At 40.2% G+C, this 72,089-nt stretch overlaps 1 protein-coding gene and 2 pseudogenes across 1 annotated transcript; 2 read left to right on the top strand and 1 right to left on the bottom strand.

Moving 5' to 3' along the window:
• The first annotated feature begins 4,194 nt into the window (after window positions 1-4,194).
• LOC120107891 lies at window positions 4,195-4,292 on the top strand (annotated as a pseudogene).
• A 27,343-nt stretch (window positions 4,293-31,635) lies between these two features.
• Window positions 31,636-32,808, bottom strand: LOC120107889. Its single transcript, XM_039121403.1, has one exon. The coding sequence runs from the start codon at window positions 32,806-32,808 to the stop codon at window positions 31,636-31,638; it is 1,173 nt and encodes a 390-aa protein (XP_038977331.1).
• A 9,277-nt stretch (window positions 32,809-42,085) lies between these two features.
• On the top strand, window positions 42,086-47,990 carry LOC103718444 (annotated as a pseudogene).
• The last annotated feature ends 24,099 nt before the right edge of the window (window positions 47,991-72,089 follow it).

Genomic DNA, 72,089 nt, shown 5'->3' with positions numbered 1-72,089 from the left:
CGATTAAGTCAATCTTAGCTCTATCAACTTTCATGCCTTTCGATGAAACAATATGTCCTAGGACAATTCCCTTTGGCACCATGAAGTGGCATTTCTCCCAATTCAGTATCAGATTCTTTTCTATACACCGAGCTAAGACAGCTTGTAAATGTAATAAACAATCATCAAAGGAATCGCCAAAAACAGAGAAATCATCCATAAACATGTTGCCCAAGGTGACAAGCCAAGAGGGGGGGGGGGATGAATTGGTTTCTCTTAATTTTAACTATCTTACTTATGTCAATTGATGAGTTAGTGGAATTAAACAAAGCACAATACAAACAACAAGAAGTATAGTGGTTCGGTGCTCTCCTAAGCACCTACGTCCACTCCCCAAGCGACCCCTTGGGAATTCACTATAATCCCGCGGATTACAGTTGGATTGTTTTCCGGGCTCACAATCCACAAACCTTTATACTTTGGTTTTTCGGGTTCACCAAAAACCTATGTTGGTTTTACGGGCTCACCAACGAACCTATGTTGGTTTTCCGGGCTCACCAACGAACCTTTACAATTGGTTTTACGGGTTCACCAATCAACCTACACCGTTGGTTTTGCGGGCTTACCAACTAACCTTTACAAGGAGTTTAATAAACGAAGTAAGAAGATTTAAGCTCCTAGATGAGCAAATATAACAATATAATCTACAAAGAAGAGTTTAGAGAATAGTTATCGCTTGATGTGACTTCTCTCTTCTTTGTCAAGGATGCTTCACTCTTCAAGGGTGGATGGAGCTCTTAATGACTCTTGGAATCTGCTCAACCACTTTCTTTTGACTCTTGAATGAAGCACTTAGATGAAAAAGATTAGAGCACTTTGTCTTTCTTGTGTACTCTTTGATATTTTGCAAAAGGATGTTCTCTCTAATGAATAGTGCCACTTTAAATAGTTTCCTTCATCCATTGGACAAGCCCCAATGGTTAGAATTCAAAAACTAGCCGTTACTCACTGTTGAAAGGACAAAAAGTACTTCTGCAGAACTAGCCGTTATGCTTCTGCCCGTGCTTGGGTCGACTCAACATTTCTTTGGGTCGACTCAAGGTTCAGTTGGGTCGACTCAACTTCCACTTGGGTCGACCCTCTCAGGGTTTCCAGAGAACCTTTTCTGTCATGTATTCTGTCACTGCCTTTGGGTCGACCCTCTCAGTGTTTGGGTCGACTCAAGCTTGGGTCGACTCAACTTCCTCTTGGGTTGACCCTCTCAGTGTTTCCAAAGAACTGTTTTCTTGAGGCTTGAGAAGCTTGAGGTTTGGGTTGACTCATGCTTTCCTTGGGTCGACCCAACTACTGTTCATCCGTGCCATTTTTGCAGAAGTGTGCCAGATGCTTTCTTGATGTGTCGGGGTCGACCCAATCAACCTTGGGGTCGACTCAAACCACACTTTGCTGCAACTCAAGGTTAGATTCATCCATATAAACAATAAAATGCATCTTTATATAATTATACGAATATACTGAGAGTAACAGACTTATAAATGAAGTATCGAATTAACTTGTAACATACTCTTGATTATTGCTTGTTAATCATCAAAATACCACTATCATCCTCAAAACACTTCTAAAAATTTCTCGTTCATATCTTCAAAAATACTGAGCATGCATCTTTGGAATGTTGCAGGTGCATTACACAACCCGAATGGCATCCGAGGAAAAGCAAATGTGCCAAAAGGACAAGTGAAGGTAGTCTTCTCTTGATCTTCTGGTGAAATCTCGATTTGGTAGTACCCGAAATAGCCATCGAGAAAACAATAGAATTTGTGTCCTGCAACTTTTTCCAAAACTTGGTCTAGGAAGGGTAGGGGAAAGTGATCCTTCCTAGTGACTAAATTCAATTTTCGGTAGTCAACACACATGCACCAACTCGTCGGAACACGAGTTGGGACTAGTTCACCCTGCTCATTTTTGACTACCGTCAGACCTGCTTTCTTGGGCACGACTTGAGTAGGACTCACCCACTTGCAGTCGGAAATTGGGTAAATAATACCCACGTCAAGCAACTTGAGGACTTCTGTTTTAACCACGTCTCTCATCGTAGGATTCAACTTGCGTTGCATTTACCTTGTAGTTTTGGCATTGTCCTCCAAATATATCCGGTGCGTGCAAATTAAAGGGCTAATCCCCTTCAAGTCAGCAAGAGACCATCCTAAAGCTCCCTTATGATTCTTTAGAACACCAAGTAATTTTCTTTCTTGGGCATGATCCAGATCAGATGAGATGATTATAGGAAATGTGTCCTCGGGTCCAAGAAAGGCATACTTGAGTTCCTTCGATAAAGGTTTCAACTCGAGCTTAGGTGTTTGTTCATGGGATGGTACTATCTTTGCTTCTCGAGATGGCAACTGTTCAAATTTCTCTATTCTCGGTCTCCACCCATTGACCATCATGACGTCCGAGTTATCTAAAATAGGTGGGACCATATCATCTGCAGTACCTTCAGAACACCAATCTATCAAACCATTGTCGGCCGATTTAGTAAATGTTTCTTTTAACAAATATTCTTCCGCAATGGTTTCAACCCATTCAACTTCTTTACTTTCTTTATGATCACTGGGTTGTTTACCTATACTAAAGATGTTCAGTTCCAAGGTCATATTGCCAAAAGAAAGCTTCATGACACCATTCCTACAATTGATCAATGCATTAGAAGTTGCAAGAAATGGACATCCTAAGATGATCGGAATCTGAGTTGGTGAATTGGAAGCCGGATGTGTGTCCAGTACGATAAAGTCAACAGGAAAATAGAACTTGTCCACTTGGACCAACACATCTTCGATAATCCCTCTAGGAACCTTCACTGACCTGTTAGCTAATTGTAAGGTGACAATTGTTGGCTTCAACTCACCCAAACCGAGTTGCTCATAAACCGTATATGGCAACAAATTCACACTCGCTCCTAAATCTAGCAATGCTCGCTCAATCCTACAATTGCCAATGATGCACGAGATAGTTGGGCAACCTGGATCCTTATATTTAGGAAGAATGTTATGCTGTAAAATTGCACTCACATTTTCAGCCAAAAATGCCTTCTTCTTGATATTTAAACGACGCTTGACAGTGCACAAATCTTTTAAAAATTTTGCATATGAAGGCACTTGTTTGATTGCATCAAGAAGAGGTACATTGATTTTTACTTGCTTAAAAAGCTCAAGAATTTTAGAGTTTGGTTCAAGCTTTTGCAAGGGCTTTAATCTTTGTGGAAATGGTGCAGGAAAAGGACATTTGATTTTTTCAGTAGATGTTGGTGCTTCAGTTTCTTCGTTATCCTTTTCTTTTGTCTTGGAAGGGTCGGAATCAGGTATGACTTGTGTCTGTTCTGGGACTGGTCGGTCAATAACCTTTCCACTTCGCAAAGTTATTATACTCTTCGCTTGTTCTTTATGCAAAGTTGAAGATGATGCATTGCTACCGCCATAGACTTGAGGATTAGGTTGTGGTTGAGCTGGTAGCTTACCTTTCCCTTGAGCACTTAAAGCAGTGGTCAGCGTTGTCAGTTGATTTCTTAATTCATCGTTGATTTTAGCTTGACCTTGCATGAAAGATTGCAAAGTTTCTTCGAGACTGGATTTTTGAGGGGGTGCATGTGCATAATGAGGTTGCGGAGGTGGAGGAGTAGGGTTATATACTTGTTGAGGTTGGTCATTCCTCCACCTGAAATTTGGATGGTTCTTCCATCCAGGGTTGTAAGTACCCGAAAAAGGATTATTGAAAGATTTTTGATAGGTATTCATAACATTGGCTTGATCGTGCAAGACTTCCTTGAATGCAGGTATTGTGGGGCAATCAGTGGTGAGATGGCCAGGCATCTCGCAAATCCTACAACACTCGCTGTTATGTTCTACGGTCTTAACAGGTTCAATCCTTCTAAGTTCAATTTCCTCAACCTTCCTAGTAAGGGCTGCCATTTTAGCCTGAATATCATCATGAGTACTAAGATTGTAAAGGCCCCCATGTCCAACGCTAGTAGGCTTAGGTAAAGGTTTATTCACTCTATTCCCTGTATCCCATAATTGTGCAGTCTCTGCGAGAGAATCTAAATAGTCCCATGCCTCATCGGGTTGCTTTTCCAAAAATAGACCATTGCACATAGTCTCTATAAATTGTTTTAACTGTGGAGACAACCCTTCGTAAAAGAAACTAATGGTTCTTCATGTTTCAAACCCATGATGAGGACAAGAGAGAAGCAAATCTTTAAATCTCTCCCAGCATTCATAAAATGTTTCATGGTCTTTTTGTTGGAAATTACTAATGTGCCTTTTCAAAAAGTTAGTCCTTTGTGCGGGAAAGAATTTTTTCAAGAATTCTCTTTGCATATCATGCCATGTTCCTAGCGATCTAGGTCTCAAGGAGTTCAGCCATGTTTTGGCTTTATCCTTTAAGGAAAAAGGAAACAAGGTCAATTTAAGGACATCTTCTGATACATTTGGCACTCTAAATGTGATGCTAATTTCCTCAAAATCCTTAAGGTGAAGATAAGGGTTCTCGGATTCCATCCCATGATACTTGGGCAGCAATTGAATTACTCCTGGTTTGATTTCAAAGTGTCCTACATTTTCAGAAATAATCATGCATGAAGGTTGACTAGTCCTAGTGGGATGTAAGTATTGTTGAAGTGTCATAACTGGGGGTCTACCTTCATCACCATGGTGACTTCCTACATCATCAGGAAAATTTGCCATCTCACAAGGTGTGAGATACTGCGAAGGAATTTCAAGGATGTGTCCTAAGGGATGATCTAAAGTTGTACGACTTAATCGACCGGTGTCGTCCCTATTCCAACCTAGCATACAAAATTTAATTAATTTTTTTTTAAATTTTTTTTAAATTTTTTTTAAAAAAATAAATATAAATGTAAGTACCAACTAAAGATACCCTAAAACTACACCCTAAAACAAAAATCTATTCACAATCAAACATGCAACTAAACATTACACCTCAATTTCAAATGTTTTTCTTAAATTTCTAGACAGCTCCTAACTGGTTTGAAGAGGGCACCTAAGCCTCCAGTCCAGTCTAATGAGCCGAGTTGACCAAGTAAGCTCCCAGGTAAGTGGAGGGGTCACGATGCGTTCGCAAAGGTCCCACTTAAAACCCACTTGCCTCGAACAGATGAACTGTCTCCCTTATAGGGACAAAGCTTGCCTAGACATCAACTAAGCCACAGAGCGAAATTGGTGCAACTTTCGGTGGCCTTCATCCTATTGAGCTCGAATGTCCTTAGGGGCCAACGTCTAGTTGATTTTAGTTAAGCTTAGGATATTTATGCAATGGGGTGATTTTTGGGCTAAGGACGAGTAATGAAATTCCGACCTTATCTTTTTAAATGGGTTCAGCCCTTAGAATATTTTATGCTGATGCCTTATACTATATGCAACAATCAAGAGATTTTTTTTTTAATGTTTTATGATATGACATTAAATTTCATTGAATAGGTGATCAAGCAAATTATTTTTTTTTTAAATTTTATGAGTTGAAGTTTGAAATTTGAATTCTGAAATTTGGAATTTGAAATTTTAGGTTTTTCCTCTTTATTTTTTTTTAAATTTTTGAATAATCACCCTTGATCTTTTCTTAAAGTTTTTTTTCTTAAATTTTCAATTAGCAACAAGGGTTAATGAGATATGATAATAAAAAAATTCTGATTCTAAAAAATAAATGCAGAAAATTAAAAACAGGAAGCAGCAAGATTTCGTATTAATCTAATGGTCTTAAAAATTTCAGAATGTCAATCAGACCGTGCAGATGAAAGAAACATAGGTCCTGCACCAGACTACCAAATTTGAGTTCAATCAAACGGTTAATTTCTTTGATATCAGAGTTTGATGCAGACTATGCAGGGAATAAAAAAAACAGCAGTAAATATTTTTTTTTTCGAAAGAAAAAGACTAACTACTAAAGTACTAATTAAATCTAAAATTATACTAATAAATCAGCCGTTCTCCGACAACGGCGCCAAAAACTTGATGAGCTCGAAAAAATGTTTTCGCGAAACTAATCTCCCAAGTATAGGAGAATCGCACAAGTAGTAAATTCTCGGAAGTCCGAGGTCGAATCCTCAGGGAACGAAATATATATGAGATTATTTAATATAATTGTAGATTAATTAATTCAATGAATTTACGGCTTAAGATAATGTTTTGCAAATAGAAAATAAATCAGTAAACAGAGAATCGAAGTTGGATAGATTAAGATGGTGTAGGGATCTGGAATCTCCCTTGATGATATTATTTTCAACAATTAAATTTCGTGATTCTTGATTAAGGATCAATCAGATAGAATAGTTCTAATCATGGAGTATATAATTTGAAATCATGAATTCAAGATCTAAGTATTTGTCGTGCCGATTACGTCTACGACAAATCAAACATCGAAACAATCCATGAATCAAGAAATATAAACCATAAAAGATCTATCTCATAAATAAGCATGCAAGAATCAAAAACATTTTAATAGATGTAAAGCAAAGAGATCAATGTTCAGAATTTACTTGAAAGAAAATAAGACATCAAAGGTTCCTCCATCACCCTTTACCTAAGGGATTAGCCGGCCATCAACATAAAAGAAACTCTCCTGTTCCTCTTCTTTTTTTTTTTCTTTTTACTTTCGGAAACAAGGCATCCCCTGTTTCCCTTTCTCTGTTTTTTTTCTTTTCTTTGAATACGGCTGAGGCTCTCTGTTTTTCCCTCGATGAACTCCCCTTCTTTCAGTCGAGGGAGCCCTCCTATAAGCTGCGATGAGTCCCTGATCCCCCGGAATACGTGGAGATGCCGAGTATCCCGGAAGGATCGGACGCGTGGAGAGCGGATGCTTGCAGGATCTGGGGAAGGCTGAAGATCGTGGGATGCTAGAATCTTGAATGTGATCACTAGATGAAGTCGGGACGCAGGAGGAGATTTGATCGTGGATTCCGAGAGCTGGGAGGTTGATCACGGACGGCTGGATCGCAGCTGATACGTGCTGTAAACGCTTGGATGAAGCTGGATCTTTGCTGGGGACTGAGACGCGGAAGGGGCATGCGTTCGGCTGGATGAAGCTGAGGGTGCGGAAGAATCGGACGCAGGAGAATTGAACTGCTGGCACTTGGGAAGAGATGCGGAAGAGGCTCGCGGGATGTGCTGTGAACGCGGACGAGATCTGATCGCGAACGGAAGGAGGATTGGAGCTGGGATGCGGACGCTGGGATCACAGGAGAGCTGAAATCGCTGGGGAATCCAACGCTTGAGATCTGGACTTGGAGGAGTGCTTCGCGGACAGCTGGAATGCGGAGATGCTCGGGAGATTGTGGACGCTTGGCATGCATCGTGGGCTCCGCAAGCATCATGGGTAGGATCTGAAGAGGCTGGGACTCGGATGGATGAAATCTGGAGCGTGGGAGAGCTGGCTCACGGACGCAGTAAGGATGCTGAGGTGCTTGCGAACGGCTGAATCTGGGCTCTGTTCTGCAGCTAGGAAGAGATGAATTTATATAATGATAAAAATTATAATAAGTGTTAAGGAGAAAATATTTAATCATGTAAATGTTAACACCTATTATTTATCATTATTTTGCTAGCATTAGGCTAAGTTAATTGGTACTTAGATCGCACTTTTGTGCTCTCATCACGGAATAGGAAAGGGTTTTCATAGTGATTTCTGATCGATTTCTTGGCGGAATCTGACCGGCAACAAATCAATAGAGAAAGGAGAGGCCAGAGAAGAAAGACTTGAAGTTCCTACTGGCTCCGGTGAGTGCTGCAGCCCCAATTTCTGGCAGGCACGATGACGGGATGCCATGATTTCGAAGGGAGAAAAGAGAGAGAAAGGAGCTCGATGATTGCTGGTGGAGGACCATCGAGGAGGAGGGCCTCTAAATAGGCGTGGAGGCTAGGCTTATCCTGGTCCCCGACGGAGTTCGTGATGGACTCTTCCACCTCTGCCGCAATCAACCAGGGCTTTGCCCTACTTTTGACTGAAACGGCCCTTCAGGCCATGATTGGATGCTGGGCCGGACCAACAGGCCAGCCCAATGAGGTCGGGTCTCACATTCTCTCTTTTAAAAAATTTCGTCATTGAAACTTAACGTACCTTCATTTTCAAACAAATGGGGATCTAAGTCTTTATCTAATACTCTTCTGTGCTTTCGCTGCACAACTCTGATGAAAATTAACTCTTCTATACCCGTCACTTGCCTAAATATATGAATCATAAACCTAAGCTTAAGTTCTACCCATCACTAGACTTTTAAGCTTAACCCATGATGAGGCATATTGCTCTGATACCATATTTGTCACGTCTCAGATCCGAAGCATAACATGATAGTGCTACCGAGTGGTACAACCCACAATAACACGAAGCCAACATTATGTTTAGCATTCAATATATCTCAAATATATTAGAATAAATAGGAATTCAATTTTATTATCCATTAAATGCAATCAATATTGGTTCAGAGCATCCACATATAAATACCAAATCCATAATCCTTAATATTCAAAAAATCATTGATTACAAATTTATAGTCAATTTAAAATACTAAAATTTTTCTACAAAATTGCCAAGCTTGCTAGTGCGAACTCCAAGTCTGGACCATCCTTCGTTTCTATGGACCCTATTTATTTGGAGAGAAAAATAAAAAAAGAGGTATATGAGCGACAACTCAGTAAGTAAACCTTTCACTATCTTACTGGATTAAGCATTATTTAAGAAAAATAACAGATATTTTAAAACAAGCATTTCATAGTAAAGTATATTAAAACAAGTCAAAGCAAATCATGCATAAATAAATCATCCATCTTTCATAAATATAGTTCCAAGTTTATATTACAAATAAATTCGTAAATCATCCTTCACGTCATTTAATCCTATCATGGATCAAAACATTGCTCATAGATATTCGTGCCATGTTCACTATAACTTGTGACATGGCCATCTTTGTAATCGACAAGATTTATAATTTGTATTCGTTATCAACTTCAACCTGCTGGCAGATGGTCGTTTATGTTGGATGCTAGCTTCAGGGTGTCGATAGCCCCCATTTTTAGATGTGGTCATAGTAATCTGAGAGCCTTTAGAAAACATATATTTTTTCTTAAAATATATACATAAAAAGATGTAAAACACTAAATGGCATGATTTCATAATAAAGCTATTTTTATTAAACATCCATGGAACTATTTGTCATAATAAAGCATAATTTTCATAATACATATACTGATCCATAATTTTAAGAAATACATGTTTTTTCCACAAGCAAATGTTATGCTCGAAAAACATGATCATTTGAAAAATAATGAGTGTAAGATATACTTACCTCTTTCGGCTTAGACTGTCAGACTTCGCTAGGTGACTTTGCTAGACCTATTTAAAAATATTAACAACAAAATTAATTTTTAGTTGATGACTTTAATAAAATAATATGAGAAGACTTGACCAAGTGTGCGATAGTTTTGGGCAGGTCAGGTCTAGATGATTCACTCAATTTATCAGACTTATCAGACTAAGATCAATCAACAAGGTTCATCAATGGAGGTTTCAAGGACATTCAATAGGACCAGAGTAATCAGTTTAGTAGGCGGCCCGAGCGCCAAGGCAGTTTAGGGTCTCTTTTTAGAGATCAACTCGGATTCATAGATCAAGTCGATGGGACTCGGTTCATGGATCCATGAGTCTTCTAGAGAGAGAAATAGAGAGATGAGAGAGAAGAGAGAAAATAAGAGTGAAACAAGGGAGAGATGTCTCTTTCTCTCTCCTCTTCTTCTCTTCTTTTTTTCTTCTTCTTTTTTGGCAAAACAAAGGAAGGAGGTGGTTGGTGGCTGTGGCCATGGTGGTTCGGCGAGGTGGCGGTCGAAGGTGGAGACATGAGGCAGAGGGTGGACGACGACGACGGCCGACCGTCCAAAAATCAAGCTAAAAAACAAGGCTGAGAAGGAGAACTTTTTGGCTTGGTGTACTCGGATCCTAACTCGCTCATTGGCAGTTGGGGAAACATGATTTCGAAGGAAAAAAGAGTGAGAAAGGAGCTCGATGATTGCCGGGAGATCCATCCTCGGGGGGGGGGGGGGCTCTAAATAGGAGTGAAGGCTTGGATAAGTGACGGAGTTTGTGGGGGAGGAGGACTCTTCCTCCTCTGCCGCGATCAGCCAGGGCTCTACCTGTTTTTGACTCAAATGACCCTTCGTGCTGCGATTGGGTGTTGGTCGGGCCAACAGGCCGGCCTAATGAGGCTGGGCTTCAAAGTTCTCTTATAAAGCTTAGATTTTATAAGTATTGAGAAGTTTCGAAAGTACTGGAACATTATCACATTGACATTTTGACATTAGTTTGCCTGTGATAGTAAACTCTTATAGGTATTCAATTTGTCTTATGTTAGAATGCCACCAAAAAGTAATGTGATACATAAATCTGAAGTATGAATGTGATATTTTAGCATTGTACATTATTTTTTTTTTTCTAATTTTGTTTGTTTAGTAAGAAAACCAACCAAATGCTACATCCAAAAGTCCCCAAACAATAATATAAATTTCATAAGATGTCTCATTCTTTTTCCTTGTACTACTAATTATTACTTCGGATTTATTTTTAGTAATTTTCAGCTAAAATTGTCAAAACTAGCACCAAAACCACCAAAATTGACAAAGCTACTGAATGTGAAACTCATTTAGTCCAAGCAAGACCAAAACCAAGTATACAAATTTAAAACCTTGATTCAAACTTAATTATGGTGCCATGAGGATTGTTGGTTTTCCAGTATGAAACTTATTATGTAGTGCATGAGTATTATCTGGGTATTCTAATAACAAGCACATGCATTCAGACATTCTTTTGGACATCTTTTTCCATATTCCTATTTAGATGGAAGCAGATAGCTAAACAATGACATGGAACCTCATATTTAGGTTACGTTGGGCATTCTTCTGGGGGTTATTGCCGCATCATGTTTACTAACCACCATTGACATTGGTGGGAAGTGAGTTACTGAATTATCCGAATCCTTTTGTAGATGAGGTCATGATTGCTGCATAACTTATGCTCAACTCTTTATAGTTCTTGAATTTCAAACATGAAATCATTCATAGAAGAAACATGATGCAATTGTTTGAAGCAGCACCGGCATCTCCAATTCTATGATAGCTAGAGTAGGTACTGGTGCTTAAAGCAAGATTAGTCTGAAATGGTAAGAGAAGGTAATGATTTGTGAACCAAAGTGAAAGAGAATTTGGCATTGGAAATTTTTATAGAAGCATCGTCAGAGAATGATGATAATAGGCATAAAGAAAGGATGATGGACGATGGGAGTGTAAAGAATTAGTACAAATCTTGATTATTGCTCAATGGAATGCAAGCATAAGGCAGTGAAAATATGTGAGAAAATATTCAAGCGTTACCATCATGCAATGCTAACTTCAGAACATATATTGCAATTTGCAGCGACATTAGTGTTCGGAACCCGCCCATGCCGCAGGAAATTAAAAAAATTTCAGATGCAGCGGAAGTGGCATGCGCGGGATCGACGTTCATCTCATAAAAGTTATTCATAAACCGTTCGTAGATAGATTATGATTAAAAACTTTTAAAACAATTAGGAAGATCAGATCTTCACCTTGTGCGGATAGATGATCACCGCAAACTGAAGTTCGTGGTTTAGGAAGAAGGCTCGCTTGAAGCCGCATACGTGTTCGGCCTCTACGGGTATCCACACGAAGCAGAGGACCAATCCAAATGCTCCAATCTCCCCGGGGTGCTAGCTCCCTTGCAGAGATATGTTTTGATGGCTGATCTCCTCCCTTTCTTTCAACTCTTGAATGTTCTTGGGAGGAGGAAGAAGAAGGATGAATCTTGAAGAAGAATCAAAGCCTGACTGCAGCCCTTTTCTTTCCCTTGCGTTGGAACCCAAACGGGAGAGGAAGGAGGGGCCGCCAAGAGCCTTTTCTCCCTTCTTTGCTTGCGGCTGAAACAAGAGGAGAAAGAGAGAGGGTGTACGGCCACAAGGAGGAGGGCTTCAATGCCCTAGCTGCTGCCCCCTTCTTCTCCTTAAAAAGGATGTGGAGCTCCTAACATTTAGGAGCTCCATATTAGATTCCTTAAGAGGGGCGCCGGCCCCTCTTGTGTTGCCGCACCAAGAAGCAAAAGGAGGAGGGGCGTGAGCCCCTCCCTCTTGTGTTGCCCTAGTCCTCTTCTAAGGAGGATTAGGAGGCCCCTATTTGGTTTAGTCATAATCTCATTAGGCTTTAACCAAATCATGAACCATTTGGGTTTAATCTAGGTAAGTCCTAATCCAATTAGAACTCAAATCAATTATGACACAATTGAACTCTTCAATCCTAATCCAATTAGGAGTCTTGTTAATTCATTAGATTAATAATTAATTAGGACTTAAGAAATCCTAATTCAATTAGGATTTATTCAATTTTAGTCCTAATCCAATTAGGACTCTAATTTGAATCCGAAGTCCTAATCCAATTAGGACTTCTAGGAATCCTATTCTAAGTAGGAATCTAAATTGAATTCAAAATCCTAATTCAATTAGGATTGTAGGTATCCTACTCCAAGTAGGACTCCCAGTCCTACTCGAAGTAGGACTCCGAGTCCTACTCCAAGTAGGACTCCCTGTCCTATTCCAAGTAGGACTCCCAGTCCTAATCCAATTAGGACTCTAGGAATCCTACTCCAAGTAGGATTTGTGTTTAAGTCCAATTAATTAATTCCCATTTTTCTTCTTCTACTGATTATCAATCGAAAGTGATTCATAATCACTTTTCAACCATCGGATCGGTCAATACCTCTAGTGTGTGTGACCCCATAGGTTCTATTATGTCTGGTAGTGAGATATATTGCGATCTCTATCGCAATATTATTGAAAACTTCTTTCAATGGGTTGGAACAGTTCCAACTCAACTCATTAGGGTTTATCGATCATCAAGATATTTCCTGTGAGTCTCACCATCCACCAGTGACACCTAGCAGCATGTAGTGGCTATCCAGCAGAATGGAATGATGAACCTCTAGATGCAGTTATCGTATGATACAGTCCTTCTATCGTGGATCCCTACATGACGGAGGTCATGGACAACTCGTCAAACCCCATCGTCTGTCATATGTCAAGATTTATTCGACTTAAGTTCGAAAGTGGAAAACTTTTTCTCCACTGACATACTGCCCCGGCCGAGGTCTTACGAACTCATTCTTATAAATCACATAGGATCTCTCCTTATCTACCAAAGTCGATAGATTTCATATAGGTGCATACCCTACTCCTACAGTGAACCTATTGCAGCCAATCTACACTGCATGAACCCATATGTCTAGAGAACATGTATATGTGCGGTCAAACTACAATAACCTCACCGTGATTAGCTGAAGCACGGTAGGTCAAAGGACCAGTCACACTACTGCAACATCAAGCAAGTCACTGACGAGTGGATAGACATCCAAGTGACTTCTTGTCTTGGTCACGCTCAGTACCCTTGTTCTTTAACAAGCACCTGCACACTATTACTTCAGTGTCCTCACACTGTGGACTCGAGTCTCGTCCATCCACAAGGAAAGCAATGTGTGCACTGATCTTATCAGATCGATCACCGTCCTCGTGATGATCCATCGATCAGGAGCATTTAGAAATTAATCACTAATGATACATGGCTCAAATTCTTAACTCTTAAGAATATGAATCATTATCTTATTAATTCTTGGACGATTCATAAACACATAAACAATATGAATGAAAAAGATGCCTTTTATTTATTCAATAATAAATAGTCAAGTATAAAATTATGTCCTAGAATTAACAATGTGTCAGTCAGATTGGCTTCTAGGGCATACATCTAACAATCTCCCACTTGCACTAAAGCCAATTAGTCATATATCTTAGTCCCATCTTCTCAAGGTGGGCTTCAGTCTTTTGCTGACTCAGCTGCTTAGTAAACGGGTCCGCCATGTTGTCCGCGGAGTCTACTCTCTGCACCTCAACATATTTCTTCTCAACATAGTCGTGTATGAGGTGAAAGCGTCGATCTATATGCTTGGACTTCTGATGAGACCTTGGCTCTTTAGCAAGAGCTATGGTGCCATTATTATCGCAGTAGAGTGTTATGGCATCTGATGACATTACATCCAATTCTGCAATAAATTTCTTGAACCAGAAGCATTTCTTAGCAGCTTCAGAGGCAGCGATATATTCAGCTTCCATAGTAGAATCAGCAATGATCGGTTGTTTAGAACTTTTTCAATTGACCGTACCACCATTGCACAAGAACACATATCCAGATGTTGACTTTCTATCATCGATATCAGTCATGAAGTCTGAATCTGTGTACCCTTCTAACTTTAACTCTGATGCTCCTCTAAAGACCAAGAATAAATCTTTAGTTCTTTTTAAGTACTTAAGAATATTCTTTATAGCTGTCCAGTGCTCTTCACCTTGATTCAACTGATATTTGCTAGTGACACTCAAACAAGGGCTATATCAGGTCGTGTACATAGCATGGCATACATGAGGCTCCCTATTGCCGATGCATAAGGGATCTTCCTCATGTGTTGAATGTCTTCAGATGTGTTGGGGCACATCTTCTTGGAGAGATGAATTCCATGCCTAAGGGGTAAGAGACCCCTTTTTTGAGTTTTCCATGCTGAACCTTTTCAGCACTTTCTCTATGTACATCTTCTGTGACAGGCCAAGCATCCTTTTAGGTCTATCTCTATAGACCTTTATCCCCAAAATATAGGATACTTACCCAAGGTCTTTCATGAAGAATTTCTTAGACAACCAAACCTTGACCTAAGTCAGTATGGGAATATCAATCCCAATTTGAAGGATATCATCCACGTACAATACGAGGAATGCACTAGCCCTCCCACTAACCTTCTTATAAACACATGGTTCCTCCTCATTCTTGATGAAATCAAATGCTTTGATTACATCGTTGAAACGAGTGTTCCAACTCCGAGATACTTGCTTTTGTCCATGGATGGACCTTTGCAGCTTACATACTTTGTGATCACCATCACAATATCATGATATGTTGCAACAACAAGCAATATTCGAATGTACTTCAATAATGCTACAGGTGAAAAGTATCCTTATAATCAGTGCCTTCACACTGACTATAACCTTTCGCCACTAGCCTAGCCTTATAGTCTCTACCTAGCCATCCGAACTTAATTTCCTCTTGTAGATCCATTTATACCCATTAGGTACTATACCTTCTGGTGGATCTACCAAGGTCCAGACTTGGTTGGAATGCACTGACTTCATCGCTTCCAGCCATCTCTTGGAATTGATGTCTAACATCACCTCGTTGTAGGTATTGGGATCCTTACCTTGATCCCTATCTCCCATGAGGAACACTTCCTCTACAAGGTGGAGGAGGTACTACGTGTACTGGCTTAATATAAATAAGTTCTATAGGCACAATGGCTCGTTGCTCTTTAGAGACTTTCTCTTCAAGCTCAATTTTTCTCCCACTGTCTCTGTCAAGGATAAACTATTTTCCATGAAGATAGCATGTAGGCTCGCAAATACTTTATGATCCTTTGGGATGAAAAGTCGTATCCTAATGACTCTTTAGGATATCCTATAAAACGAGCATTAATTATCCTATCCTCTAACTTGTCCGCCTGTTGTCACTTGAGTTGAGCTGGACATCCCCAAATCTTGAGATAACCAAGACTCGGCTTCTTACCATGTCATATCTCATATGGTGTGGTAGGAATGAACTTTAGAGGGAACTCTATTCAATAAGTAAATAGCTGAAAATAAGGCATCTATCTAAGAAACAAGGGTAAATCAGTGAAGCTCATCATGGATCAGACCATATCCAATAGAGTCTGATTCCTCCTCTCTGACACTCCGTTGAGCTGAGGTGTACCAGGAGGAGTCCATTATGAAACTATACTATTCTCCTTAAGATAATCACGGAACTCTCCACTAAGGTATTCACCTCCTCGATCTGATCGAAGAACCTTAATGAATTTTTCTGTTTGTTTTTCTACTTCATATCTCAACTCTCTGAACCTTTCAAAAGTTTCAGATTTGTGTATCATACACATATCCACACCGTGAGTAATCATCGGTAAATAAAGTAAAAAATTACAACCCCTAGCCTGCATATCGAATGGGCTACACACATCAGTGTGTACTAGGGTAAGTATTTCAGTGGACCTTTCTGTATCCTACAAAGGATAATTTGGCCATCTTTTCTTGAAGGCAGAATTCACAAATCGAATATGACTCGAAAGTCAATGAGCCCAAAAGCTCATGTTTCTCCAATTTGTTTATTCTGTCTTCTCCTATATGGCCAAGCCTGTGGTGCCACAAATACTTTAGATTTATCTCATTTCTGGATCTATTAGATCCTATGGTACTCACTGTTTGCTCAGATACATTCACAGATACATCCATATGTATGTGATAGAGACTGTCAATCATAAAACCACGTTGAACCAATTTATTTCTCAAATAAATAGAACAGTAGTCTTATAAAAATCTTTCTGTGCTAAACAAGATACAGAAATCAAATTTCTGCTAGCAATAGGTAACAGTCCCTAAGTATCCTGAGCATATCTGACATACCTTCTGAAGGTCTGTCACCCTTCATATTCTTTATGCTTCCCATGTATGTAGGATAGTTCCTTTTCCAATGGCCATCCATGATGCAATGGAAACACTTTTCCTTGCAATTGGCCTTTTTCTTGGAACTTCCTTACTTGGCGTTTTCTCGATCTTTTGCTTCTTCGCAGGCTTCTTCTTCTTCCAGATAGACTCTCTTTTGGAAGTAGAAACCAACTCGACAGCGAGAACGATGCCCCTTGAACTCTTCAAGATCCCTAAGGTAGTTACCAATTTTTTTAACAATTCTATTTTTGGTGCATACAATCTTGTTCATATGGTAGTCTACTATAAACTGTTCATATGAATCTAGAAGTGATTGCAGGATCAAATCTATTTGCAATTCCTTATGCATGGTCATTCCGAGCTTCTCAAGCTCCTCTAGGTCCTTGATCATAGTCAAACAGTGATCGTGGACAGACTGCCCCTCGCGCATCTTTGCCTTGAAGAGCCTCTTGGACACTTCAAAACATGCTGTGTGACTCTGATCACCATACAACTCTTGCAGGTGATTTAGTATGTCCCTGGCAGTCTTCATGTTCTCATGCTGGCATTGTAATTCATTGGACATGGATGCCATTGTGCAGCACCTAATTTTATTGTCATTGTTCGTCCACTTAGCATGCGTCTTACGCTGATCAGTGATCAGACAGATTGGTAATACGGGAATTCCATGGTCTAGCACATACCCTAATTTTTCACAATTCAAAACCATTTTGAAATTTGCTGAGCCAGTCTTTATAATTGGGTTTGGTCAAACGGTTGTTCTATATGATATGAGTTAAAAGTCTAGAAGCTGAATCTTCAGAGAGTAAAGATTCTAGTTAGAATTTTGTACTTGATCCTAATTTGTTCTAGGATCTTTTAGAACAAATGTACCTCCCACTATTTTTTCGAATTCCTTACACTCCTCTGGTAGAAAAACGAAAATCCTACGCGACTAGGGTTTCTAGTGGGTACTGCGGTCCCACCGATTTACATGCCACCTCACCTAATAGTTATTGGTGACACATAAATAGATGAGTGTACAACTCTTGTACAATGCTTCTCAAGCATGTTGCAGTGCTACTTGGTCTCTAAGTCATGAAGACCTCACCTAACAGTTATTGGTCTCATTCCTTAGTTAAGTCAGACCCACCATATAACCGTAGAAATAAAGTCGTCATTGGGTCCTCATCTAACAGTTATTGGTACCCAACCCCATCTTTATCCCTACAACATCACATGTCTATAGAGAGGTCCAGCCCCCCGATGCAACTTGCCCACTATGTCCAGCTGAGACAAGTCGACACCAGAAGGACCTTAGCAGCTCTACTACGGTGGAAGACCTATGGACTTAATATTGGTTAATCATGTCTTAGTGTTTGCAACTTGAGCTCTTCATAAGAGGTAATCGAACAATTGGCCAGGTAAGCAGGTGGGAGGCTCCCCTTACTCAGAGAGTAAGGTCCTAATTAAGTAACAACCTTTCATGCTTTCCTAAACACCGATTAGATCAATTAATCTAATATGACATGCTCATGTTGGTTCACTCTCGACTTGATTGAGGATGTTTTAGCTTAGGTCTCTTTCGATTGACTATTCGCATCTCATGCACACATCCATCTACCCGCTATGCATAGGCATAAACATTAAACATCTAGGCATATATATAAGAAAGTAAATGTAACTGGTGATGATCATGGATCCAGGATGGGTCATAGTACAAGCACATTCACGTCAATTGGTTTGATCGTCTTCAACTCTTGACTCAATCTTGATCCCTTAGGTTCAATTGTAATCAACTCCTTGATCCATCTTCAATCAACCTATGTTCTTGATCCATGCAAAGCTTGCTTGTAGGAGGCGTGCATCGATCAACCATCGACGTGCATCATAAATCACAGATTACATCCCAGATAAAATTCAAAAATAAAAGAATAATTACAACCCCTTTTTGATGAGACACGCAGGTCTCTAATACATGAATTTAAGATACACGCAGGCATCTAAAAAATGATTTACATGTTATCACATAACATCACAGATTACATCGCAGAACATTTCAGCACATTCCCAAAGGATCATCCATGATCATCACCGTACGCATCACATGCATAAATATAATTTACAGATCTGAAACTTAATTGATTACCTCATCTCATGAGTCACTGATCATGAAAGGGATGATTCTAAATAATTTTAATCATATTAATTACACAGCAGAATCATTAATCAATGCATACTAAATTCAGCATGCAGAAAAATTCTGCAACCTGAAATTCTGCATGCATAAAAATCAGCAGGCTTAATCCTTTAATTTTCAAATCTAATATGCCTTAATCCTTTTAATTCTAATCGTAATCTACGAAGCCTAGGCTCTGATACCACTATCCGGAATCCGCTCATGCCGCAGAAAATTAAAAAAATTTCAGATGCAGCGGAAGTGGCATGCGCGGGATCGACGTTCATCTCATAAAAGTTATTCATAAACCGTTCGTAGATAGATTATGATTAAAAACTTTTAAAACAATTAGGAAGATCAGATCTTCACCTTGTGCGGATAGATGATCACCGCAAACTGAAGTTCGTGGTTTAGGAAGAAGGCTCGTTTGAAGCCGCATACGTGTTCGGCCTCTACGGGTATCCACACGAAGCAGAGGACCAATCCAAATGCTCCAATCTCTCCGGGGTGCTAGCTCCCTTGCAGAGATATGTTTTGATGGCTGATCTCCTCCCTTTCTTTCAACTCTTGAATGTTCTTGGGAGGAGGAAGAAGAAGGATGAATCTTGAAGAAGAATCAAAGCCTGACTGCAGCCCTTTTCTTTCCCTTGCGTTGGAACCCAAATGGGAGAGGAAGGAGGGGCCGCCAAGAGCCTTTTCTCCCTTCTTTGCTTGCGGCTGAAACAAGAGGAGGAAGAGAGAGGGTGTACGGCCACAAGGAGGAGGGCTTCAATGCCCTAGCTGCTGCCCCCTTCTTCTCCTTAAAAAGGATGTGGAGCTCCTAACATTTAGGAGCTCCATATTAGATTCCTTAAGAGGGGCGCCGGCCCCTCTTGTGTTGCCGCACCAAGAAGCAAAAGGAGGAGGGGCGTGAGCCCCTCCCTCTTATGTTGCCCTAGTCCTCCTCTAAGGAGGATTAGGAGGCCCCTATTTGGTTTAGTCATAATCTCATTAGGCTTTAACCAAATCATGAACCATTTGGGTTTAATCTAGGTAAGTCCTAATCCAATTAGAACTCAAATCAATTATGACTCAATTGAACTCTTCAAGCCTAATCTAATTAGGAGTCTTGTTAATTTATTAAATTAATAATTAATTAGGACTTAAGAAATCCTAATCTAATTAGGATTTATTCAATTTAGTCCTAATCCAATTAGGACTCTAATTTGAATCCGAAGTCCTAATCCAATTAGGACTTCTAGGAATCCTACTCTAAGTAGGAATCCAAATTGAATTCAAAATTCTAATTCAATTAGGATTGTAGGAATCCTACTCCAAGTAGGACTCCCAGTTCTACTCCAAGTAGGACTCGCTGTTCTAATCCAATTAGGACTCCAGAAATCATACTCCAAGTAGGATTTGTGTTTAAGTCTAATTAATTAATTTCTATTATTTTTTCTTCTACTGATTATCAATCGAATTGATTACTCGTGATTCATAATCACTTTTCAACCATCGGATCGGTCAATACCTCTAGTGTGTGTGACCACATAGGTTCTATTCTGTCTGGTAGTGAGATATATTGCGATCTCTATCACAATATCATTGAAAACTCCTTTCAATGGGTTGGAACAGTTCCAACTCAACTCATTAGGGTTTATCGATCATCAAGATATTCTCTGTGAGTCTCACCATCCACCAGTGACACCTAGCAGCATGTAGTGGCTACCAGCAGAATGGAATGATGAACCTCTAGGTGCACTTCGTATGATACAGTCCTTCTATCGTGGATCCCTACAGGACGGAGGTCATGGACAAGTCGTCAAACTCCATCGTCTGTCATATGTCAAGATTTATTCGACTTAAGTTCGAGAGTGAAAAACTCTTTCTCCACTGACATACTGCCCCGGCCGAGGTCTTACGAACTCCGTCTTATAAATCACATAAGATCTCTTCTTATCTACCAAGGTCGATAGATTCCATATAGGTGCATACCCTACTCCTACAGTGAACCTATTGCAGCCAATCTACATTGCATGGACCCATATGTCTAGAGACCATGTATATGTGCAGTCAAACTACAGTAACCTCACCATGAGTAGCCGAAGTACGGTAGGTCAAAGGACCAGTCACACTACTGCAACATCAAACAAGTCACTGACGAGTGGATAGACAACCAAGTGACTTCTTGTCTTGGTCACGCTTAGTACCCTTGTTCTTTAACAAGCACCTGCACTATTACTTCAGTGTTCCCACACTGTGGACTCGAGTCTCGTCCATCCACAAGGAAAGCAATGTGTGCACTGATCTTATCTGATCGATCACCGTCCTCGTGATGATCCATCGATCAGGAGCATTTAGAAATTAATCACCAATGATACATGGCTCAAATTCTTAACTCTTAAGAATATGAATCATCATCTTATTAATTCTTGGACGATTCATAGACACATAAACAATATGAATGAAAAAGATGTCTTTTATTTATTCAATAATAAATAGTCAAGTATAAAATTATGTCCTAGAATTAACAATGTGTCAGCCAGATTGGCTTCTAGGGCATACATCTAACAATTAGGTTCTCGCTTCTTGCAGTAACCTTTGAAGTTGATACATTTTAATACTAAAATGACAATAAGTTGTTAATGATTTTGATATAGTTGGGAGGCACTATAAAAAAATCAAGCATTGCTGATGCTTTTTAATGTTATTCCCGACGCTTTGTAAAGCGTCGCAAAAATGTCGTCTATGTTGGCATTGAAAATTAACTTGACGATGCTTTTTAAAAGTGTTGCTAATTGCCGACGCTTATAAGCATTGGTAATACATCTTTTAACGATGCTTTAAAGCGTTGTAAGAGTTATTTTTTCCTAAAAAAATATTTAAAAAAATAAAACTCTGTCTATATTTACCAAACACATACACATAAAATTCATATAATAACACATGTCACAATTAAATTGATCATTCGAAATATTTATATTGTCCAATATGATTAAATTTACATTGTCAATTTATATTTAGAATGTACTTAAAATAAACATAAAAAATATATATATAAAACTCCTAAATAAATAGTTTAAGAGCATTATCATCATTGTCATTTCTATGCATAAAGAAAGCATCAGAAATCTATAAGAAAAAGATAAAAAATTTAGAAGTTGAAGAACATAAAAAGTATTATTCCTTTTTTTTTTTTTTTTGCTTATTCCACTGATTTTACTTCATTTATAGCTTCTGTCTACATCAGAGTTGGGAAGATCCGATGAAAACATTTGATTGCAGACCCCAATACTGATCCCTCAAATCATCTAAATACTCAACCTTTTAGCTAGAGCTTCTGCTAACACTGTTTCCCTCATTCTCTAGAAATATATAAACCAACATGTTTTTCTATTCATCCTTAATTGCTGAAGTTTCTAGTTAAATCTGGCACAATATAGAGTTGGATGACAAACCAGCAAATTCCATTTCCCAACATATTAAACCATATCAAACATAATCTATTTCCAAGCTACTGGGAGACCGAGAATCATTTATTCAACTTTTTTTGGCCTGTTGTTGACATCCGAGTGCCAGCTAAAGTGTTTTAATTTCTCCCGCACAGGTCATCATAGAGCTCATTCAAATTCATAGAAAGAGCCATATTAGAAAATCAAGTAGGACGGGCAAGATAGGGAGACCATGTAGAAATTTAAGAAATTTCTAGATTTTTTAAAATTCTAGGCCAAAATCCAAGTAATAACTCGAAAGAAATATATTCTAGAAATAGAAACTTACCAGCATGGAGGAAGGCAATACAAGAAAAAGAGGCTTTGGCGACGCTTTTTGAGGCTTTTATCGACTCTTATAAGCGTTGGTAATTTTCTTCCCGACACTTTTCAAAGCGTCGGCGATGTCGGGGTGGAAAAAAAATTGCTGACGCGTTTGAAAAGCGTCGCTAAAGGTTATTTTTAGCGACGCTTTTAAGCGTCGCTAAAATCCGTCTAGCAGTTAAATTAGCGATGCTTTAAAGCATCGTCATAAATTTTTTTTAAAGAAAAAAATATATAAAAATATTTTTTTTTTACCGCCACCTGAGGGGGGCAATCTGGAAAACCACCGCCGAAGCCATCGCCGTGGCCACCGTCGCCTCCTCATGATCCCCGCCATCTCCGCCTCCACCGCATCCGCCGCCAGTGTGGGGGCGGGCGATCTGGATGCTTCTTGAATGGAAACGGCGAGCTTGGCGAGATCTTTTTGGATTCTTTTCTGGGACCGGACGGAGGACGCGACCCGGGCCTCGTCGCGCCACCGGATGGCGGTCTGGAGCTCGGACTAAGTTTCTTTGAGGGAGATGAGGACGGATCGGAAGGAGCCGTAGGCGTCGGCGAAGCGGAGGAAGTCGTCGAGGAGGCGGTCGGTCTAGGGGGTGGAGGAGCGGCGGCGGAGGGTGTCCTGGGCCTGGGGGAGCTGGTGGAGGTCGTTGAGGGAGGCGTGTAGGAGCTCGATCCGGGCGAGGCCAGCACAGATCCAGTCCAGGGAGCCGGACTCCGGCTCCGGGCGGGACTGCTAGGACCGGAGGGCGCGGATCGAGATCGCGATCTCTACAGAGAGAGAGAGAGAAAGGCGATGGGTACCTTGGCGGGGGAGAAAGAGGAGGGATCGGGGGCCTGGGTGGCCTGAGAAGGCATGAACCTGACGCCGGAGAAGAGGGAAGAAGCTCCATCGAACTATATATGAAGCCGACGCCGCTCTCTCTCTCTCTCTCTCTCTCTCTCTCGCTTCTTGGAAGGGATTTGATCGAGAATTGGGAGGGGGTTAGAGATTTGTAAGGGAGGGGGTTTGACGGATCGGGAGGGGGGAGGGGATTTGTAGAGAGGAGGGGGGAGGGGGCGAGCGGCGGAGAGAGAAGGGGAGGGGGGCGGCTGGATAGGTTAGGGATCGGGAGAAATTTGCAGCGAGGAGAGGGGAGGGGGGATAATGGCCTCCGACGACGCTTTCTAAAGCGTCATTGGGAGAAAAAAAAGAAAAAAAAAAGGGAGATGGCTTCGGTTGGGATTTTTTGCTTCCGCCGACGCTTAAAAGCGTCGGCCCAAGCTACAGCTTGCGACGACGCTTATAAGCGTCGGCGGAACCTTTAGCGACGCTTATAAGCATCGCCGGAAGTCAGACCTACTGACGCTCTTAAAAAACGTCGGCAAATTTTAGCGCTTAGTAAAAATTACCGACGTTTCTACTTAGCGTCGGCAGACAAAAGTCGGAAAAAATAGTTTTTCCTGTAGTGAGGCCGGCTGAGATCTGCAGCGGAGGAGACAGTCGACCGGAGGAGGGTGGTTGGCCGGATCTTCGAAGAACACCGCGGATTGGTGGTGGGTATGGGCACCAAGGAGGAGGAGAAAGTTGGCTAGGGAAAAGGAGGCGCCGGGAGGGGGAGGAGGAGAAGGAGACCTGCATGGATGGGCGGAGGCGTAGCTCGGCGGGTCGGTTGGTCGATTTGGGCACCAAAGAGGCTGAAATGGGGATGATCGATCGATGCTAGGTCGAGCGAGGGGTTGGGGATTTAGGGAACCCATGGCTTCTGACAATGCTTTCTTAGTTTATTCCAGACAACACTTACCAAAAAGTGCCGGAAGGAAAATTTTATTTTACTTCTGACACTTTTAAGTGTCACAATATACCGATGCTAGTAAAAAAAGTCAACAAATTTTGGCGTGGTGACTAAATTACCGATGCTTTTTTCTAGCGTCGGCAGATCACAGTCGGATAAACCTATTTTTTCTATAGTGGTTGATGGCCTAAGGCAAGGGAACAATAAGCACCACACTGGACACTCGGACAGTGAAGATGTCTTCGAGTTAATCTGTCAAACGCTTGGCGGCTCTCGAGGGCACAACGTTCTCACCATTGAAATAAAGGAGCAGGGTGGTTATGGCAACTCCCAAACAGAAAGGAATTTTTTAGAGGAAGACAACCTAATCTATGATTACAAGGGAAAGAAGAGATTTAAGGTTGATCTCTTAGCCTTGGTGAGGGAAGGTGCAGAGTTGTAGGCATCCAGTCAAGAGAGAAGCTGTGAGTCCAATTTGCAAAGGACGTAATTCAACAATGGGACTGAAGGAGAAATTCCTTGAGGGTTTGTCAACAGCGGGAGCCAAGAGCTATTTGGTGAAGACAAGTTCATGATGGTTGAGAGGCTGATGGTGGAGCACCTGAGCTTAAGGAGAGTGGCAAGACCAAGCACCAATGGCATTGGGAAATCCATGCTTTAATTTGATGATTTGTGACTTTCCATGGCTCAGATACTCTGCAACAAGCTGTGGAACCAAACTAGGATGAAGGCATCAGGACGCAGCCCGGCACCACAGTATGTATATAAATAATGGTATGTAACAACTGTACACAATACATGTAATCTAGTATCTCTAACAAGGACAAGATTCAACTTCATCCATTTAGTTTCAGATTTTGTCAAATCAACAAATATTGTTCAATTAGCTTCATCTACAGCTCAAATCCTTGTTGCAGCCATCTGTTTCTTGCATGTTTGGGATCTCTATAGAATGCTTCATGGAGCCTGTGAGCGCACATTACATAGAGATTTAATAATGAAATTAAAATAAATTTCACATACAAGAAAAATAAAATTGGACATAGTTTGAGAAAATCATGCCTATGTCATGTATAAGAAAAGAAGATTTTTTTTACACCCATAGAGAAATAATAGAGAATAGTGAATATAATAAACTATAACAATTAAATGCAGGTCGTAACACAAATCTTGTTTGCTTGCTACAAGTGTCCTCCCTTTTCTCTGTCAATCTAACGATCTTGTGCCCTATTCAAAAAGCTAGCTAGGAGATATTATTTAGGTTTCTTTCTGTATACGTTTATAAATTTATCCAATAGTGCATCACTAATAGTTGAAATGAATACATACATATATCGATTCTCACATATGGTGCTGATTACTCTTTATACTATCTTAGTTATGTCATAATGCTGTTGTCCTGTACCAATGAGTTTGAAACGTCTATTTCCGTTCTTAGGATAATTGGATACTGCAACAGCTGGGTTTAGGAAGAAAGTTTTAGAGGAGTTTGTTATACAGCTTCCGAATATTTCAAACTCGAAGTGTCGATGTTTCTGTCACGCCCCGAACCCGGGGCCCGGGGCGCGAGCAGACGCCGCGCACCTGCAGGGCGAACCCCGCAGGCACGCAAGGCAGATGAATCAGATTCCACATCAATAGCTAAACAAAGATAAATTCCAACTTTCAATTCAAATGTCCATATATACATAAGTCAAAAGAAAAAGTCAATATCTACTAGCTAACTACATCATGATCACTCCACCCCGTAATCCCCATAGTCACATATCATCACCTGTAAAAAAAATGTAAATAGTAGGAGTGAGCTAACAGCTTAGTAGGCAACATCATGCAATAAAGTCATCATATAACATGTCATAATGCATATAAAAGTAGCTAAACACATAAATCCAAAAATCCACACAATAATCTGTAAACCCAATCCGAGACTCAAAATAACTCAACCGCATGACTACGGCCACATCACCCAGTGGCATGGTTACACCGAAGTGCCAATACAACTCTCCGAAGAGCCGCTCCACTGAGCCAACGCACCACTGTGCCGCACCCCCTGGTGCCAAACTCACGCTCCACCGAGCCGCTCCGAAGAGCAAAACGCACCCCTGTGCCGCCACTATTCTATCACCGGTGGTCGCGGTGTCGGAACTAGTTCCTCAGTACAAGTCGACAGGGCCAACGTATCATCCCATTGGCGGGGCCTAGACTATAGTCACGCGGATTTTAAAAATCAATAAATCAACTTTCCAAATTAAAGTCATAATCATACTCCCATCAGTAAAGCATATAACAATTTATGAAATTTAAATATTTAATTTTAAATCTAACACATAATGCCAATAATAAAACATAACATCAACATATGCAAGATACATGTTAAAATTCTACTTTAAAGCAATAGGTCACCTACCTGGGCTCGCTTAAAAATCCCTGCCACAGATATCACGAACCCCTGATTAAACATAAATATTAATTATTTAATTAATTAAGAAACATAATTTAAACTAATTTCAACCCTTTAAACTCCTAAGCTCATAAATCCAAGAATGGGCCCCCAAAATCAAACATATACCCTAAAATCAGAATCCCTTAAACCCAAGTCAATTGTGGCCCAAAATAGATTAGGCCCAATTGAACCAAACCGGATAACAGGTTCAGATCAGATTTCGGGCCCAACCCAACCCAGCCCACAGATCCAATCGGATTCAACTCAAACTCAATCCATCCTACTGATCACTGGTTCAATCAGACCATAACAAAACCCATTCATTCAACTTGGATCAAACCTCATTCACAGCATAGATGAAACCGGTTCACAGTTTGAACCCGGTCCAAGTCCGGTTCACAATTTAGGCACGGAATTCGATGCAAGGGGAAACACCCAAAGTTCATTTGTGTCTGGTTTGAGACAACAACAGGGCACGGAAAATGATGCAAGGAAAGCACCCAGCCGGAAGAAGAAGAAGAAGAAGAAGAAGAAAAAGAAGGAGAAGAGGAAGAAGAAGGAGAAGAAGAAGAAGAAAGGAAGAAGGGGGGGGGGGTGGCTGGTGGCTCCGGTCGGCCCTCGGCGGCCGACCGTGGCCCTCAGCGGCGGCGCTCGGCCAGCCGCCGTCGGCCATCCCACCTTCACGGGCGACGAAAGAGAAGAAGAAGAAGAGGAGAAGGAGAGGAAGAAAAAGAGGAAAGAGAGGGAGCTCGGGCTGGGAAGCCCGGCCCCCCGTTCGCCCATCTCCGGCCGAACCCGTTTCGGCCGGATTGACCCCGGCCGGCCACCGTCGGCCGACCGGATTTCACAAAAAAAAAACTTCCCCGAAACAGGGGAAGGAAAACCCACTAACAACCCTCATTTCTTCCCCTTTAAATCCGATCTTTCTCACCTCCGGTCGTCGACGTGAGGCTTCCCGACGGCGATGGCGGCTCCGGCGGTGACGAGGCTCCGGTGACGGCAGCGGCCGCGGCTCTCAAGGAAGGGGAAAGAGTTAGAGGAGGAAATGTTAGATTTTTTTTTTTTAGAGGAATAGGGAGGGGTTCCTCTGATAGTTCACGAAGGGAGAGAGAGAGAGAGAGGGAGGGAGAGGGAAGAGGGGGGGCTTGCGGTGATTTCGCTGGCCGTTCGGCCGGCGTGGTCTTCGTGGGGCGACACGAAGAGCGAACTGAAGTCGGCATCCATTGCCGACTTCAGTTCTTTGGGCCTAATAACAGGCCCAAAATTCAGATCTTTACACTCTAACCAACTAAAAAAAAAATTTCGTCCTCAAAATTAAAACATACCTCAATCCGAGAACAAGGCAGGAAACTTCTCTCTCATCTCCTCCTCCAGCTCCCAAGTGGCTTCTCTCTCACTGTGATTGCTCCACTGCACCTTTACATAAGGAATCGTGCGCCTCCTCAAAACTTGGTCCTTCCTATCCACTATACGGATAGGCTGCTCAACATAAGAAAGATCTGCGCGGAGCTGCAAAGGTGCCACTTCAATCACATGACTGGGATCAGCAATATACCTCCTCAACATAGAGACATGAAAAACAGAATGAACCCCCGATAGAGCAGGTGGAAGTGCCAGTCTATAAGCAACAGATCCAACTCTCTCGAGAATCTCGAAGGGTCCCACATATCTCGGACTGAGCTTGCCTCGAACTCCAAACCGCATGATCCCTTTAGAAGGGGATACTCTGAGGAACACATGATCTCCGACCTGAAATTCCAATTCCCGCCTCCTGATATCTGCATAGCTTTTCTGTCTGCTCTGAGCTGCTCGGAGTCGTTCTCTGATCAACTGAATCTTTTCCACTGTCTGCTGCACCATCTCTGGACCCAAGATCTTCCTCTCCCCCACATCATCCCAATAGATAGGCGATCTGCACTTCCTACCATATAGAGCCTCATAAGGAGCCATCTGTATGCTTGCCTGGTAGCTATTATTATAAGCAAACTCTACCAGTGACAAGTGATGATCCCAAGAGCCCCTCATATCAATAGAGCAGGCTCTCAGCATATCCTCTAGAATCTGGATGGTCCTCTCAGACTGTCCATCTGTCTGTGGATGAAAGGCTGTACTGAAGCTAAGGGTGGTCCCCAAAGCTCTATGCAAGCTGCCCCAGAAATGTGCCACAAACCGGGAGTCTCTGTCTGATACAATGGATACTGGAACTCCGTGCAGCCGTACTATCTGCTCGATATATAATTCTGCCAGCTTCTCCAGTGTCATCCCAGTCTTGATTGCCAGAAAATGAGCTGTTTTGGTCAGTCTGTCTACGATCACCCAGACTGAATCATGACCTCTAAGGGTACGAGGTAGCCCTGATACGAAATCCATAGTGATATGCTCCCATTTCCACTCTGGAATCGGCAGAGGCTGTAGCATACCTACTGGTCTCTGATGCTCAATCTTAACTTGCTGACAAGTTAAGCATTGAGATACATGCTGGGCAATCTCCCTCTTCATGTTATTCCACCAAAACACCGCTTTCAGATCCTTGTACATCTTGGTACTGCCTGGGTGCACTGTATATCCCGTACTGTGAGCTTCATCTATGATTTCCTTCTTCAGACCAGGATTATCTGGAACACAGACTCTGTTAATAAACCTCAAAGAGCCATCTTCATGTATACGAAAATCTGACTGTGTACCAGACTCGATATCCCTCCTGATCTTCTGGAGTCGAGGGTCATCAACTTGCGCTGCCTTAATTCTATCAATAAGTGTAGGCTGGACTCGCAAGTTTGCCAATTTCATAGTAGCCTCATGTAGATACACCTCTATCTCTGCTCTCCTCAGATCTTCCAGAATATCCTTCTGAGTAGTAATCAAGGCTGCAATATTTCCTGAAGATTTCCGGCTCAGTGCATCTGCTACTACATTTGCCTTTCCAGGGTGATAGTGGATAGTCAGATCATAATCTTTTAACAACTCCAGCCACCTCCTCTGTCTCATGTTCAGCTCTTTTTGAGTAAAGAGATATTTCAGGCTTTTATGATCAGTATATACCTGACATGTCTCTCCATACAAATAGTGCCTCCATATTTTCAGAGCAAATACAACTGCTGCAAGCTCGAGATCATGTGTGGGATAGTTTTCTTCATAAGGCTTGAGCTGTCTAGAGGCGTAGGCAATAACTTTTCCATTCTGCATCAGCACACAGCACAAACCCTTCTTGGAGGCATCACTGTAAATAGTATAATCAACACCCGTGACTGGCAGAGTCAAAATAGGTGTTGACACTAGCCGGCGCTTCAATTCCTCGAAGCTCTTCTCACACTGATCCGACCACTCGAATTTCACTCCTTTGCGAGTGAGTCGAGTCAAGGGCCCAGCAATACTAGAGAAGCCTTCTACAAATCTTCTGTAATAGCCGGCTAATCCAAGGAAACTGCGGATCTCTGATACATTTGTCGGTCTGCTCCAGTCAACTACAGCTTCGATCTTCTTCGGGTCAACCATAATTCCTTCTTTAGATACCACATGCCCCAAGAACATCACCTGATCCAGCCAGAACTGACATTTCTTCAGTTTCCCATACAATTGATTCTGTCTCAAAATTTCCAAAACAATTTTCAAGTGTTGCTCATGCTCAGTATGACTCTTGGAATAGATTAAGATGTCATCAATAAACACAATTACAAATTTGTCCAAGAAAGGTTTAAATACCCTGTTCATCAGATCCATAAATGCAGCTGGAGCATTTGTCAACCCGAAAGGCACACCAGATACTCATAATGGCCATATCTGGTGCGGAAGGCAGTCTTGGCTATATCAGACTCCTTTATCCTCAACTGATGATATCCAGATCGCAGATCAATCTTTGAAAACACCTGGGCACCCTGAAGCTGATCAAACAAGTCATCAATCCGGGGCAGGAGGTACCTGTTCTTGACAGTCATTTTGTTAATTTGTCGGAAATCAATGCATAGCCTCATACTGCCGTCCTTCTTCCTCACAAATAACACTGGTGCACCCCAAGGAGAGACACTGGGTCGAATGAAACCCAGATCCAATAGCTCCTGCAACTGTTCCTTCAGTTCTTTTAGTTCAGCAGGGGCCATTCTGTAAGGAGGTCTAGATATGGGTGCCGTACCAGGGTTTAGATCAATGGCAAATTCCACCTCTCTAACTGGTGGTAAACCAGGAAGCTCATCAGGGAAAACATCAGGGTATTCCCTGACCACGGGTATGTCTTCAATTTTCTGTTCCGACTGCTCAGAATCCATGACGGCTGCCATATACACAGAGCACCCCTTCCTGAGAGACCGAATACCCTGTAAGGCTGCCACTATCTGAGGGGAGACACACCCTCCATCACCCACAAAATAAAACTCTTCAATGTCAGGGATTCGGAAAGTCACCCGCTTCGAGAAGCAGTCAATGGTAGCGTGATATATAGCTAACCAATCCATACCCAGAATTAAATCAAATTCATGTAAGTCCATGACAATAAGGTCAGCTTTCAAGTCTCTACCCTCTACAATTACTGGGCAAGACTTGCATATCAGTGAGGTGATCATCTTACCCCCAGCTGGGGTACTAACACATAATTCCCTCTCCAAGGGTGAGCAAAATATATCATGCTTATGCACATATGTAGATGAAATAAAAGAGTGTGTGGCCCCTGAGTCGAATAGTGCATATGCATAAGTAGAATGTACTAATAAGGTACCTGTCACTGCCGTGTTGGATGCCTGAGCATCCTGCTGTGTCAGTGCATATACCCGTCCCTGGGTGCGAGACCCTCCTCCTGTCTGCTGTCTGGGAGCGGCTGGCTGAAAAATCTGTGCTGGATCAGGGGGAATCTATCGCTGAGGAGCCCTAGCGCTCGGTGGCCTCTGCACAGATCTAGTACGAGGACAACTGGAAATCCTGTGACCCGGCTGACCACACCCGAAACAAACTCCAGAAAAAGTCTGAGTCTGAGGGCACTCAGCTATCCGGTGGCCCTGCTGACCACACCTGAAACATGCTCCAATATCAGGCCGTGTCTGACGACACTCAACAGCTCTATGTCCCGTCTGGCCACACCTGAAGCACACTCCTGATATCCCCCTGCGATCCGGTGCAGTCCTCCCACATGGAACTCGCTGCCCTGCTCCTGGACGGAACTGCATAGGTCGGCGCAGATGCCGCTCACCGTCAAAATCAAAGTCCCTGGTCCTCTTCGACTTCCCTTTCTGAGCATCCTGTGTCTCCTTCCAGATGATCTCCATATTTTTAGCTCTATCAACTAGGTCATCATAATCAGTCGAGTGAACAGCAGCTAAACCCTGACGCAGGCGAGGCCTCAGTCCTTCCTCAAATCTACTCATCCTAGATTTAGGGTCTTGGACAAGAGATGGTGCAAAACGGGACAACCGATCAAACTCAGCCTCGTAGTCCTCCACAGTCATACTCCCCTGAGAGAGACTCAGAAACTCCCTCTCCAGCTCCCTGATACGACTGGAAGGGAAATACTTGGAGTAGAAGGCCATGCGGAATCCCGGCCAGGTCACAGATCCTGCATCCTGCATCATGGTCCTCTCTACAGACTCCCACCAATGATTAGCCCGGTCCTGAAGCATATAGGTGGCAAATCTGATCTTCTCCTCCTCAGTACAACCCATGGCCCTGAAGGCCTTCTCCATCTCATCTATCCACCATTCGGCCTCTTGGGGATCGGTAGTTCCCTTGAAGGCCGGAGGAGCTAACTTCCTGAACTCTGCTATACTCCTCCCCTGATCCAAAGAACTAGCAGAGGGAAAAAGCTGTTGTGGTCCCCTCTGCTGTCGAACTAACCCAACAACCTCTCTGATCAGCTCCATCACCTGGGTCGGACCTCCCATCCTGCTCTCCTGGCCATGATCTGGTCCATCCAGTATTGTCTGATCAGCCTCATCCTCCTGGACTCTCTCAGTCGGATGAGAAGTGGCTGGATCACTCCCGATAGTCTCGATCAGGCGGCGAGGTGCCACACGTGCACGGCGGGGCGGCATGCTGATACATACACAAATAACACAACATCAGGGTTAGATCCATCCACTGTAAAATTTTCTACCCCACTATCATTTCTTCACATGTGTCCCTATATTCCCTTTCTTTTTTCTTTTTTTTTTTTAAATAACCATCATTAGTGTTGGATCCATCCACCCATAAGATTTTCTACCCCACTCTCATTTCTTTACATGTGTCCCTATATTCCTAAGTGTTTTTTTTTTTTTTTTCCGAATACACATCATTAGTGTTAGATTCACCGACCCATAAGATTTTCTACCCCACTCTCATTTCTTCACATGTGTCCCTATATTCCTAAGTTTTTTTTTTATTATTATTATTTATTATTATATTTATTATGATTTTGTTTTAATGTCCCTAGTGATCTTTAACCTATGCTCTGATACCAATAAATCTGTCACGCCCCGAACCCGGGGCCCGGGGCGCGAGCAGACGCCGCGCACCTGCAGGGCGAACCCCGCAGGCACGCAAGGCAGATGAATCAGATTCCACATCAATAGCTAAACAAAGATAAATTCCAACTTTCAATTCAAATGTCCATATATACATAAGTCAAAAGAAAAAGTCAATATCTACTAGCTAACTACATCATGATCACTCCACCCCGTAATCCCCATAGTCACATATCATCACCTGTAAAAAAATGTAAATAGTAGGAGTGAGCTAACAGCTTAGTAGGCAACATCATGCAATAAAGTCATCATATAACATGTCATAATGCATATAAAAGCAGCTAAACACATAAATCCAAAAATCCACACAATAATCTGTAAACCCAATCCGAGACTCAAAATAACTCAACCGCATGACTACGGCCACATCACCCAGTGGCATGGTTACACCGAAGTGCCAATACAACTCTCCGAAGAGCCGCTCCACTGAGCCAACGCACCACTGTGCCGCACCCCCTGGTGCCAAACTCACGCTCCACCGAGCCGCTCCGAAGAGCAAAACGCACCCCTGTGCCGCCACTATTCTATCACCGATGGTCGCGGTGTCGGAACTAGTTCCTCAGTACAAGTCGACAGGGCCAACGTATCATCCCATTGGCGGGGCCTAGACTATAGTCACGCAGATTTTAAAAATCAATAAATCAACTTTCCAAATTAAAGTCATAATCATACTCCCATCAGTAAAGCATATAACAATTTATGAAATTTAAATATTTAATTTTAAATCTAACACATAATGCCAATAATAAAACATAACATCAACATATGCAAGATACATGTTAAAATTCTACTTTAAAGCAATAGGTCACCTACCTGGGCTCGCTTAAAAATCCCTGCCACAGATATCACGAACCCCTGATTAAACATAAATATTAATTATTTAATTAATTAAGAAACATAATTTAAACTAATTTCAACCCCTTAAACTCCTAAGCTCATAAATCCAAGAATGGGCCCCCAAAATCAAACATATACCCTAAAATCAGAATCCCTTAAACCCAAGTCAATTGTGGCCCAAAATAGATTAGGCCCAATTGAACCAAACCGGATAACAAGTTCAGATCAGATTTCGGGCCCAACCCAACCCAGCCCACAGATCCAATCGGATTCAACTCAAACTCAATCCATCCTACTGATCACTGGTTCAATCAGACCATAACAAAACCCATTCATTCAACTTGGATCAAACCTCATTCACAGCATAGATGAAACCGGTTCACAGTTTGAACCCGGTCCAAGTCCGGTTCACAATTTAGGCACGGAATTCGATGCAAGGGGAAACACCCAAAGTTCATTTGTGTCTGGTTTGAGACAACAACAGGGCACGGAAAATGATGCAAGGAAAGCACCCAGCCGGAAGAAGAAGAAGAAGAAGAAGAAGAAAAAGGAGAAGAGGAAGAAGAAGGAGAAGAAGAAGAAGAAAGGAAGAAGGGGGGGGGGTGGCTGGTGGCTCCGGTCGGCCCTCGGCGGCCGACCGTGGCCCTCGGCGGCGGCGCTCGGCCAGCCGCCGTCGGCCATCCCACCTTCACGGGCGGCGAAAGAGAAGAAGAAGAAGAGGAGAAGGAGAGGAAGAAAAAGAGGAAAGAGAGGGAGCTCGGGCTGGGAAGCCCGGCCCCCCGTTCGCCCATCTCCGGCCGAACCCGTTTCGGCCGGATTGACCCCGGCCGGCCACCGTCGGCCGACCGGATTTCACAAAAAAAAAACTTCCCCGAAACAGGGGAACGAAAACCCACTAACAACCCTCATTTCTTCCCCTTTAAATCCGATCTTTCTCACCTCCGGTCGTCGACGTGAGGCTTCCCGACGGCGATGGCGGCTCCGGCGGTGACGGGGCTCCGGTGACGGCAGCGGCCGCGGCTCTCAAGGGAAAGAGTTAGAGGAGGAAATGTTAGATTTTTTTTTTTTAGAGGAATAGGGAGGGGTTCCTCTGATAGTTCACGAAGGGAGAGAGAGAGAGGGAGGGAGAGGGAAGAGGGGGGGCTTGCGGTGATTTCGCTGGCCGTTCGGCCGGCGTGGTCTTCGTGGGGCGACACGAAGAGCGAACTAAAGTCGGCATCCATTGCCGACTTCAGTTCTTTAGGCCTAATAACAGGCCCAAAATTCAGATCTTTACAGTTTTAGATACAGCATCGATGCTGTCCCCTTTGGAAAGCATTTACTAACGGCCCGTAACTACGGAACTTGGCAAACCATGGTTCAGTCTGCTAATTGAAGTTTTACGTAGTGTTATGCTCTATTCTACGCATGGTTTATGCTGTATATATTCCCCCTCCCATTCTTTTCGCTGTTTGTTGTATTAGTTCTCGAATATTTGATATGTTGTGGTTTGAGATGAAAGTTTAGTAGCTTAAAGACCTTCAACAAACTCGGGTTATTGCTTCTTCGTGGATTGTCTTCTTTGTTGTGTGAATGGCTTGGAAGCATTATTTCTGTTTCTGGCTGATGACTACTTCCCTACAAAGGTCTGGTTTTGCAGGACTGGTCTGAATTTACACTTGTTGGCAGGAGTTGGGACGTTGCATTCTTCGTGGCATAAAGAAATCCTGATGCAAGAGCGGATGAAAATGAGGTGGTTGAGATTCCTTTCCTAATGGTTGGCCACAAAACAACAATTTGTTTTGCAACTTTTAGCCCCGTTGTTACGAATGCCCTGGCTGAGAAAACAACAAAAGATGAGAGTATGAATATGGTGCACCCAGAGATTACGGTCCTTGCATTAAAATAACCTATTGGCTTTAGGAATAGCCATCTCTCATATTTCAGCCACGTGACATTGGCCCTATCTTCCAAACCTTATTGAGTAGTCCAACTGCTACAAACACCGAACGTGGCCCATGTCAGTATGCACCGACAACCATAACTCATGCATTACCTACTGCTTTATTTATATCAATTAGATATTCTACAAGATTTTGGAAAATGGACGATGGTTACATTCAACAAGAGGGTTAAGAAAGATGATAATGACATGGTATGAATATATGATCAAGAGTGGCCCAGTGTGTTTGGAGGCCTAAGACGAACTTACTAAGATGAGCCTTTTTTTTCTTTTCTGTTTTATTTTTGAAGTTTTTCCTGTAGCAAGCCGGCACAAGGCGAACTCACTAATGAGACATTTTTTCTTTCAATTTTATCTTTGATGCCTTCTCTATGGTGGGTCTTCTTTAAGCCAGGGCCTTAAGTAACCGCCTCTGTTATCTAAGGGTTGAGCCGGCCCACTACAGTAACTTTACACTTTCTTTTCCTTATTAATATTTGTATCTGACACAATGCAATGCTCAATGAGAAGAATAATAGGAGGCTACCTGTGCAACTCTTTTTGTTTGAAACTTTAGTATTATAAAACATTTCTCGCGTGATCAACATAATGCTCTTTCCTGCAAAAAAAATTTAATATAAAATATTTCATGGTGCATCTTCAAATATTTGAATTTGAATAATTTATTCGAGTTTTCTCTCTGTTCGAAGACTTCTCAAAAGATTTAAGGGCTATGGTATCGGATCCAACGCCCTTCCGTTTTCGGCGCGAGTTCACGGGTTCCCGTGGCCCGAACCCGTGGGAGAAGCGATGCCGCAACGTGATGGCCAGCTGTTACCGTTCGATAAACGAGATTAATGATTTAATAATTAATTATCGGATTTAATAACCGCAGACTTCGAGATGATTGAGATTGGATACATGGTCTAGAAGACAGAGCAGCTGGTACAAGGTCATCTTATAAATTTCAGCAATGTTGATTTCCCAGGGTAATAAATTAATAAACCTCCTCTAAGAAGGTTGATTGCTTCTGCAATTAAAATAACAATTATTATTTTTTCAGTCTTTAAAGAAAAAGAAAAAAAATAAAAGAGTTATGAATATATCTTCATGAAAATATATGATTATGTCATTGTGCATGGATATGATAATAGGTCCAATGAAGTGGAGACGAGTCTAAAGATTATAATGAGTTTTAAGGCATTAAAAAAAGTTACAGCAGAGAAGATTGATTTGCTTGTTTTCTTTATGTTGCGCTCAGCTTCAGCTAATTGTCTTGAACCAAATTATTCATTGCTCTGTCTGCATTGGCTGAAATTCTTTTAATGATTTTTAGATGACCAATCATCTTTTCTTTAGATATAGAAGCATTCCTTGTGATCAATTTTTTCATTAAACAATTTCTTTGGTATTTACACTATTAGACAATATAGATTTTTTAAGTTATTAAATGTAAGTATAATTTACTTATAATTTCATAAGAATTTTTATAATTTATTATTATTTTTGAATGTATTAAGGAGGAAGTTAAACTTTTCCCAATTTACCCAGGCATATTACCCAGGCATGCATAACTTTTTCATGTTTTCCAGTCAAGCAATCTCTCTCTCTCTCTCTATTTTTATTCTTTTTATGTAACGGTGACTCACAGCATGACTACAACCAATAAAGTCAAACAGAAATTGATGAAGAGGAATAAAAACTGATTCAATACGGAGGTGGGATGATTGCTCTGATACCAATTGACGCAGAACAGAGGTAGGATTTATGTGGTGGACTCAAATGGAAGGGCTAATCTTTGCTCTCTCTTTTTATTTTTCTCAAGTGGCGGTTAGGGTTTTGATTAATGGAAGGATGAAGGAAGAAGAAGACAATGATGATGAAGAGATTGGGTTCTATGGATGGTGGCCAAGTTAAGGAAGTGGCGAATAATTAGACTAGGGCTAGAGTTAGAGCATGGTGATGATGGATGCAAGGAAGATAACTAGGTCTTGATTGAAAGAATCTCACCTTCTCTCAAGAATCCGGGGTTGGCATAAAGAAAGAGGAGTCTCACCTTTCCAGCTTCTACTAATGAAGAACCTCGGCATCTTGCCAAGGGTTTCCAAGGCGTCTCACCTAGGAAGAAGGAACCTTTGGAGTCTTACTAAAGGAGAAAGAAGAAGCCTCACGCCTCTCAATCACAAGAGCATTGAAAACCAAAATTAATTTTCTAATTCATTGCTTTATTCTTTATACCTCCTCTATTTATAGAGCAAGAAGTTGGAATAAATATGGACTCTTACAACTAGAATTTTAGGACTCCAACTAAACATGAACTCTTTTAAATCAAATCAATCAACTGACAAAATCAACTGACGAAATCAACTGACAAAGTCAAGTGATGAAATCAATTGCCCAAATCAGCTAACGAAATCAATTGACGAAATCAACCGACAAAGTCAACTGACGAAATCAATTGACCAAATCAGCTAACGAAATCAACTGATGAAATTAACTGACAAAGTCAACTGACGAAATCAATTAACCAAATCAACTAACAAAATCAACTCACGAAATCAACTCATGAAGTCAACTGACGAAATCAATTGACAAAATTAGCTGATGAAATCAACTGACGAAATCCACTAAACCAACTAAGACTACTAAATAACTAGGACTCTTTAAAGACACATGGACTAAGAGTCCAAATCAGCTAGGACTCTTTCAAATGACACATGAACTCAATAAATAAAACTCCAAATAATCTAGGACTCCTCATGACGCATGAAAGGAAGTCCAAATCAATTAGGACTCTTTTCCAAATGCCACATGGACCAAATAGACAACTCCTAAATCACTTAAGGGCTCCTCAATGCCATGGACTCAATGTGATTTTATGGCATTGGGACCCAAACTCCAATTGACTCAATATAACTAAACTAAAGGTCTCAATCTCCATATATACGACTCAACACACCCAAATAAACAAAAAGGACTTAATGTAATTGAGCGTTGAAACACTCGAACTCAATATAACTAGGTGCTAAAAATTTTGGACCTACTGTTATTTGAGCACCCCCAAGCAAAGATCCAAACTCGACGTACGTCCATCATGACTGGGGCTCGTGCTCCTGCATCAAAAGACCCCACCTAAATATTGTGCAACAAAGGAAACTACCATAGCATTCCTAAAAGACCACACCCATGTCAAGCAATCAGTTTCAATTTGAACGGATAACGGGCTTTAGGAAAGCACCATAGCATTCTATTTGTAAAAAAATTTCTTCCCCACCCCATCATTTTGTTTGCTCATTTAGAGATCTACGTAATGGGGGACTACTTTATTAGTTTCCTCCCCACCATTTTGTCTCTCCTATTTCAACTTTTCTCTCTTCTCCGAAATAGCTAAGGCTGCAAATGGGTCAGATGGACTAAATTCTGATTCTTTTTTCTAGGTCGGATTTGGATTTACTAAATTCCGACTCGACCCTGCCCGATCCGGCCCAACCCGATTTAAACGACTCGTGGGGTCGAGTCTGGTTCTAAAATTAAACCTGTTAAATTTTCTGAGTTGGATCTGAATTTACTAAATTTTGACGTACCTGACCCGACCAGATCCATCCGAGTTTTAGGACAACTTTGAGTTTTCTATCCTACGACTCGACTCGATCCGAACTCGGTACATTTTTAGGGCCCGCATGGATGCTTAAGGATCTCTAACTCTCTATTCCTCTAATCTCTTCTTGTGTTTAAGGACGAGAGGAATAAAAGAGACTGTCTTTTGTGTACCGTCAAATGGCATAAATTTTACATTAAGACTTAAGTTAGTTATATTAAATGGAAACACTGTTCTCCTAAGAAGAAAGTTCAGATTAATGAAGGCAAAATAGAGTATAATTTTGCCATATAAAAAAAATGGATTCATAATGACTTTGCGGCTGTTGAACTTTGTCATATGTTATTATCAAGACTATATTTCTTATCTTGGCCCATGCATGCTTTTCTAGTAGTATGTTTAGAAAAAATAGTAGTAAATGCATTCTAAGAAATTCAAGAGATGTAACTGTCGAGTAAAATGGAAGAGCATAAATGCAATTCGTTTGTACTGAAAAAAAAATTATTGTATACATGAACAGAAAATTTTTCTTGTAGCTAACAAAGTTGAGCCTATCATTATTAGGGTAGTTTTTAATGGGATCAATTCTTGTTGCTTAGGCACTTTCATTTATATGGTCCTGCATAACCTGCTTTCTGTAGTTTTTACTCATTGCAAAAGACACCAATTACAGAGAATGACAACCATAGGGATCCAACCCAATTTTAATCTAGGCTCGACCCAACCCAACCTAGACCCAATCCAGACCCAAATTTTTTGGGTTTAGGAAGGATTATACATGGACCCGATCTAACCTGAATGACCCATTGGGTCAAAAATTTTAACCGCGGATCCGACTCGATCCGATCTTCTATTGGGTTGGGTTTGCGTCCAACAATAGAACCTGAATAAAGATCCAAGTTAGGTCGGGGTCACTCATGATCCGGTCTGATCTGAACCATTTGCACTCCAAGATGCAGCAACCTATCTCTAAAGTGCTTCCCTTATATAGAGGTGCGGATGATCCTAATCAAAGTGTCGATTTGGCTACTCCGCCAGGTCACACCACGCATCAACTTGGAGTATGGCGCCTTGAGGGAGACCTAGCGATGATGACACCTTGGGACAACCCGAATACGACGACGCCTCGAGAAGATAGATCGGCGTATTTATTGCCCATAACGAAAGTTTCGCCCTCGATCGAAATGGCCATTTGACTTCCATCGCTCGAAATGGAAGGTAGTTAGGCCTTGGAAGCGAGGGATAAATGTTGGAGGAAATGTTGGACACCTTGACCTCGGGCCAAACTTGCTACTTCAACTCCAAATGTAAATCGAGAAGAACAACTTCGGCCTTCACCGAGCAGTCGACCAACCGAAGAGAGTGACCTCGACCCCAATCGAGGAGCCATCAATCAAGAAGAACAATCAACACGTATCTACAAGTATCGACAGTCATAATAACCGATAGTTCTAACGGTCCGCAGCCATGCAGCATCACGGCCTGCAGCCCACCAGCACTGCCTGTCGCTCACACGAACTGGCATCCACGCCTCGGATATATTACCAGCTGTTTACCTGACCATTATTATACGCCATGTTAGGCCAGGTAATGACAAAATGGCTAGCCCGATAGGAAAAGGCTAGGATCGGGCAAAGAATGAACCTTAGGTATGGACGCAATATAGCTTAGAGAGCCTATATTCTGCTAAAATTCTCTTTCTTGCACACTGTTGCCTTCAGATTCTGATTTAGGCATCGACCGTCAAAAATTCTTCGGTAAGTGAACTTTTTGCAGGCCACACATGGAGAATATCCATCCCTCGTATCTCGGTTAGCCTGTTTAGCTCATCTTTAACTGTCCTCAAAATTGTTTGAGCTGTGCTCCGGCCTTAAACTTTCTTCAATTTATTAGATCAAAATAATCCGTAGAAAAATAAGACGGAGGAAAAAGGGACAACGCAACTAATAGAAAAGCAGCCAGCCAGTCCACGTAGCCTATGGACCCAGTGGCGCATGAAACTTGGGCAGCAAGTCGGAGACACTGAAAGAAACACCATGGCATGCTATTTGGACAAAAATCTCTACCCCACGTGTTTATATTTTTTTTTCCTCTTTTAGAAATCTACTTCACGGGTAAACATAGGGGACTGGTCTATCAGTTTCCTCCCCTTCGTCTCTTCCGTTTCAACTTTTTTCCCTTATCGGATGCAGCAGCCTAGTTCCCGGGATATCGAGAACTCTACTGATTAGTCATTAGTCGGTGTCAAGAAGGGGTACGTGGCGGGCCAACAGCTTATCCCCCGACGATTTCCTCTGATGGCCTTACCAGCGAATTTTTATCCGCACTCTCGTGAAGGAACTTATTTACTTATTATCCATGTTGAATAAGTATTTACTAATCTGACCTGTGTCCATATTAAATTTCGCCTCTTACCACGCTCTATATATAACCAACTTATCTCATGGCTGCAAACAGGAGAGCGAGAGACAGACAGAGAGAGAGAGAGAGATGGGAGAGAGTCATGAAGCTCTCTTTGAAACAAAGCAAGCAAAAGGTAGGTTCGCTTACAAGTTGTTTGCATGCTCCATGTTCGCCGGCATTTGTTCGATTTGGTTCTATAGAGCGACTCATGCCCCGGGATGGGGAGAACCAGGGAGATGGGCATGGATGGGGATATTTGCAGCCGAGATTTGGTTCGGCTTCTACTGGATAATCACCCAGTCGGTGCGCTGGAACCCCATCTATCGTTTCACTCACACCGAGAGGCTCTCTCAGCGGTAAAATTCTCATTCATCTTCTTTTTTTTTTTAAGAAAAAGGGAAGAACATGCCCACATATCATGCACGGTCTACATTTAATTAGTCTTTTACCCACATATAACCTAGCGTTCTCACTGAAGTAATCTTTGCCGGTAAAGAGTTTATGTTGGAGGGAATCGCTTACAAACAAAAAAACTGGAGCATTCAAAGCTATCCGGCCATGGATTGGTTTGCTAAGGCATACTGCTTCAGTTTCCAAAGTTCATACGACCTGATTTGATGAAATATATAGTTTCTGTGAAATAAGAATTCGTTGATACGTAATTTCTTTTTAAGTTTTTCATTAGATATCATTTTCAGCGACGAGTTCTCAATGTTGTGACGTGAACCGGCCAAATTACAATTTTTCAGGGATGGCAAACCAGTTGAACTACGTGCCGATGTGCATATAATTTTTTTATAGTTCTGGGAACGATCATCAGGGCTTCTTATTCTTATTGAAACTAGCATCAATAAGATGCTTCAGGCCACGTGCCACAAGATTTTTTTCTTGTTACCAAAAATGCGAACCACTCCGTGTATTGTGATGACATTTTTGAATGACATCAATTTTTCTTTTTCATCTTGTTTTTTTCTTTTCTTTTTTTTGGTTATGCGGCATTCAAGTTGCGAAGAACTTTTTCTTACCATTAATTTTTTTATTGAAATTATTTTTTAAATATGAGATTAGTAATAATTCAATCTTAGCGTAAAACTCATTTTACTTTTATTTTTTGATGAAGGATCATAATATTTTTTCTTTTTATGGAGAGGAGGAAGCAAAAGAGTGTGACATCCTACTAAAGTTATTATTATTAAAGGGTAGGATCAAGTATCATGAAAGTCCAGTGAGTTAGGCATTGTGTTGTTATTGCGTATCCAGATCAAAATAAAATTTAAGGTCTGCTCTAGTTGGATTATGGTCTACTAATACTATTATACTAACCTAAATTTGTCTTTATTTTATTTTATCTTTCTTTATAACATAAATTTTCTAACCAAGAAATTCTCTTCTAACAAGTCCAATCGAAGTGAAGGTGAGGACAAGAATTGATAAGACTTAACCTATCTTGTAGTTTTCCCTTTGTTTATACTTTGAAGCTTAGCTTTGCATGACCAAAACCTTTTTAAAAGTAGAATAAGAGAAAGTCTGACCTAAATTATGATGAAAGCACAATTATATCTAGAACATTGGTGACAAAAATTAATGATTTTACCACCTTAATTATTTTTACATTTTACCCATAGAATACGAATACCACTACCTAAGTTCCAGGATTGAACTCTATACCTTTTATTTGTCAAATAAGGAGAGGAGGCCAACTAGGTTAAAACCTGTCTTCCTAAAACATTTCAAATAAGAGAGCTTTGAAACTCAAATCTGAAATTATTTCTTTCTTTCTTATCTATGCTTGAATCTATAAGTAGATAACACTCTTCACAAATGCTGGAGCACTATATTTTGGGCTAGAAATTTTAAAAATGCACTGTAGCACGGTGTAAAAAAGGGATGGTCCTTGGCCAAAAATGTTTCATCCTAAAATCTTATTTGAACAGGACGAAAAATATTTTATCCCTCCATTCAAAAAAAAAAAATCTCAGAGAGAAGGACGAAATAAGATCCTATAACGGAAATCCAATTTCATGCCATATCATAATGGTGCTAGCTTACTTAACCAGTAAAATTATATGGCAATGGTACAAGAGATCTAAATTTGGATGTAGTCCTTACTTGATTTTGGCTAGATTTTATCGTATTCTTATTTTTATAGAAAAAAATATTCTGCTTTATGTCATTTCTCCACACTACATCATCCATGCATTCCAAAAAGAAATCATGATCGACATAAATTGTGTATTGACATGCATGACAGGTTGTATTGATGCATAATTTTCTTACTTTTATCATGTGAAATAGAGATGAAGCTGAGTTGCCCAATGTGGACATATTCGTGTGCACTGCGGACCCTATTGCGGAGCCACCCATCTTGGTCATCTCCACTGTTCTATCAGCCATGGCTTACAATTACCCTCCCGAGAAGCTAAGTGTCTACCTCTCTGATGACGCTGGATCTATTCTGACCTTCTATGCCCTTTGGGAAGCATCTCGCTTTGCAAAGCATTGGCTTCCATTTTGCAAGAAATATAATGTGGAGCCACGGTCGCCAACCACCTATTTTTCCAAATTAGGCAACCCCAGCAATGCATACATCCAAAAAGAATGGTCTTCGATGAAGGTAATAGTATGAATAAGCGGTACGGCTAAATTTTTATAAATATTGGCATGTTAGCCGGCCCATGCTCAACCTTAATTTCTGATTCGTTGTTTAAAAAAAGCTTTGTCCAGTGAAAGTAGCGCTTGTAGTAAATTAGTGTAAAACAAGACAACAACTTATTTCTATTTAATTTGTCATCACAATTTTCCATTTCGCAGAATCTATATGAAGAGATGATAGATCGCATCGATTCGGTGGTAATGCTAGGCAAGATCCCTGAAGAACTTAGAGCAAATAAAGGATTTTCTGAATGGAGCTCAGGGATGACTTCAGGAGCCATCCACCCATCGTTCAGGTACTGCTACACTTGGTACTGGAAGAACAAAACAAAACCTTATTGGGAGAAAACCGTTACTGCGTAGAATTTTGGATTATTTTAGAGTGGGATAATTGGGACATGACTTCAAGGTCTAAAGTTTTCATATGAAAATTAAACTAGTTGTTTGAACTCTTTGCTGGACTGTAGGAAGAGACTTTAGGTTCATGTCTTTAGGAAATGTAATTGGTGAAATCATAAAATGTGTTGTTGATCAGTGTAGCATGAGTTATGGACGAACTGAACTAAGTTATAGTTTAGAGGTTGCGCCCATCCTTCAAATGCGGGGCGATTAGAGCTGTCCAACTAAAGCTAATTATATTGTTTGTCTTTGTTGCTTTTTTCAGATCTTAATTAACGGGAGAGACCAATGTTCAATAGACAGCAATGGAAATGCATTACCGACTTTGGTGTATATGGCACGAGAGAAGAGACCTCAGCATCATCATAACTTCAAAGCAGGGGCTATGAACGCATTGGTAATATAACTATATTAGATTTTTTTCGCAATATTTGGGAGATAGGCTTGCTTTCTTTTTTTTTCTTTCCTTTTTTTTTTTCCTCATTTGCATGAGCTTTCAGACTTGTTGTGGTTAGCTGAGCCTTGTAAGCAGTCCTGGGCTTAGTCTACAGATGCAGGGTTAAATGAAAGCAGGTAGCACAATCAGATGTTCGATTAATATCCTCTCTTTAGGTAGTCCACAATATGGAATTGGCATCCTTTCTAGACAACTGACTTCTATAGTAGATTTAACAACACAATTAATCATATTTTAGGAGAAATAACATGATAAATCTAGAATCGACTGTAAATAAGTTTTGAATATTGCATATGGTCTGAGACTCGACCAGCTGACCTAACTTATCATGCCTGAAATCTTAAGGTTTTGCTTTCGGAGCAGCCTGTAAGTATTTGATACTGTTAATATTGTTAGTATTTTGAAATTATATTTATGAAAAGATATTTTAAATAATGCAACCTTATTATGATTTCAAAATTTAATTTATGAAAAAAATGCCTTTAAACAATGCAACCTGATCATGCACAGATAAGGGTGTCATCAGAGATAAGCAGCAGCCCGATCACCCTCAATTTGGACTGCGACATGTACTCGAATAACTCGGAATCCATCAGACATGCATTGTGCTTTTTCCTAGATGAAGAGAAGGGTCAGGACATTGGCTTTGTACAATATCCCCAGATCTTTGATAATGTCACCAAGAATGATCTTTATGGCTATTCCTTCAATGTGTACACTGAGGTTAGTACTAGCAAAGGTTCATCACTATCGAATTTTGAGTTATGTTTCTCTAGTCTTGTACTAGCTGTGATCACAGCTATATCAAATCATACAAGGAGCTAATAACAAAATCTTTTTTAATGTCTCGTAAGGTGGAGTTCCCTGGCTTTGATAATTGGGGAGGGCCTCCATATGTCGGCACTGGATGCTTCCACAGAAGAGAGATCCTTTGCGGGAGGAAGTATAGCAAGGATTACAAGGAAGATTGGAAGAGAGGCATTGACAGAAAAACGGCTAAAAGTGCTTGCATACTGGAAGAGAGAGCAAAGTCTCTTATTACCTGCACCTATGAGCACAACACCCAATGGGGACAGGAGGTCCTCCTTTTTGTCTATCTATTTATCTATCTCTCTGTCTGTATGTGTATATATTTATCTATCTACCATTTATGCAGATTGGGTTGAAGTATGACTGTCCTGTGGAGGATGTCATCACAGGCCTATTAATTCAATGTTGGGGTTGGAAGTCCGTCTATTTCAGTCCTTCAAGAAAAGCCTTTTTAGGTGTTGCTCCCACAACACTGGCACAATCGCTGGTGCAGTGGAAAAGATGGAGCGAGGGGAATTTCCAAATCTTTCTTTCCAAGTACTGCCCCTTCATACTTGGTCGTGGCAAAATCAAGCTAGGACTTCAGATGGCTTATTGCGTTTATGGCTTGTGGGCTCCAAGCTCACTCCCTACACTCTATTACCTTGTGATTCCTTCCCTTTGCCTCCTCAAAGGCATATCCTTATTTCCAAAGGTACGGATATGCCTCTCTTTTTCCCTTCCATCAAGCATGCATGTTTGAACGAATCCTAACACAAATATACTGATGTCAAAATTAGATCACGAGCCCTTGGTTCCTGTACTTTGCCTATGTCACCATTGGGAAGCATGTGTATGGGCTCGTCGAATCACTGCAATGTGGTGACACATTGGCTGGGTGGTGGAACTTTCAAAGGATGTGGATATTGAGGAGGACCACCTCATTCCTCTATGGCATCACTTCTACCATCTTAAAGTTGCTGCGGATTTCTAAGATGGGGTTCGCAATCACAGCAAAGGTGTCTGATGGCGATGCCTCTAAAAGATACGAGCAGGATGTTTTGGAATTCGGGTCATCGTCCTCAATGTTTGTTATCATTGGAGCAGTCGCAATGCTGAATCTTTTCTGCTTGGTGGGAGGACTCCAAAGGCTGGTGGTAGATGGAGGAATTATGAGTCTTGAGCCATTAATCATTCAAATTCTTCTTTGTGGGCTGGTGGTGGCCATCCATTTGCCCATTTATGAAGCTCTTTTCATACGAAAGGATAAAGGCAGCTTGCCCTTCTCTGTCACATTTCTCTCCTTTTGGTTTTGCGATGTTGGTGTCTCTGCTAACTATGGTATAAATCACTAAAATGCTGAACAAGTACCTTTGATCTTCACATGGCTTCATAATCCCTTTTATAGAATGTTTTTTTATTTTTCCTTCGCTTTGTTGTTGTGGTCCTGAGAGTAATGGTATAAGCTAGTCCCTTGGCCCAAGTGCAATTTGGACGGTTAAGAAGGTAAAAAAATTCTGTCTTGGGGTACCACAGTTACAGCCTTTAGGACTTGAGTTTAAATTTCTACTTACATTTTTGATAGCAAAGTTGACGAAATTTATGTACCCATAAATACTCGTAATCAGTAATAAATCAAATACTGCTTTGTAGCATGCTGTCATCGGACCAGGATATTCATTGAATGCCAGCACTTGGGAAATTCTGAGCAGGACATACTACTTTCATTAAGAAACATGGAAGCAAGTATGCTGCGTAATCGGATATGGTCATCAAGCATCATTGCCCATGTAGTTGGGTAATGACAGTTGCAACTTACAAGTAACGTCACACCTAACTACTTTTGCTCTCAAATTGAGCCATGTTGTGGACGATGCATGAAAGCACTCGTATTCACCCTCACCTAAATTTCTTTGTGCAGTTTTGTCATTATCAAAACAAGCAGAATTTTGGACATGAAAGGATATTCCTTCTGTATTCCTCTATTCTGTATATCGATTACAAAGCTTCTATATATACATGAACTTAAGATGCTAAAAATAACGAAAAGAATAAAAGAATATAACCAGTTGTACAATCAATACATCAAGCGTAGGATAAGGATGAATGTAGAACAAACTAACTAACTCCAAAGCTGTACAGAAAAGCATATTCTAGATATGTAAATATCAACAATTATACAAGTCAGCATCTTTTCATCATTTAATCTACTTGGTGCTTCAACATATGTTGTTGACTTGTCGTGTGCTTTCCAATACTCTCCCTCAAAATAAGAGTAAATAGAATGAACTCCTATCTTGTCCAACAACTTGTTAAACTGTACGTCACCAAGTGGTTTTGTAAAAATGTCCGCAATTTGTAAATTTGAAGCCACATGAGAGGGTTCCAATAATTTCTCTTGAATTTTCTAATGATATGACAATCCATTTCTATGTGCTTTGTTCTTTCATGGTAAACTGGATTAGATGCAATATGAATTGCAGCTTGGTTGTCACAAAATAACTGAGCTGATTTATCAAGATTAATGCCCTTATAAATAGATTAGACCGAGTCCAAAATTGTCTCATGATTCCATTGAAGTAATGCAGACACAGGCTCAACTGGAGGCAACTTTGAACGAGAAAGAAGTGATAGTTATTATCGTCATATCTATAGCATCTGGGCTGCTGCTATTGGTGTCAAGTGGATGTTACATCTGGCATAAGATGTTCAAAAGTAATAATAAATTACAATTTTTTTCTCAGGAAAGAACAGAACAAGGAGTTGCTATTTTCTAAATCTATGTACTCAGCAATTCAATCATTAGATCGCACTCTGCATTAATCCCAAAGCACGCCGAACTCCTTCGATGATGCAATCCCTATCCACATGCCAAGTCTGACCGAAGCAACCTTATCCAAATGAAATGGTCATATTCTAGAACTTCAACCCTTTAGACCCTGTTTGGGGGAGCTTTTGGAGGGCTAAAAACCACTTTTTGGCCCTCCAAAAGTACTTTTAGATAAAAAATGGTGTTTGGTAAAATTTTCGGAAAGCTATTTCAGCTTTTGCGGGAAGCTGAAAACAATTTTAGGAGAGAAGCTCCAATTTGGAGCTTTCCGAAAATGTTGTTTTCAGCTTTGTCGAGAAGCTCTTTTTGAACCAGAATACCCCCATTTAAATCTCACTTTTTTTCCTAAAACCATCATCCCACCTCTTCCTCTCTCACCCATCCTCTCCCTCTCCCTCTCTATCTTCTTCTTCCTCTCAACGTCGCCGCCTCTGTTTCTTCTTCCTCTTCTTTTTTTTTTTTTTTTGGAAGCTCGTGGCTGCCCATGGTGGCAGCCACCATGCCGGCCACCACCCATAGCCGGCGACCCATTTATATTTCAATGAAATAAAATAAATAATAATAAATAAATAAATAAATAAATAAATAAAATAAAAAAATAATGAGTGAGTGGCAAATAATCTGATCTAAATAAATAAATAAATAAATAAATAAAAATATATTAGTAATTATTTAACCAATTTTATTACCTAGCTAAAAAATTTGTTAGAGAGATAAATAGTCATTAGAAGGATGAAAAATTAATTTACACTAATAATTATAATATTTTATATATTTATTATTGTATTATACTATAAATATAATATTATCTTACATTATATCATAATACATTGATATGTTATGTTAAATAATTTAATATTATATTAAATTATTATTCTATAATACATAATGTTATAGTACTATATTACAATAATATTATATTACATTACATTAATATTATATTATATCATATATTTATGTATTAATATGTATTATATTTTATTATGCTCTGTTGTATAATACCGGTAATATCCTTTATGGTCATTTTGTCACACAAAAGTACTTTCTCAGTTTGTTTACCAAATACATGTTAAAGTGCCACAGCACTTTAGAAATGTAGTTACCAAACAGCAAACAGCTTTTTATAAATGCTCTACTTCAGACAGCTCTACTTTCAAAAGCTCTACTACTAACAGCTCCCCCAAACAGGACCTTAGTCTTTATAACATTTGTGCATATATGACAAATATTAGGTAGTGTCATTGACTAAGCTTTTGACAATTGTATTATGTCTTTTTAAACCTCCAAAGCCCACCTTCTAAAAGATCCAAATAAACCTTTTTAGGGTCAAACACCTTGGATGGGCTAGTTTGAAGGCAATGATGGAGGAAGTGATATAGGAGATAAGGCAGAGCCATAAGACAGAGATAAAAGTAGATAATTAAGGCAGAGCCACAAGACCAATATTGCAGAGTTGAAGCAGAGCTATGAGATAAAGATACAATCTTTGCAAGCTCAGCTTGACCAGATTTCATCTTTATTGTAGAGATTTGCCCCTCATATAAATAACTAAATTTATTTGAATATTTTATATAATTATAACATATTTTTGTACGAGCATAATGACTTCTGTATTCTTAACTTCTAAAGTTTCTACTTTTTTTCTTGTAGGTTGCTGATACTTCATATACTCGTAAAGATGATGATGATGCCGCCATCGACCCCTGATACCTCATAGACTATTTATTTAAGAATACGATATATATATTTTTAATGTTTTCAAAACACTTTGTAAACATAATCATATATGACAATATGAATATTTCGAATGAAAAGTTCTTGTTCGTGACGTGACTTTTGTTATCTATGTGATTTTTGTTATGTATTTGTTGTTGTAGTAAATAATGTATACATAATTTAGAAAATATTTTTACTATTTTTTTTAAAAAATAATCACTATTGCCGATGCTTAAAAGGGTCGGCAATAACAAAACTGGCACGGCATGGAATGCCTTTGCCGATGCTTACAAGCATGGGCAAAGACCCTAGATTGGCCGACGCTAACAAGCGTCAGCGGAAGCCCAACTAGGCCACGCCTACGTTCGGTTTCTGCCGACGCTTATTAGCATCGGCAGACTCCAAAATGGGCCGACGCTAATAAGCATCGGCCTAAGCCTAAGCGTCGGCCTATCTCTGGTTTTTGTCGATGCTTATAAGCATTGACATAGCTTGGGTTTATGCCGACGCTTTGAAAAAGCATCGGAAATTTTTTTTCATCCTCACCTATCCGACGCTTTTGGAAGCGTCGGCGCGAAAATTACCAACGCTTATAAGTGTCAGTAAAAGCTCTAAAGAGCGCCGGAAAAGATTATTTTTTCTATAGTTGTTGATTGCTGCTAACTATGTGAACCTCTAGGTAAGGAGTTGTTCTCAAAGTTCGATATGGTTTTTCTTCTCTTTTGGCATAGAAGATCCTTTCTCGGCATTGAACTGGCTATTTGGCACTTAATAAGCAGCTGGTATGGAAATAAATTTCTGAGTTCCTGCTACCTTTCGTTATGCTTCTGTTTAGTTCACTCGAGCAAAGCCAAATCAGGAACAATGGAGTAGAGTTCTGAAAATTCTTTAGATTACACCTGTCCAATGATCTAGTTAGGAAGCGTGAACTAGAATTTTTATTTTTATTTTTCTAGCTAAAACGGTTCAATTGACAAATGAACAATTATGTGCTCTGTCTATTTTTAAAAAATTAAATTAAAAAAAAACGGTTCAATTGACAAATGAAAAAAAATATTTTTTAAAAAATTAAAACTCTGTCTATTTTTACCAAACACATACACAATAAAATTTATATAATAACACATGTCATAATCAAATTGATCATTCAAAATATTCATATTATCCAATATGATTACATTTACATTATCAATTTATATTATAATATGCTTCAAAAAACATTATATATATATATATATATATATATATATATATATAACTTCTAAATAAATACTTTAAGAGCATTACCATCATCATCGTTTCTATGAGTAGAGAAATTATCAGAAATCTATAAGAAAAAGGTAGAAATTTTAAAAGTTAAGAATATAAAAATTATTATTACTTTTTTATTTTTCTTCTTATTCCACTGATTTTACTTCATTTATAGCTTCTGTCTACATCAGAGTTGGGAAGATCCGATGAAAACATTTGATTGCAGACCCCAATACTGATCCCTCAAATCATCTAAATACTCAACCTTTTAGCTAGAGCTTCTGCTAACACCGTTTCCCTCATTCTCTAGAAATATATAAACCAACATGTTTTTCTATTCATCCTTAATTGCTGAAGTTTCTAGTTAAATCTGGCACAATATAGAGTTGGATGACAAACCAGCAAATTCCATTTCCCAACATATTAAACCATATCAAACATAATCTATTTCCAAGCTACTGGGAGACCGAGAATCATTTATTCAACTTTTTTTGGCCTGTTGTTGACATCCGAGTGCCATCTAAAGTGTTTTAATTTCTCCCGCACAGGTCATCATAGAGCTTATTCAAATTCATAGAAAGAGCCATATTAGAAAATCAAGTAGGACGAGCAAGACAGGGAAACCATGTAGAAATTTTAGAAATTCCTAGGGTTTTTAAAATTCTAGGCCAAGATCTAAGTAACAACTCAAAAGAAAAATATTTTAGAAATAGAAACTTACCAGCATGGAGGAAGGTTGGATGAGATCCGCAATGGAGGATGCAGTTGACCAGAGGAGGGCGGTCGGCCAGATTTTCGAAGAACACTGCAAATTGGTGGTGGGTACGTGTACCAAGGAGGAGGAGAAGGATGAGAAAGTTGGCAAGGGAAAAGGAGCTACCGGGAGGGGGAGGAGGAGAAGGAGACCTGCATAGACAAGCGGAAGCGGAGCTCGGTGGGTCGGTTGGTCGATTTGGGCGCTGGAGAGAAAAGGGGGCTGAAATGAGGATGATTGATGCTGGGTCGAGCGAGGGATTGGGAATTTAGGGAACCTGTGGCTTCCGACAATGCTTTCTTAGTTTATTCCAGATGATGCTTACCAAAAAGCGCCGGAAGAAAAATTTTATTTTACTTCTGATACTTTTAAGTGTCATAATATACCGACACTAGTAAAAAGAGTCAACAAATTTTGGCGTGGCGACTAAATTACCGATGCTTCTTTCTAGCGTCGGCAGATCACAGTCGGGGAAACCTATTTTTCTGTAGTGGTAGATGGCCTAAGACAAGGGAGCAATAAGCACCACACTGGACACTCGGACAATGAAGATGTCTTCGAGTTAATCTGTCAAACGCTTAGCGGCTCTCCAGGGCAAAACATTCTCACCATTGAAGTAAAGGAGCAGGGTGGTTATGGCAACTCCCAAACAGCAAGGAATCTTTTAGAGGAAGACAACCTAATTTATGATTGCAAGAGAAACAAGAGATTTACGGTTGATCTCTTAGCCTTGGTGAGGGAAGGTGCAGAGTTGTGGGCATCCACTCAAGAGAGAAGCTGCGAGTCCAATCATGGCTGAGGATTGAGACGATTCAAAATTGATAGGCATCAGCTTGTTGGTGCTGAGAACAATTTGCAAAGGACGTAATTTGTCACGCCCCTATCTCCACGGGGCACGTGCGACACCTAGTGCCCACATGGGGGCCATATGAGGGGGAACACGAGGCTCCCCTGCCAGATATTGTCTGGTCTGGGGTCCGCACGTGTGTCACACGCACCGTTCAGACCCCTCTCCAGTTTTGTTTTCCATTTAAAATGCGTATGCAGGATTTGGAGACACCCGCCTCATATGCCTAGACGCTGGAACGAGTCTTTTCGATGATTGACTATTGGGCCTCACATCCTTCTCACTATCGAACAAGAGCCATCCTCGACTCTGATACCAAATGTCACGCCTCCACCTCTGTGGGGCATGTGCGGCACCTAGTGCACATTGGAAAGACTCTTTCCAGAGCCTGGGCATATGAGGCGGGTGTCTCCAAATCCTCTAGATACGTTTTAATTGGAAAACGAAATCGAGAAGGGGTCTGAGCGGTACGTGCGATGCGCATGCGGGCTCCGAAACCGAACAATATCTGGCAGGGGAGCCCCGTGGTCTCCCCTTATGGGCACTGGGTGCCACATGTGCCCCCACGTGGGCACTGGGTGCCACATGTGCCCCGCAGGGGCGGAAGCATGACATTTGGTATCAGAGCAGAGGACGGCTCTTGTCCGATGATGGGAAGGGTGTGAGGCCCAATAGTCCCACATCGGAAAGGCTCGTTCCAGAGTCTGGGCATATGAGGCGGGTGTCTCCAAATCCTACAGATGCGTTTTGAGTAGAAAACAAAATTGAAGAGGGGTCTGAGCGGTGCATGCGGTGCGCATGCAGACCCCAGAACCGAACAATATCTGGCAGGGGAGCTCCATGTTCCCCTCTCATGTAGCTCCCACGTGGGCACTGGGTGCCTCATGTGCCCTGCGTAGGCGGGGGCGTGACATAACTCAATAATGGGACTGAAAGAGAAATTCCTTGAGGGTTTGTCAACAGCAGGATCCAAGAGCTGTTTGGTGAAGACTAGTTCATGATGGTTGAGAGGCTGATGGTGGAGCACCTGAGCTTAAGGAGAGTGGCAAGACCAAACGCCAATGGCATTGGGAAATTCATGCTTTAATTTGATGATTTGTGACTTTCCATGGCTCTGATACTCTGCAACAAGTGGAACCAAACCAAGATGAAGGCATCAGAATGCAGCCCGGCACCACAGTATGTATATAAATAATGGTGTGTAACAACTGTACATAATACATGTAATCTAGTATCTCTAACAATGACAAGATTCGACTTCATCCATTTAGTTTCATCTACAGCTCAAATCCTTGTTGCAGGCATCTCTTTCTTGCATGTTTGGGATCTCTATAGAATGCTTTATGGAGCCTGTGAGCGCACATTACTTTGAGATTTAATAATGAAATGAAAATAAATTTCACATACAAGAAAAATAAAATTGGACATAGTTTGAGAAAATCATGCCTATGTCATGTATAAGAAAAGATGATTTTTTTTGCACCCATAGAGAAATAATAGAGAATAGTGAATATAATAAACTATAACAATTAAATGCAGGTCATAACACAAATCTTGCTTGCTTGCTACAAGTGTCCTCCCTTTTCTCTATCAATCTAACGATCTTGTGCCCCATTCAAAAAGCTAGCTAGGAGATATTATTTAGATTTCTTAATTCTGTATAAGTTTATAAGATTTATCCAATAGTGCATCACTAATAGTTGAACTGAATACATACATATATGGATTACTCTTTATACTATCTTAGTTATGTCATAATGCTGTTGTCCTGTACCAATGAGTTTGAACCGTCTATTTCCGTTCCTAGGATAACTGGATACTTTAACAGCTGGCTTTAGGAAGAAAGTTTTACAGGAGTATTGTGAGACACGGGGCTGAAGTCGGCAGCCCTCGCCGACTTCAGCCCCGATTCAATTAGGGGAGGAGTTCTTCATTTTTCAGATCCAGAGGCTTGATCGCACGGGATTGGGGAGTGCGTTAGAGTTTCCGATGATTCTTCAGTTATTGGCATTTTAGTTAGTTTAGTTTGGACATTTGAATTATGTTGGCATATGTCATTTTGGAGTTTTGTAAGACTGCTTTTGAATGATTTTAAGTATTTTATCAATTTTAAGCATCTGCTATTAATCCTTAAATAAAGTCTTGAACATATGTATTTGCTTTGATGTAATCCGATGCCTTGCACGTCTACACGGCCCGCCGTGCGGGCGTGCGGCGTCTGCCGCACCTCGGGCTCGAGGCGTGACAGATTTGGTGGTATCAGAGCTTAGGTTTCAGATTCATAGGGATTATGTTTGAAACAGTCATATTTGAGCCTAAGTTTTAATATCCTTAGGATTCGTTGGAAAGTTGAGAGATGGGGTAGTAACTAGACAAAGGGATAATGTTCATTTGCTTTGTTAATTATTTTGTATTATTCTGTTTGGATAAATATTTTTAAAATTTATATATTTTCACTGAATCAGAATGCCGCCTCGCCGTGTCCGTAGCTTGAATCGGATGGTTGGGCGCTTTTGGAGAAGAGCCCCTACTAACCAAACGGGCGAGGCATCGCATAACTCAGGGCCCCAGGGTCAATCAACTCCAAAAGCTGCTGCCGGAAATCAAACTCGGGTGCTCGAACTGATCGAGGAGGTCGTCGGGTTAGTACGCCAACAGAGGCAACAACCTCAGCAACCAGTCCAGCAGGATGTTGCTCCTCCTGAGCAAAAAAGGAGTATTGCAGAATTCAAGAGAATGGCACCTTCGGTTTTTAAAGGCACTACTAGTCCTCAAGAGGCCGAAACCTGGATAGATGAAATGGAGAAAGCCTTCAGGGCAATAGAGTGCACCGATGAAGAAAAGGTCAGATTTGCCACCTATATGCTTCAGGACCGAGCTCATCATTGGTGGATGTCTTTGGAGCGCACATTGGCACCGGAGCAGGAGGCACTTACCTGGCAAAGATTCCGCACCGCATTCTACTCCAAGTATTTTCCCTCCAGTCGCCTGAGGGAGCTAGAGAGGGAATTTCTCAATCTGAATCAAGGAACTATGACTGTGGATGAGTATGAGGCAGAGTTTGACAGGCTATCTCGGTTTGCTCCCACCCTCGTCATGGATGCAGAGTCCCGGATGAGAAGATTTGAAGAAGGATTGAAGCCTCACTTACGTCGGAGTTTGGCCGCAATACACTCGATGAACTATGATGATCTGGTAGACAGGGCTAAGAATCTGGAAATTGTCTGGAAAGAAACATATGATGCCAAAGATAGGAAACAAAAGAAGAGAAGCAGAGATTATGATGCTCGTAGTGGACAGAATTCTAGCAAGACTGCAAAATCTCATAATCAATCTTGGCAATCAGGGAAGCAAGGATCTTATGGAAAAACTATTCAGCAAGAGAAGCATAAGTGTGATGCATGTGGTGGTATGCATAAGACTGAACACTGTAGACGATTATCCGGTGCTTGTTTCAGATGCGGCCAGCAGGGTCATAAGGTAGCTGAGTGTCCTCAACAGGACCTTCGATCAGTTCAGAGGCCTCAAACTACAAGAACCCAGCAAGTGCAAACTTATCATGCTCCGGCTCAGTCAGCTCAGCCTTCTTCTCCTAAGCAGCAGAAAGGGGGGAGACCGCACACACAGGGTCGTATTTATGCACTGACTCAGCAAGATGCTCAGGCATCCAACACTGTGGTGTTAGGTACATTGCCAGTTGCTTCTGTTTATCCTCATACATTATTTGATTCTGGTGCTACGCATTCTTTTGTATCATCTACATTTGTGCAAAAACATGACCTGCCTTATGTGCAATTAGAGTATGATCTGCATATTAGCACTCCTGCCGGGAGCGGGATGATTGGTAACCAGGTCTACAAGACTTGTCCGATTCAGATAGTAGGTAGAGACTTGCCTGCTGATTTGATAGTTATAGATATGCATGACTTTGACATAATCCTCGGTATGGACTGGTTAGCATCACAATTTGCCACCATTAATTGCCATGAGAAACGGGTAAACTTTCAGATCCCCGGAGATACCGAATTCAGCTTCGTAGGGAGTGGTGCTTATACCTCCCCTTGAGTTGTCTCCGCTATGCAAATTAAGCGGCTGCTTAGAAAGGGGAGTATGGCGTATATTGCCACAGTGGTTGATACCAGACGATCAGATCAAAGATTGGAAGATATTCGAGTAGTGAATGAATACCCTGATGTCTTTCCGGAAGACCTTCCTGGCTTGCCACCAGATAGAGAAATTGAATTTGCAATTAATTTAATTCCCGGTACCACACCAATCTCTAAGACCCCCTATAGAATGGCTCCAGCTGAAATGAAAGAATTAAAGGGGCAGTTGCAGGATCTTCTTAATAAGGGTTTCATCAGACCTAGTGTTTCACCTTGGGAGCTCCAGTCTTATTTGTAAAGAAGAAGGATGGTAGTATGAGATTATGTATTGATTATCGAGAGATAAATAAAGCAACAATAAAGAATAAGTATCCTCTACCAAGAATTGATGACTTATTTGATCAGTTAAAGGGTGCTCAGATATTCTCTAAAATTGATCTTCGTTCTGGGTACCATCAATTAAAGATAAGGGCTGAAGATGTGCCTAAAATTGCTTTTCGTACTCGTTATGGGCACTATGAATTTTTGGTCATGCCTTTTGGACTGACAAATGCCCCTGCAGCTTTTATGGATCTGATGAACAGGGTGTTCAGACCCTTTATGGACAAATTTGTAGTAGTCTTTAGTGATGATATCTTGATCTATTCTGGGAGCCAGGCCGAGCACGAGCAACATTTGAGGTTAGTACTGGAAACCCTAAGACAAGAGCAGTTGTATGGTAAGTTGAAGAAAAGTGAATTCTAGCTAGACAGTGTGATGTTCCTAGGGCATGTAATATCTAAAGAGGGTATCTATGTGGATCCAAAGAAGATCGAGGCAGTGGTCAACTGGAGCAGACCCAATAGTGTTACTGAGATTCGCAGCTTCTTGGGCCTAGCAGGATATTATAGACGATTTGTTGAGGATTTTTCCTCTATTGCTGCATCTTTGACTCGACTAACTCGTAAAGGAGTTAAGTTTGAGTGGTCAGATAAATGTGAACAGAGCTTCCAGGAGCTTAAGCAACGTTTGGTGTCCGCTCCCATCCTTATCCTTTCCTCTAGTGGCGAAGGTTATACCATCTACAGTGATGCCTCAAAGAAAGGATTGGGTTGTGTACTGATGCAGAATGATAAGGTTATTGCATATGCTTCCCGACAATTAAAGTCATATGAGGAGAACTACCCCGTTCATGATCTGGAACTTGCTACTGTTGTGTTTGCATTAAAAATTTGGAGACATTATTTATATGGTGAATCTTGTAAGGTGTACACTGATCACAAAAGTTTGAAATACCTTTTTACCCAGAAGGAACTAAACATGAGACAGAGAAGATGGTTGGAGATACTGAAGGATTATGATTTGACTATTCATTACCATCCAGGAAAAGCTAATGTAGTCGCAGATGCACTAAGCAGAAAATCCACTGGTAGTATTGCTGCCTTACTCACCTCTCAGAGGAAAATTCTGGAAGATCTGAGGAGAGCAGAAATTGAGGTATGTTGGCATGACACTGATGCACAATTGGCAAACTTACGTGTCCAACCTACCTTGATAGAGAGGATCAGGATTGGTCAAGCAGATGACCCTCAGTTGCAAAAGCTTAGAAGTGATATTGAATCAGGTTCTTAATCAGAATTCAGACTTCATGAGGATGGATCATTGAGATACAGGAACAGAATGTGTATTCCAAATGACTCCAATTTAAAGAATGAAATTATGAAGGAAGCTCATAATACTGGATATACAGTGCATCCTGGGGGTACTAAGATGTATAAGGATTTGAAAGGTACATTTTAGTGGAATAATATGAAGAGAGAAATTGCACAATTTGTGGCTCGGTGTTTGACATGTCAGCAAGTTAAAGCAGAGCATCAAAGACCGGTAGGGTTGTTGCAGCCCCTACCACTTTCTGAATGGAAGTGGGAACACATCACTATGGACTTCGTCTCCGGGTTGCCTCGCACTCTTAAAGGTTATGATGCTATATGGGTGATTGTGGACAGATTGACAAAGTCGGCACACTTTTTGGCATTCAAAGTAGGAATGACCTTGGAAAAGTTTGCAGAGCTCTACATTGAACAAATAGTGAGGTTACATGGAGTACCCGTATCCATTGTTTCCGATAGGGACTCGCGGTTTGTATCTCACTTTTGGAGTAGTTTGCATAAAGCCTTGGGGACCACTCTGAGCTTCAGCACAGCTTTCCACCCTCAGACTGATGGCCAATCAGAAAGAACCATTCAGACCTTGGAAGATATGCTAAGAGCTTGTGTAATGGATATGAAAGGTTCTTGGGACCGTCACTTGCCTTTGGTTGAGTTTGCATATAATAACAATTACCAGGCAAGTATTCAAATGGCACCTTATGAGGCTCTATATGGAAGAAAGTGTAGATCACCTATCTGTTGGGATGATGTTGGTGAAAGAAAAATTATGAGCCCCGAGATTGTGCAACAAACAGTAGAGAAGATCCAGCTGATCAGGGAACGCCTCCGGATAGCTCAGAGCAGACAGAAAAGTTATGCAGATAATAGAAGAAGGGAATTGGAATTTTCAGGTCGGAGATTATGTGTTTCTGAAAGTGTCTCCTACTAAAGGGGTGATGCGATTTGGAATACGCGGAAAACTCAGTCCACGCTATGTCGGCCCCTTTGAGATTCTGGAAAGAGTAGGAGCAGTGGCTTACAAATTGGCACTTCCACCTTCACTGTCTGGAGTTCACAATGTTTTTCATGTTTCCATGCTAAGAAAGTATATTCCAGATATGAGCCATGTGGTAGAAGTGGCTCCCTTGCAGCTTAGAGAAGATTTAACATATCCTGAGCAGCCTGTACGTGTGGTTGATAGAAAAGAGCAAGTGTTGAGGAGGCGCACGATTCCTTATGTTAAGATCCAGTGGAGCAATCACTCAGAACGAGAGGCCACATGGGAGCTGGAGGACGAGATGAAGGAAAAATATCCGGACCTTTTTGCAAGCTAAGGTATGTTAAATTTCGAGGACGAAATTTTTTTTAGGAGGAAAGAATGTGAGACACGGGGCTGAAGTCGGCAGCCCTCGCCGACTTCAACCCCGATTCAATTAGGGGAGGAGCCGGAATAGAGGATCGCGTTTGATGACCCAAAGATTGATTCATAGATTGATTTTGATGATCACAAAACCTTGAAGTATAGATACTAATGTTTATGTTGCAAGGAGAAAGATATTTATTTTGCAAGGAACATAGCAAGTTGGAAGAACACAAGAAGGCCTCCAAAGCTCTCAAGTTGGAAGAAAGCTACAATTTATTGGCCCAAGTTTAAAGTTCAAAGGATTCAAATTGGAGGAGTAAAATCAAAAGAAAAATTCAAAAGAACAGTCTTCGAGTCGACTCCAGTGGAATTCGAGTCGACTCCGGAGAAGTATGAGTCGACTCCGGAGAAGTATGAGTCGACTCCTAGGAGTCACAGGCAGAAAAGTCAGAGAGCAGTTTTCGGGTCTGAGATTCGAGTCGACTCCTGCATTGCACGAGTCGACTCCGAGACTCCGCGACCATCAACAGACAGAAAACCAAGTTACTGCCTCTGAGATTCGAGTCGACTCCCAGATAGCTCGAGTCGACTCCAAGGCAGCGCTACACCAAGATGGCAGAAGGCTGTGTTTCGCAAACTGAGAGCCGAGTCGACTCCAAGGAAGTTCGAGTCGACTCCAAGACTGGACGAGCCAAAAGACAGAGGATCGAGAGTTCGGGCTCTGAGATTCGAGTCGACTCCCAGGACAGTCGAGTCGACTCGAGAGGACAAAATTCAAAATTGGATCCACGGACTTCAGTGGATGAGCCGACTCCGAAATTGCCAAGTCAGCTCCAGAAGTTGGCGAGTCGACTCCAGGTTAAGACGAGTCGACTCCCAGTCAAGGCAAGCACATTAATTCAAATTTGGAACAGTGGCCGAGTCGTCTCCGGTAAAACACGAGCCGACTCCTGCAACAGGCGAGCCGACTCCTGATCGCGCGAGTCGACTCCGATCCCAACGGTAACATTGTCAGGAAATGCAGACTGTGTCCAACGGCTCTTTTTCTTGTCTCTAACGGCTATATTCTTGTTTCCACGCCATCTAAAGCTATAAAAACAAGAAGAGAGCCAGGGGAGAACTGATGGAAGTGGGAGAGATCATCTAGGAAAGAGATCTCAAAGAGATTACAAAGGAAATCTCCCATAAGCACAAAAGGGCCATCCAAAACGAAATAGAGAGAAGAAGAGCATCCAAGTGAATCCGAAAGCTTTCTCTCCATCCGTGTGCTGCCTCGGGGATCCTCTACTTCATGCCAAATCAGAGGAGGATCAAGTAAAGAAGAAGCCGAGCTCCTCCATCTTCAAAACTCGTTTGAGGGCTTCTCTTTACTCTATTTGTTTATATTGTCATATTTGCTTGTTTAAGAAGCTTTGTTTTGTTCTATACTTTGTTTTAATATCTTGTAACTTGATTCAATCAAGGGATTGAATCAAGGGGTTAAGGTTTGTTGGTGAGCCAAAGAAAAACCAACGGTGATAGGTTTGTTGGTGAGCCGAGGGTAAAACCAACGTGTAAGGGTTTGATTGTGATCCCAGAAAAACAATCGGGGAGGTTCTAGTCGGTGAGCCTGGGAAAACCGACCGAGTTCGTTGTGCGCTCGTAAAACAACAAGTTGGGTTGTGAGCTTGTAAAACAACCGGCTGTAATCGGTAGGATTATAGTGAAATTCCCAAGAGGTCTTGGGGAGTGGATGTAGGTGCTGGGGTGCACCGAACCACTATATGTCCTTTGTGTTTGTAATGCCTCTAGTTATTGTCTAACTAACACACTTACTTATTTAGATAAATTGCTTGCTTAATTCTTATCCGCACATCCCTTAGTTGCAAGCATATTTAATCAAGTCGAAGTCTATACATCAAACCCTTACTAAGTTTAACTTTCACTGTGCATCTATACAACTTAGCATATGTTACGGGGGAACTTAGCCACCATGCCCCACGTGACCGGCACGCGCGCCCAGGAAGACTACGGCAGCCCCTTGATCCAGCAATCCGACCCCGAGTCGGACATCTTCGGCTCCGCAGCCCGACCCCGAGTCGGCTGCCCCTTGATCCAGCAATCCGACCCCGAGTCGGACATCTTCGGCTCCGCAGCCCGACCCCGAGTCGGCAGCCCCTTGATCCAGCAATCCGACCCCGAGTCGGACATCTTCGGCTCCGCAGCCCGACCCCGAGTCGGCAGCCCCTTGATCCAGCAATCCGACCCCGAGTCGGACATCTTCGTCTCCGCAGCCCGACCCCGAGTCGGACATCTCTCGACAACGACAGGCTATTCCCCAGAGGCACGCCGCAGCCTCCTGCTCCACTACTCCCTGCAACGGTTGTATCTGGCGCTGCTCCACGATCCCCTGTAACGGCCGTACAAGGCGGAGCTCCACTACGCCCTGTCATGTCCGTACCCAGCGCTGCCCCACGACGCCCTGTAACGGCCGTGTCAGTGGCAGCTCCATCGTGCCCCGCGATGACGAACCCCCCTGAAAGACCCCCCAGCCTGGTATATATGCGGCTGGGGGGAGAAGGGGGGGTAAGCAAGAACTTCCAGTGAATTCTCTTACTTGCTACTATTATCTCTCCTTCTCCTCCAATCTCCTCTGACTTGATCGTCGGAGGGCCCCCACTACCCCAGTGGTGGTGCGAGGCTTGCTTGCAGGTTTCCCGGTGGAAGGTGGAGCGCAATCAACACCAACCAAGGCAACTCAAACGGAACCCCGTTCACACCGCTGTGCCAATCGTTCTCGGTTTGGACCACCAGCAACAGCATAGTTAATCAAAAAGTTTAAGAAGTAGCTTAAAAGTTTTAAAAGACCCAATTCACCCCCCCTCTTGGGTTGTATCTACTGGGCAACAAGTGGTATCAGAGCAGGTGCTCAAGATTAATTATTGATCTCACGATCAAGAGCCAAAGATCATGACAACTCAAATAGATAGTTTTCTAGGAGAAGGACAATCAATTGATACACCTCCACTATTTAATGGCATAAACTATACACATTGGAAAATACGCATGCGCATCTTTATTCAATCACAAAACTATTATTTATGGAAAATCATAATAAATGATCTTCACACACTCTCTCAAACTTTTAATGAAAAGGATTTAGCACAATTGAATGCTGATGGCATGAACCTTTTATATTGTGCATTAGATAGGAATGAGTTTAATTGCATATCTTCTTGCATGACTGCTAAAGAAATATGGAATATGCTTGAAGACAAATATGAATGCACTAACAAATCTGAAACATCATGTGTAGAAGGAGAGCAGTATCATATTGAAAATCCATGCTTGGTGGCACAAGAGGTACATGCTGAAACTGAAAGCAATTTTACATTTGATGAACTCCATGATGCCTTTTCTGATTTGTATTTAGAATATAAGAAACTTATTTGTAAGAACAAAAACTTGAAGATTGAAAATCAAATTCTAATAGATGAAAAACTGAAACTAACCAGTAAAACTGAAATCTTAATTAAAGAAAATCAAGAACTAAATCAAAGAGATCAACTTCTCACTGAAAGTCATGATAAACTTAAGAAAAACAATGAGTTACTTTCAGAAGATAACAGAAGATTAACTAAAGAAGTTGACAGATTAAAACCTGTTGTTGAAAGATTTACCCTCAGCTCTGAAAAATTGAACCTAATGATAAATAATCAAGGAGCTGAATTTAATAAAGTTACATTAGGATATCAACCTTGGTACACCCAAAAACCTTTTAAGAATATGTTTGTTAAAACAGTTTTTAATTACTCTAAAACAGATTCTTATAAACAAAAGCTAAGTAAAATCTCTTCTGTTGTTCCTAAATCTATACATTACAAATTTGATGAACCAAAAAGGGAGAAACAGAAAATTAAAAGTTTTCCTACTACTCATGTTCGATCTAAGTTTGTTAAATTCAACAAGAGGATACAGAAATACATCCCTTGTAATCCTAAAATCTGTAAATTCATGGACAAAATAGCTATTAAGAGAATATGGGTTCCAAAAGGAACAATTATAGCTAACCTACAAGGACCCAAAAGAGCTTGGGTTCCTAAGTTGAAAATATGATTATTCTTTCAGCAAGCATGTCTAGCTATCCAAGGTCCTAATGAAAGATGTTATCTAAACAATGGGTGCTCTAGACATGTGTTAAAGAATTGAATTTAAAATGTAATTAAAAAGAATGATTTAAATGAAAGAAAGGATGAAATAAGTAATTCTTACATCTTCTCGTATTGAAATTACTTTATTAGTTGATTAAAACATAACTTGAAAGTATTAATCATTTTTGTGATATAAGTGATATTTGTCTTTTTGGGTATGAAAAGAAAATATATTCAAATCACTTCATTTTTTTTGTATGCTCCACTCACTATTGGATAAGTTGCTAAATGATTAATTAATTCATTAAAAATAACTCTATAAACCCTCTATATGCTTGATTAAGAATTTTTATCCATGGCATTATTTTTATTGATCATCAATATGATAATGTGTACTTGGTATGCTTTTGAATATATGCACTATAAATACCAAGATTAAAGAAACCATCCTTGGCACATAGAATCAACTCATGCTAGCATATACTTAATCTCAAAAGACCTTGCCATAGGCTTGCTTAGATTATCTACTTAAAGGTCAAAGTTTTGCTATGCATGCTAACTAAGGAAACAAACAAAAATCATTTCTAAATCTAAAGATGTTGTTTCCATCTCTAAGTCTTCAAAAGCTTACATTGGACTTGTTCTTGGAGAATAAAACTGAAGTATTTTTCTGTATTTACTAAATCTTGTAGAAGCGTTTCAAATGAAAAAAGTTTCCAAACTGTGAAGATCATGGCACAGTGTTGAAAACCAAAATCCAGATTAAGGTTATACAGAAAATAGTATTAAATTCAATTATTTCAGCTCCATGGACATCATAAGTAAAAAGGGGTTAATAGAATTCTTGAAGAAATGAAAAAGACAATTATGTATGATAGTCATCTACTTAAATAATTTTTAAAAGACTATCATCACTGCTTGTCATACATATGATTTCTATTAGATCTATTTCTGATGAAAATTTTGATCTTCTGAAAAAAATGAAAAATGAACCATTGCATATCTTTCATATTTTTCAGTCGTACATGTTATGCTTGATATGCTCTTATGAAAATAATGCCAAATCTGATAGAGATATGTCTATCCTTGGATATCATTCATCAAGCAATGCATATAGAGTATTCAATGAAAAGTTTTTAGTTGCAAAAATATCAAGGTATTTTATTTTTTATCAGACTAATGATTTATTATCAAGATACTAAAATTAAATTTTGTATGTATATGGTTAATCTTTTACATATAACAATCTGAAAAACTTGTTAATAATTAGAACCAACTTGAATTTTTCAGATATGCTCTTAATGAAGAAAAAGTGATGACTGTTAAAAGACTAAATCAAAAAAAAAATGAAATAGATCTTGATAAGTTTCTTGCATAATTAAAAGTAAAAATCACCATTATCATTTGTTTGCTTCATGAGCTTTATTCTCTATCAAATGAATGTGTAGAATGCACTCCTATGTGGTTATTTCATTAAAAGGTAGATCTATGTTAAATAACCACCATATTTGAAAACACTCATTACAAATATGATAAAGCAATATATGGTTTGATACAAGCATCAAGAGCATGATATAAAAGCTTAAATAACCTTTTTGATAGAAGGTAATAGTGATAATTATTTGCATCAAAAAATGTGTGACACCTCACTTGCTCAAAGTATACATTAATGACATCATGTCTGGTTCTACTAATGAAAAGTTATATTGCAAGGTGAGTTTGAAATATGTATGATGAATGAATTAACATCTTCTCTCAAACTCCAAATTAAGACAAACAGGAAAGGGGATCTTCATTGACCAATGTTAGTCCACAAGAAAACTCTCATAGAAGATTGGCATGAAGAAGGTATGTCTATGACCCCATCTTGTAGAATTTGAAAAGAATGAGCAAAATAGATCTACTGTTTAAAGCTGTATTGAAGCATGATAGAATAATTATTTTATCATACAGCTAGTAGACCAGGTTGTATGCTCATTATGTGACCTTGTGCAAGACATCAATCTAACTTTAATGAATCATATTTTATTGATAAACAAATAAATCATAATCTGAATTGTGATAGAAACAACTGTTTAAGATAAGTTGATTAAAACTTAGCTAGCGTGCCTTATTGAATAAAATCTAAACTAAATTGATTTTGAAAATAAGAAATTGATTTGACCTTGATAAATCTACCTATTGCCTCACATGCTTGTCCTTGAACCATCTGATTTAATGAAACTATCTCTTTAGTTCAAGTGATATGTGCTTGCTTATATTTAGGGAATCTCTTGAGTAAAGTGACTCAACATGCAACTATTGTCATATCTCATATTGAGTCATCTAATTAAAAATATATATATATATGTTGGATGAATGCTTTGTATCTTAAAGAAACTAATGACCTTCCTTCAAGAAAGAAAAATGAGAAATTTCAACTTGAAGGATATCTTCATGTAAGATACACTAAACATTCACATGCAAACAAGAGAGAGGATCTTCTTCAGCCAAAAGTTCACACATAAGAAATCTAGTTTGGCTTGAAGAACATATAATGAATAGGTAATTTTAGATACCTTTCTCACAAATTAATTGAGCAAAGTCAATAACTTAAATCCTATTATGGCATGATTAAATTCTTTAATTATTAATTTTTGATATCATGTCTATATGTGTATTGACTGACTTATACTTTTAGAAATTGTTTCATGGTTTGCTCAATCTAAAATATTTCTATGGCTGTATCATAACCATGAAATACACAAGTATATGATTAAAACTCTGATTTAGAATGACTTGTGAGAAGCTACGAATTCTTGGGCATAATGAAAATAGTGTTTGCATGATATACCTCTATACGATACATTTCATTATTTCTTTATTCTGCTCTTTCATGTAGATTACTTGAGAATAACAAAGAGAGAGAGAGATAAAGAAAAGAAAATGGACATTGTTCAAGAGATGAAAAATCTGAGCAAAGGCAAGTACTTCAATCTTAAGGAAAAGCAAAACAAGCATAATATATTCGGCACATTTGGAAGGGATAAAATCTATAATTAATTACACTCAAACAGGGAGATTTTGAAGTAAACATTTTAACCTTTCTATATTGCTCATCATAGGGATGGTGCCAATGGGGAGGCTAGTGGTAGTACCCGGCACTATTTGACCCAACTATTCGGTGTAGGGCATATTAGGGACGGCACAAGAGGGAGGCTAGTGGTAGTACCTCGTGCCCCTTCCCAACTCCACCGGATAGGGAGCAAATAGAGTATAGAGCATAAGAAAGTTATAAATGAAAAACAAAGTAAATGAAAGTAGAATTAAGTCAAATTTTTAATCACTTGAAAACACACCTTAAGGATGAAATCATTGCAAGATTATATTTAAATAGGGGGAGTTTATTTGAAAAGAATTGATTTTGATCCTTGACATTCTTGTACTTAGTATTTTAATGCATGACTTAACACATGATATATTTTGCATATGGTATGATGTCTTGATTTATGGATTCTCAATATTTTGTAATGTTTCATACTTGGACAATTTGATTGAATGTTTGAATTGCTACATAACATCTTTTGTTTAGTTTTATTGAAAAGAAATTTCAGATTTGTCATTCATAATCATTGTTAAAATCTGAAAGCTAAATAAAATTGTAGAAAGGAGAAGAGAAGAACATCTCTATTTAGGAAAAATAAATTGATATTGATCTATCTTTCTACTTGCCTAACTTTGATACATAATGTCCTAATACTTGTTAAAATATCCTTTATTTTGTATCGAAACTCAAAATTAAACACAAAGATTCTGAAAGTGCTTTAATGTTATTGAAATATGTATTTTTCAATCGTAATAATTTAAGATGAGCTACATTGTGAAAGATACATATCTCATATTATGACTTAGAAAGCTTCTATTGAAAATCCTATGTAATTCAGAATCCAATTTTGTATAAAAGTTTAAACTCCATATGATTACTAAATAAAATGTTAATGTAAGAAAAACAGAATTTATTTTGATTGCTCCGATACGCATCCAAAACATATCATTTCTTACGTTCAAAGTATACTAATTTTGATTCAAATGATGTGCCTTACGATGATCTTGATTGCAAGTAAATATTTTTAAAATATATGACTTTATTTTAATATTTAAAAAAAAAATTTATTGAGCTTCATGTATACATTGCTGAAAAACTGTGATTAAAAAATTGAGTTCTATAAATACACATACCTCAATGATCATCTATATGTTTTTCTCTCCTACATTCTTAGAAACTATCATCAGAATATATATATAGAGTGAATACTATAAATTTTGAGTAATTCTAGATCACTCTACATTCTCGATAACATAGAATTTCAGTTTTATTCACGTTTATTATTAAATTCTGAAATTCAACCAAAGAAAAGAATGATGAAAGAAGAATGCATCTTTTGAAGGGGAGCTTTAGATATTCAGTATCTTATCCTAAAGAAACTTTAATTTGATGCATACCTTGAATTTTATGGATTGATTTTGATGAACCTCCTTATATTGCAAGACATGCTTTAATTACCTTGAGATGAGTTCTATAAAGGCTGTCTTATCTCAAACCTTGAGTCTTATGAAAATGAGCTGAAACTTATAGAAAATATATTTTTGAGATTGACAATTTTATTGAACATTATCTTCAAATTCTAAACTCTTAAATGGAATGATCAATAGAGGGGGAGAAAGAAAATTTCAGAAGGAGAGGTCTCACGGAACTTAATTACATAAATCTATAGGAGAGGGAAAGAATACTAAATGAAAAGTGATCCTAATACTCTCCAATATGTATCATCTGAAATTTAAATCTGAAAATCTTTATGATACACCTTGAGGCATGTTATTTGGTTAATATATCTTCTGAACAAATCTTGAACCAAATTGCAATTCAAATAGTTGATCTTAAGAGCCTCTAATTTAATGAAAAAAGGGGAGAATAACGTGTTAAATTTTCTTGAGTATCTCGTAGAAAATCTATTTTGGAATTCACTAATGAGTCCTAATTGGCTTGCTCTTTAGAACTTCAATATTGTGCCAATTCATATTTTTATATATGTATCAAATCGTGCTTATTTTCTAAAGGAATAAAAGAAAGTCCTTAAAAGAGCTCTAAGATATATCATAAATTGCATGAATTCATATTTTGGTATTTGTGCCCCAATGCTCTTATTATCATAAAAAGAACTTTGAAGTCATGATCCAACATGATGATATGTTTTTCAAGTATATAAGTTTTGATCTTCAAGTATATAAAATCAATTAAATTGCTCTCATGTTGATAAAATACTTAATAGATTGGGCAAAAGTTCTTCAATGAACAAGCTTTCATACTTATTATTAAAGAGAGGTTAGATTTCCACTCATGTTTTTCCTTGAATATCATTTGTGGTACTTCTTGAATTAACCTAAGGAAGATTCCACCTACACTTGATTAGAAAACTATCTGTGGTATCAAATTAGAAAATCTCTTGAATTCACACTCGATGTGTTCTGCTCTGATCTTTGTACTTAATGTTTCACTATCTTTTTGATGTTGTCAAAAAGGGGGAGAAATATCTAAGTATATGCTATATACTCAGAATGCTTTATTACTTTGAATTGAATACAAATCAGCTTAAAATTTAAATATGTTGATTGTGTTAAGCTGATTAAATCTAAAGCATTATCATGAAGTATGTTTTTAAATTTTTTAAATATATATGTTTTCCACTTCATGCAACTTAGCTATGTATTACTTCTAGAAATCAATATCTTTTATATTGCATATACTCCAAGTTTTGTCATCATCAAAAAGGGGGAGATTGATGACCCAAAGATTGATTCATAGATTGATTTTGATGATCACAAAACCTTGAAGTATAGATACTAATGTTTATGTTGCAAGGAGAAAGATATTTATTTTGCAAGGAACATAGCAAGTTGGAAGAACACAAGAAGGCCTCCAAAGCTCTCAAGTTGGAAGAAAGCTACAATTTATTGGCCCAAGTTTAAAGTTCAAAGGATTCAAATTGGAGGAGTAAAATCAAAAGAAAAATTCAAAAGAACAGTCTTCGAGTCGACTCCAGTGGAATTCGAGTCGACTCCGGAGAAGTATGAGTCGACTCCGGAGAAGTATGAGTCGACTCCTAGGAGTCACAGGCAGAAAAGTCAGAGAGCAGTTTTCGGATCTGAGATTCGAGTCGACTCCCGCATTGCACGAGTCGACTCCGAGACTCCGCGACCATCAACAGACAGAAAATCAAGTTACTGCCTCTGAGATTCGAGTCGACTCCCAGACAGCTCGAGTCGACTCCAAGGCAGCGCTACACCAAGATGGCAGAAGGCTGTGTTTCGCAAACTGAGAGCCGAGTCGACTCCAAGGAAGTTCGAGTCGACTCCAAGACTGGACGAGCCAAAAGACAGAGGATCGAGAGTTCGGGCTCTGAGATTCGAGTCGACTCCCAGGACAGTCGAGTCGACTCGAGAGGACAAAATTCAAAATTGGATCCACGGACTTCAGTGGATGAGCCGACTCCGAAATTGCCAAGTCAGCTCCAGAAGTTGGCGAGTCGACTCCAGGTTAAGACGAGTCGACTCCCAGTCAAGGCAAGCACATTAATTCAAATTTGGAACAGTGGCCGAGTCGTCTCCGGTAAAACACGAGCCGACTCCTGCAACAGGCGAGCCGACTCCTGATCGCGCGAGTCGACTCCGATCCCAACGGTAACATTGTCAGGAAATGCAGACTGTGTCCAACGGCTCTTTTTCTTGTCTCTAACGGCTATATTCTTGTTTCCACGCCATCTAAAGCTATAAAAACAAGAAGAGAGCCAGGGGAGAACTGATGGAAGTGGGAGAGATCATCTAGGAAAGAGATCTCAAAGAGATTACAAAGGAAATCTCCCATAAGCACAAAAGGGCCATCCAAAACGAAATAGAGAGAAGAAGAGCATCCAAGTGAATCCGAAAGCTTCCTCTCCATCCGTGTGCTGCCTCGGGGATCCTCTACTTCATGCCAAATCAGAGGAGGATCAAGTAAAGAAGAAGCCGAGCTCCTCCATCTTCAAAACTCGTTTGAGGGCTTCTCTTTACTCTATTTGTTTATATTGTCATATTTGCTTGTTTAAGAAGCTTT

This window comes from Phoenix dactylifera, unplaced genomic scaffold (assembly GCF_009389715.1).
Source record: "Phoenix dactylifera cultivar Barhee BC4 unplaced genomic scaffold, palm_55x_up_171113_PBpolish2nd_filt_p 001061F, whole genome shotgun sequence".
NCBI lineage: Eukaryota > Viridiplantae > Streptophyta > Magnoliopsida > Arecales > Arecaceae > Phoenix > Phoenix dactylifera.
Note: the sequence above shows the minus strand (reverse complement) of the source record. Positions and strands in the feature narration are given on the sequence as shown.

Coding starts and splice junctions, on each gene's coding strand:
- LOC120107889 (XM_039121403.1), bottom strand. CDS start 32,808: ATGCCGCCCCGCCGTGCACGTGTGGCACCTCGCCGCCTGATCGAGACT.